This window comes from Scleropages formosus, chromosome 3 (assembly GCF_900964775.1).
Source record: "Scleropages formosus chromosome 3, fSclFor1.1, whole genome shotgun sequence".
NCBI classification, from domain to species: Eukaryota; Metazoa; Chordata; class Actinopteri; order Osteoglossiformes; family Osteoglossidae; genus Scleropages; species Scleropages formosus.
This window is the reverse complement of record NC_041808.1, coordinates 21666347-21731328: the sequence shown is the minus strand read 5'-3', so window position 1 is coordinate 21731328 and position 64982 is coordinate 21666347. Positions and strand designations below refer to the sequence as shown.

The following is a 64982-nucleotide window of genomic DNA, read 5'->3' as shown; positions in this document are numbered from 1 at the left end:
TGTCATGGCCTGGGAAAAAAAAAATGCTATTATCTTAGAAATAAAAATGGCACAAATTCTAATTTTCATGTTGCTAATCAGCATTAATGAAACATGGGGGATTTTTTTTTAGCGCTGTCTTTGGCGGGGGGATGGGACAACTTTACAGAACGCAGACAAGTATAAACATTTCTATGATTATGATAACTTAAGGGGATTATACAGAATAATCAAAAACCACCCCAATCAAAATGTGAACATGTATATATTGTGAAGTATAACTAATTTCATAGTGTTTGGTATATTTCATTTTACATAACCAACAGCTTCATGATGTTTACACCTAAAAGACAGCAAAGTGTAAAACAATGTTTCAGAAAAAAGCCAGAGCCTAGTTAGGAATTGGAAAAAAAAATCCCTTTTGAGCAAATATACTTTTGGGACTTTAATAAACTAAGAAATACGCAGGTCATTATAAAGTAATTTCAATAGGAAAACCGGAAGGTAAATGCTTAATATAAAAAATAAATGAAACAAATCTTACTTAATCCTCTTTCTACAGCAACTAGAAACATAAGTCAGCCATTATTCAAAACAACGACCGTCACAAACCCTCCAAAACTTCAATGAACTGTCTTTGTTGCCCTGCAATGACTCACCGCTTAATGACTCATTCTTTCCCGTCTGTGTTGTTCCTAGGGCTGAAGTTTTCTTTGAGATCAGTACATAAGTTGCTCTACGGATGGGGATGGCAACAGTCTGTTGTTCATTTGTCAGGACTGCAGTCATTTAGAGACTGGCAACAGGATCCTCTGCTGTAGAAGATTCTCTACCAGTATCAAAGCCAAGCACCTGAGCTGGGTTACGTTCAGTATCAGGATGTCTGTGTGACTCTAAGAGCTCCCTGAACATGTATTATACCTAGAGATAAAATATGGGGGCTTGAGAAACACACACACTGGCTGAAACCGCTTGTCCCAGGCAGGGGTCGCGACGAACCGGAGCCCAGCCCGGCAACACAGGGCGCGAGGCTGGAGGAGGAGGGGTCACACCCAGGATGGGACACCAGTCCATCGCAAGGCACCCCATGCAGGACTTGAACCCCAGACCCACCGCACCACCGCACCTCCTTGCAAAACACATCCACCATTAATTCTGTGTATGGGGAACATGGTTCTAGCTTGTTCTAGCTCACTAAGAATGTTCTCCATCAGTGCCCTCAAAGACACAGAAATAGACTCAAGCCCAGATATTCTTCAGTCCACCTCCACATATCCATATCCTGTCCCCCCCCACAAACACCTACCAGCCCACAAAAACTCCTCTCTTGTGGAGTTATGGGTGAACAGTGCTTTCTGAGAATAGCAAGCACATCATTCTTGACAGAACTGAGTCAGAAAAAGCACAAAGGAGAAAAAAAATCTTTTCTGGTTACATTGCATTCACACCAGTCCACACCAAACCCACATTTATCACCCACATATCAGCATGAAAGCACTAACAAGCTGTGAAGAGTTTCTCAGCTTTTTCCTATTTAAAAGTAATCGTGTGACTGTAGAAAAGCTAGCACAAACTCAAACTAGGTTTTAGGTTTTTGCTAGAAGACAAAAGAAATGAAAGCACTTAAATTTTCTTGTAGCCTTTGTGATGCTACTTGGGATACATATACAGTGCTGTAGTAATAGCATCTGAGCCCTTTCCAAGTGTTTCTTTTTTTTGCAATTAGACATTTTTTTGTCCTTTCTAGCAATGTATGAATGGAGCATGACACAGAAAAGGTGACACCACTCTTTTTTTTATGTCATTTCCTTGGTGTGGAAGAAAATTAAATGTACAGTCATATGTGTGAAAAAGTATTTCCCTCCTCACGGTAAATAAATAGTTGCACCACATTTAACTGAAATGCCTAAGTAAATGCTTCCTATAGTTGTCGACCAGGGTCTTACATCACTCTGGGGGAATTTTACCCCACTCCTCCATGCTGAACTGCGTTTGTTCAGCATCATTTACAGGTTTTTGAGCATGATCAGCTCTTTTTGGATCTTGCCACAACATCTCAGGTCAGGTCCGGGCTTTGACTAGGCCATTCTATAACTGGAATTTAGTGTTTTTGCAGCCACTGGGATGTTGACTTACTTGTATGTTTGGGGACACTGTTTTGATGCTTTTCAACTGTTTCTCAACAACTGATGGCCTGACATTCTCCTTCAGAATTTTCTGATACAAAGAGGAATTCATCAGTTACCAACACTGGCACACCAGACACAATCTTTCACCTTTGACAGCTGAATGAATGTGGTCTCTCACTCCTATTCCATCTGGTAACATTTCACTGAAATCTGTAGGCTGGGAAAGCAGACGCAGGTCACACAACACATTTCAGAAAGCAAAAGAAGGGAATGGCAGCATGCTGATGCAGCAGATGATGTGGGTGCTTCATAGTGCCTCAGCTGTGCGATTGGTCATAAATTCAGTACCCGTTCATTTAAAATTGTGGAATCTGTATGATCTACCCTTGTTTCTATGGGTTTAGTGTGGACTAACACTACGTTTCCTGTGTGTGAATGTATGAGTGAACCTGCTAACCTGCAATAGACATACTTCCCATCTGGCGTTTAGCCTAGCTCAGTGCTAAGTGCTTCTGGGATAGGCTCCAAATCACCGTGACCCTGAACTGGTTAAGGGGTTATAGACAGTGAGTGAGTGAGTGAGTACAGCGAAGAAAAAGCAATAAAAATAAACTGGAAACTGTATGAAATGCTTGACGTGTCCCTTGGAATGCAAAGAACTGAGGTATGTGCCTTTGTATTCGTGGAGCAACTGGTCCCTCACAACAACATATAGTAGGATTTTCATAAAGTATGTAACTAGTAACAAGCACTTAAGTAACATTCATCTTTATTCATTTAGCTGACACTTTCTCTAAAGGAACTTAAAATTATTTACCAATTTACACAGCGGGGTAATTATTTTTACTGGAACAATTTAGGGTAAGTACCTTGCTCAAAGGTACTACAGCTAGAGGTGGGAGTCGAACCTGTGACTTTTGGAGCTAAAGGCAGTAGCTCTAACTGCTATGCTACCGGTTGTCCTTACAGTAAGTATAATAAGTTGAGATTGGGTTGTCTGGAATCAAGTACAGTGTGTGCAGACAAGAAACAAGACAGGCTTATGGCCGGGATTAATTTTGTTGCTTTCTGGTCAGCAAGCATGCTCCTCTGGAAAGAGGGTCCAAGAGGTGATTAGAGATGCAGGTTGTTGCTTACAGGTGTGTTCCACCCATCTGATCCCTCCCCCCCTTTGGCGATTATTGGCTGTACATATCTTAGCTATCTCTCTACAGATCGTCAGAGTACTGTCAGTGGAAAAGTCTTTGAGGGCATCCAATGGTTCTGAAGCAGTGGTCAAGAACAGGTTTGTAGGACTTGGGTATAACATGTAACATCACATACAAGAGGTAGAACCAAGTAAAAACATCCTGCTGTAAAAACTGATGAAATGGATAAATCTGAATCCTTCATAACATGTTTAAAAGAGTGTCTGCTCTGTGCACTAATTGAATCATTCTCAGAATTCTACTCTCAGGCCCAGCAGGGACTTGATTTTGCTGGAGTCTGTGTGGGTAGCCAGTGGTTCTGTGGTGTGGGTGGAATAACACTTTCCCTAGCAGGAAACCACACTCGCACCACACAAAGCACCATGTGACGCATGTTCTGCCACACCTTTGACAGCACTCACCTGTCCAATAGCCTGCTGAGGCAAACTGCAAAACCTGAGAAGTGTACGTTACAACAAATGAAAGTGGCACAATTCCCAAGTACATTGTCATCTTCAGCTGCCAAAATATACAGATAACTTCCAAACCTTGAAACCACTATAACAGCTGAATTTTTCTTGCATAAACTCAGTCTTTATCAGTATGAAGTAGCTCACCTTAAGTCTTGGTAATTTTGCTATTTTTATCTCCTAACTTTAAAGCCTGCAGTTTAAGTAATGTTTGCCCATATAGCTATCCCTACCTTCCCGCTAGGCTGTAGGTATCAAATTTGCCCTGTTCAAACCTGTTCCTGCTGCAGCACTGTTGATCAAGACACTTATCCTAAATAGCTGCTGTGTAAATGGATAAATCATTTTAAAGTTCCTTATCAAAGTATAACAAATTTACTGGTTCATTGGACAAAAGGAAACTGGCTCAGGATTTCTTGATTCAGTAGTCTCTATTCTGAAACAGCTGGGCTGGGCAGGCTGTCACAGAGAAAGAGATCAGAAGTACCCCTCCTCTGTCTCTCATTCCAGGGCAGAAGGTTAAATAGGGGAATCATGACAGCTGGATCTTTGTTGGTGGTAACTAGGTGTATGTGTTAGGGTCACATGCCAGCATGGTAATCAGGTGTAGGCATTGATCTGTGTGTGCATGATATTCCCTATATAGTAAAAGTAATTTGATCCATTCTCTATGTGCGTGCATGTTGTGTTTTGTATTCTTGCATGCTGCACTAACATTGTCACCTTTTTGCTTATCTAACAACTTTTCTTGGACAGTATAATTTACATTAATCATTTTCCATGTTTAATTTATGAGATTTTATGCTATGTAAAAGGGAGAATTCACATCAGGTGTTTCACTTATTATTCACATTTATTCATTTAGCTGATGCTCTTCTCCAAAGCGACTTACAGTATTAAGATTACAATTATTTACCCATTTATAATAGCTGAGTAATTTTACTGGAGTAATTTAGGGTAAGTATGTTGCTAAAGGGTACTACAGCCGAAGGAGGGGATCGGACGTATGATCTTCGGGGCCAAAGGCAGTTGCTATAACCACTACACTTTCAGTTCTACCATATATATCTATTTATGATATAACTGTAGAGGGAAAAAATGCATGGTAGTGGTCCAAGTCAGCAGTATTGAATTACTAAGGCAGCTTTGCCAAAATTAACCTTGGTAAGGTGCATCCAATTTGAATATTACAAATTTGGTACTTTCAACAGTGAAGATTATTCTAATTTCCTTTAAATGGATAAAATTATAAACAAAGATTATGTGAATTGCAAACAAGAATGTAATTTTTAATTTTTATTAAGTGCTGAAACAGAAACCGAATCTTCAGAGGATGTTGGAAAAGTCCAAGACTCAAAAGTCCAAATTAGCTTTTAGAACAATGGTTTTATGAGCGTACCAAGGAAAGCAGTATTTTTTATTGCATTGTGCCATCTAGTGTCGTTTGTTAAAATGTTCTCACTAATGCATTTGTGTTCATTATATTCCATATAATACTACAAAATGAATGACAAACTTTGGACTGATGATGAAAGGTGGTGGTGTTATTTGTATGGATACTGGATAGTTGCACATCACTCATGCAATCTACAGATAATCTACTAATGAGAGGAATTCATATCTACATAATTTGTGCTTGTGGTAAAATTTACAGCCTGTTTTTGTTTTATTACATTGCCGGGTAGGCTCCGGTTCCCCGCGACCCCGTATGGGACAAGCGGTTCAGAAAATGTGTGTGTGTGTGTGTACATTATTGATTTGGACTTTGCCCCATGCAAAGGTTGCCAAATTTAGGCTGATTTGTGTGTAGCTTTGGTAAACCAACTGATTTTGTTCTTTCAGACTCGAACTCAGCTGAAGTTCTGAGTAATTAAGGAAGAACAATGCATCTTCTTTTCTGGACCTAGAAAATTGATCTAACCCTCACAAGGATCCTACATCAGTAATGTAACCTTGTGTCTTGGATTATTGTCTGATTATGTCTTGGGGGCAATTTTATTTGTTTAGATATTAATCTGGATAAATGAACTTTGTCCTCTACGTCAAAGTCCTCCACTACTCTTAAAAATATGAGTGCCACTCTAGGTCTGGTTGATGTCTGAAGAAAAGTGCACTCTGAAGGTTTAGCACACCACTATAGTTAAGCAAAGGAGCACCATCAGCAATAGGCTGGTGCAGTTGCCCTGCTCCAAGGAAGGCTAGAAGAGGTCATTCCTACCAGCAGTCATTAGGGTCTGTAATGAATCCTCATTCTATCAAGAGCAGTAACCCCCTAATGGCTCAGTTTATTCTGAACTGCTGTACTTCATCTCCCATCTTTCTTGTGTCTAATGTGTGTCTGTTTATTTGTTTATTTGCTTATTTATTTAAAAATAATTTATTTAATCATGTCACCATATGTATGCTTATGTGGTATTTTAGGGTCATTGTAATAAAACCAGAAGAACTATGGGTAGGAATCAAAAAGATCAGTAATGATGAAAGTTAAAAGATTACTGAACTGGATAGAAATCATGCAGAAAAAAGGGATTAAAAAATCCAGAAGAATAAGGACCTTCTGAAAAGAAATGAATAATTTTAGAAGAGCTAGCAAAAAAAGACAATGAGGAATTCTGTGACATCTGCAAAGTAAATCCTACATTTTCCCCCCTTTGGTGATTTTATCACCACCACACCTTATTGCCACTAGAAGGAACGAAAACAAGCCCAATGCTGGGAAAACTTTTCCTTCAGTCCTAGACAAACTAGCAACTGTCATGATGACGCACCGGAAGGAAGCCGTCGGACCCAAGTGCAGAGCGTCGGAGTTTAACAGGGGAATCCAAAACACCGTAGTCAAAAAACAAGCCAAGGGTTGCCGATGTACTAACAAAACCAAAGGGAAAGTCCAAAAGCCGTAATCCGAAAAACAAGCAAGAGATCGTGGAATCTGTGAAATCGAAAGAAAGGCAGGAGAGGAGATGAGATGAGATGAGATGAGATGAGAGAACAGGGTAGGGAACGGGAGGAACGAGAAAGGTAGGTAAGGCAATGAACAAGGCTGAAGCAAGATTCCGCGTCTGCGTGCGTTCTGAGCCTCCCTATTATGTGCCCGTCCCTTGATCCGCCACAGGTGATCCTCGTTGCGCCAGGGGGGCGTGACAGCAACCCAGCATAAGCGTGCAGCAGAAACACAGCGAGCAGTGACTACACCCCAGAGTTGGTGAGGTCTGAGTGGATCAACTAGTAGGGATCAAGTCTGGTGTCTGGAGACATCTAAGGCAGGATCATTGCGAACATAACAGTGATGAAATTGACATGGTACAAGAAATGCACATTATTAGGCAAATAAACACGACAGAATATCAACAAGACAACAAAAACGACTCTCAGTCCCTGTGTATCCCACTGTCCTCAGGAGCAGAATGGGTCAGTGGTTCAGTCAAACAGGCCCTTGAACTTGTTCTTGTCATATTTACAGAAGTGCATCCCAGTCTCTCGGATGTGATCAGCTACGGAACTGATGTGTTGAGAATAATCAGAGATGAACGTGCAACACTCGGAGCCCATCACAGCACACATGCCACCCTGGTCGGCCAGTAGGTAGTCCAGGGCAAGCTGGTTCTGCATGGCTACAGCGTGCAGCTTGATAATCTCGGTGTTCACATCTTTCAAGCTGACTGCATTGTCATTGGCAAGTTACTCCAGGGCATAGGCTAGGTAACAGATCTCTTGGCCTGCTTTCCCAGCACTGTACTTTAGGAATGCAACCATCCAGAAGAGCTGAGTGTCATTAATGCCAATGTTGTGTGTATGGCCAGGTTCTGGGATGTTCTATTTTTAACAATGAACCCCTATCCATTGTACAAATTCTTCAGAATGATGAAATGTACATCCATTGTCATGAGCAAATTCCATATTTAACATGGGTCAGACAGTTAAAGGCTTTGCGGTTGTCAGTTAGTCAGACCATAGTTTAACTGAAGATCTCACAGTGTTGGAACTGTGTGGACTTAAGCTTGTACTTGCAATGCTTTGTGACCTGCACAGGGGTCACAGATATGCTTGAACATAGAAGAAACTCAGCAGGTAGAGCCACTAGAAACCACTCTTAAAAATATAATGCATGTAAAATACAAAATTACAAAACAGATCAAACTTCCACTACAAACCAGTAACAAGATGGATAGACTCAATCACAGCAACAATAGCAGAACCTCATTCAATGTAAGGACACAAGTGCAACACATTCACACCTCATTCCGGAGGTACTCCATTTATTTTGTTCCTAAAAGTCCACATCAACTCAGTAGCACTTAACAACAAGAACAACAAGGTATTTAATTTAGAGTTGCCATGGTAGTGATGTAACAAACATGGAAATTACCATAGTGACACTTCAAATGTCTACACACCTAGGTTGTATTTGTATAGTATGAAAATTTGGGGATAGATAAACAAGACTAAATTCTCAGGTCTTGTAGTAAAGTAACAATCTTTCAGTAATCTTGAAAAAATAAATTTAAGGTTTTCTTATTTTCAGCAGTTCAAATATCTCTTAGAAGAACGTTTTTGTCACTATTCTTTTCTTTTTGAAAATAATGGATAGCCAGAAGCTAAATATTCAAAAGGTATGTGTTTCCTTGTTTCTTCAGTACAAATGATCAAACTAAATACAATAAAGTTTTGAAATGAATGCGGAATGTTAATATCAATTAAATTCTACCAATTAACGTTTAGACAAATGTTATTTGACAGTTTTGGCTGTTCAAGTAACTATACGTTAGAACAGAACACATAATAATACCATTTGAATGTTGTACTTCACATGTGTTGTAATGAATGCAATGTATTGAACTGAGTTAGTATTAAAATTTTGTGCTTATATTTCATTTTATAAACAGGTTTTGGAAATTCCCTTCCAACTGCCATCTTTATTCTTTCAGCCTGTAGGCTCCAAGCACATAACAAACAACAACTTGCATGCTGGAAAGCAGCAATGGGTCCAAGTTCAGCAGATGTTTGAAGATAACACCAATGAGTGTATGCTGCTAAGGGCAGAGCTGAAACAGAAGAGTGCTCTCCCTCAGCTGAGCTGGTCTGCCTCCTCTATATCACCTGACTGCAAACTGAAGCCAGCCCATATGACCCCTGTTCAGGCTATGAAACATTACAAGCCTAAGATGACACAATTTGAACATCGTGAAATTTTCAGTTACAGCAAGATCTTCTTTGTAGGTCAAAATGCCAAGAAACGACCAGGTGTTTTTGGAGCTTCAAACAACTGTGGCTATGATGATGACCAGGGCTCCTATATCTTTGTGCCACATGATCATCTTGCTTATCGCTATGAGGTACTCAAAGTCATTGGCACAGGCACCTTTGGCCAAGTTGTACGGGTATATGACCACAAAACACACCAGCAGGTGGCAATCAAAATGGTGCGGAACAAGAAACGATTTCATCGACTGGTAGCTGAAGAAATACGGATCCTGCAGCACCTTCGCAAGCAGGACAAGGATAACAAAATGAATGTCATACACATGTTGGAACATTTCACATTCCGCAACCATGTGTGTATAACTTTCGAGTTGCTAAGCATGAACCTCTATGAGTTCATCAAAAACAACAAATTCCAGGGGTCCAGCCTACTACAAGTGCGCAAGTTTGCACATTCAATTTTGCAGTGTCTCGTGTCATTACACAAGAACCAGATCATCCATTGTGACCTCAAACCTGAAAACATCATGATCAAGCAGCAAGGTCGTGCCGGAATTAAAGTGATAGATTTTGGTACTAGTTGCTATGAGCACCAGCAGATTTACACTTACATTCAGTCCCGCTTCTACCGTGCTCCAGAAGTCATCCTGGGATCACGCTATGGTATGCCCATCGATATGTGGAGTTTTGGGTGCATTTTAGTGGAATTACTCACTGGGTACCCTCTGTTCCCTGGAGAAGATGAAGAGGACCAACTCGCATGTATTATTGAGCTGCTGGGTATGCCACCTCAGAAGCTTCTGGATGTATCCAAAAGAGTCCAACATTTTATAAGCCCCACAGGTTATCCCTGGTATTGTAAAGCTACCAGTCTACCGGATGGCTCAGTAATTCTGAATGCAGGACGGTCAAGTGGAGGAAAAGTCCGCGGGCCCCCGGGAAGCAAGAAGTGGACAGCAGCTCTCAAAGGGTGTGATGATCCCCTGTTCTTAGAGTTTCTGAAGCAGTGTCTGGAGTGGGACCCGTCACTGCGCATGACTGCCCTGCAGGCCCTGCACCACCCCTGGCTGAACTGTTGTATCAAGACTTTCTAGAGACAATGACCCTATGGCTGACATTGTTGCTCATTGATTATGGCCTCTAAACTGAGGACTAATCTGGAAGAGGTACACACACCGTCTACAACCGTTTGTCCCAAGCAGGGTCACAGCAAACTGGAGCCTAACCCTGTGGCAACATACGGCGCAAGGCTGGAAGGGGAGGAGACACCCCCCACACAGGACACCAGTCTGCTGCAAGGCATCTCAAGTAGGACTTGAACCCCAGACCCGCCACACAGCAGGCCCTGGCCAAACCCACTGCGTCACCGTGCCCCCCCGGAAGAGGTAAGTGATCCTAATAAAAATCTACAGTAGAGAACAGTTTTGCCAGAAACGTCTCAGCTGAAATTGTACATGTTTAGTATGATTGACTATCCAATACAAAATAAGCTTATAGAAATGGTCTCCAATTGTAGGGTTAAAAACAAATTGTCGGTTCCAGTAATTTTTATGCTTATTTCCATTCTCTTGACTTTGTGAAATTCTGTAAACTGTCAGTATTTGTTTGATGAATATTTTATGAAAACCAGCTCACTTTAACTGGATTTTACTACTGAAAAATAATGTGAATGCTATTTCAGAGCCCTTCCATCCCTCACTTCTGTAGTGTGCATCACTGATTATACAAAAGGGAATAAAGAAGGAGGTTAAAGCAAATGCTGTAGAGCTGAATTTGTCTTATAGTGACTAGTTACATGGTTGTCATGGTAAGGGAGTATAGTGGATTCATGGTGGATGTTTACCATTGCCTTGTTCCGATACATGGGATTGTATGTTAAGTCATGTTTTCTGAAAGCCAGGGTAGACAAGGACATTTATTGCAGATGATTTTAATGATATGCAGGTCTCATTAACACTAAGTTTGCAGAAAGATGGGCAGCAGGTAGTTTAGTACTCAGAGCAGCTGCCTTTGAACTTACAGGTTGCAGATTTAAATCCCATGTTGTGCTCCACTAAAAATTACCAAGATATATTACATTTATTCATTTAGTCTCCAAAGTGACTTAGAGTGTTAAGCTACTTACAATTATTATTTACCCATGATACAGCCGGGTGATTTTACCAGAGCAATTTAGGGTAAGTACCTTGCTCAAAGGTACTACAGCTGGAGGTGGGATTCAAAGCTGCAATGAAGTCCAAAGCCAGCAGCTGTAACCACTACACTACAGGTGGCCCATATAGATGAAGTGTATATCTAAAGTGATGTCACTTTAAGAATGTGTTAACTAATTGTATGAATATAAAAATCTGCAACCACAATACATATTCTCAAGACTAATTCTTTATTTAAATGCGTATAATAAGGACATTTAATTAATTGGGTAGAAGGAAGCTGACTTTAAAGTTGGAAGTGAATTGTTCCAAAAAAAAAAAACCCTAAAACACAATTCCTTTGCACAGTACCTAGAATTCTCTAAAGCATCCTTCCTAATAACATTTCGGACAATCAAAAGTGTATTTGTGCAAGCTAAGGGTAAAGGTAATACATGCCAATGCAGTTTAAATTAAGGACTCATAATGTATTAATGAACCTGTGTCTCAGGTCTCCTTTGTAGTGTTTGCCTAGTATCTTGATTCACTAATTGCCAGTACAAGTGGTGTAGTTGTTTGTAAGAGGTTTGTGAGAGATCTGTGCCCGTGGTTTGTGTGGAATGAGAAGTGGCTCAGATAGTTCAGCAGCAGGTTCTCTGGGAAACCTGGATTGCGTAAATACTGAGAACCACAATACATATTCTTTTGTATCCTGTCTTAGGGTTGGCCACTGAATCCTCTTGTGTGCTCCAGAATTGGGCTGCTGTAGGCAGACAGAACAAAAGTAGCCTATATGCCTACAGGATGTTGCATGTCTGGGCCCAGGTCTCCCCTTCTACCTGCATGGGTTTAAGCCATTCTTTGAGGAAGTGACAAGGTGCCTAGATGACTATTTCTGATGAGTTGACTCTGTCCTACTCCACTGTTGAACTAATTTAACCAGAGTATTTCACTTGGCCAGATTGAAGAAGAGACAGTCAATAAATCCTTGGCAATAGCAGGAAAGAAGTGCCCAGAGTGAGATGGTCTGGCTTTCCAGCACAGGGCACACAACTGAATAGTGCTCTCTCTCAGCAGGACAGCTCCACCTGCTCAGTTTCTTCTATGTTCAAGCATGTCCATGACCCCTGTGCAGGCCATGAAGCATTTCAAGTACAAGCCCTAAGCTCACACAGTTCCAGCACTGTGTGATCTTCAGTTAAACTAAGGTCTGATTAATTGACAATCGCAAAGCCTTTAACTGTGTCACTCATGTTAAATATGAAATTTGATCAGAAAAATGGATGTACATCTCATCATTCTGAAGAATTTGTACAATGGACAAGGGATCACTGTTGAAAACAGAACATGATAAAAATAGAAGGGTTTCCAAACTGATAAAGGACTAAGACCTGCATTCACATTTTCTCCGTATTTGTTTACATTATGGATATATTTTACAGAAGCCAAAGTAGAAGAGGAGAAATATGGATTCAAAACTGGTGGAAGGGATGTCAATGAATTTTATCATGCCAACAGTACCACACTAACAGAAGGTAATGAAATAGAACTTTAAAGTATAATCCTATTTAAAAATGTCAAAGCAGTAGCTGAAAAAAATAAGACTACAGTTAAGCCTAAATAAAATCATTAAAAATTGAACAATATCAGACTTTACTGTTGAGGATGATACAGAAGTCTTTGGAAACATTTGCTTAACAAGGGATGTAAGAGTTAAGAGATCTGCTTAGTTCTAGGACTTGATGCAGCTGCAGTGAACAAGGTATGAAAGATCCTCATGTGTATTTTTTTAAGCAGTATTTTCTATAATGCTATGGATGTGAAAGCTGGATACTGAAATGACAGAACATGAAACACATAGACACTGCTGAACTATGGTGCTGGAAGAGACTTTTAAATATGTATTTTGGAAGGGCAGGAAAACAGATAGATCTTAGAGCAAATCAAGGCCGAAGTTTCAGAACTGGAAGGACAAAGCACAAGACTGGGGTTATCATTCTTTGATCACACTAAAAAAAGACTGTATTGTCTTGAAATGACAATAGTGTTTGGAAAAGTTGGAGGAAAAGCAGTAACAAGAAGGATGAAGTCAAGTCTAAACAAAACTGGATGGATCTGATCCTAAGGACACAAAGGGAACTCAAAAAGTTTTGGAAGAGCTTACATATATGTGGCTGCCCTGAGTGGACATCAACTCATTGGCGCTTAACAAGGTATTTAACATCCGGTGCAAGTAATAAAACTAACTCTATTTATTTGGTATCTTGTACTTGCGTGGTTTTTAAGACAGGTTCAGAATTGCGTAACTCCAAATTAATTGTTTAAACCTCACATGGTCTGAAAATTGAAAAACTTGTATATTCAGGAACAAAAAGTATTTGAAATAATCTAGATAGAGTTAAACATAAATTAAATGTTTGAACATTTGGTGGTATGTACATCTTGATACACCTGTTTTTAAACTTAGAATAAAAATCCCCAGGGTGTTGCCATGACAGTGGTGTAACGAATATGTGGGAATTACCATAGTGACACACAAACTGTTTCTTTCATAACATGCCCATATGTTTTATATGTGTAGTATGACATTTTTGTGTCAGATAAGCAAAAAAAAGATAATCTCAAATATAAAAGTACTACATCTTTAAAAAAATATTGTTTTCAGCAGTTTATATCTTTAAGAAAGTCAGTTATTCTGTTGCTATTCTTTCGGTTTTCAAAATAATGGACAGCCAGAAGTTAAAAATTCAAAAGGTAAGATTTTTCTTTTTCTACAAAAAATAATGAAACTGTACTAAACAAAGTTTTAAAAATAACAACAGTACACTAATAAATGATATTTAAATGTCTATCATCAACTTTAAAATTGTACAAATTAATGCTAATGCTGCTTTAAAATAATTTTAGCCATTTCAGTTAAATTTATTCTCAGTATATTCTCCCTGCAAACTTGTTTTGATTAATGCAATACATTTAATTCACAATGCGGAATGTTTATTTTATGTAAGTACAAGTTTGCATCCTGTTTAGGAGATGTGACATCGCCTTGAAGAGTTGGTTTTTTGATTTTCTTAAAATCTGAAACAAAATTATTCAAATTAATCGCATATTATCAATAACTGCTTGTTCTAATGCAGTGGTGCGGTGGTCTGGAGTCTATTCTGGAAACATAAAGATCAAGGCATGGTACACCCTGGAATACAATCGCATATAGTCACTCACATAATCACGCACTACAGCCAATTTATTCACCTGAAATGCATTTCTTAAAATCTGGGAGGAAACTGGAACACCGGAATGAAATTAATGCAAACAAGGAAAGAACATGGAAGCTTCACAGGAAATGAGATTAATTTAGAACCATACCCTAATGCACAGCTCAAGCATTGTGAAGCTCCAGTGCTACCTGCTGTGCCTCCATGCTGCTATAAATTATTCAGATGTTGTAGTTATGTTTCTTTGTAAAGAGGTATTGTGCATTTCCTTTTAAATGTCATTTTTTTTTCAGCCTGTAGCCTCTAAGCACGTAACAAACAGCCCCTTGCATGGTGAGAAACAACAGCGGGTCCAAGTTCAGCAGATGTTTGAAAACACCGGTGAGCATACAGTGCTGAGGGCACAGCAAAATGGACTGGCCCCAGTGAACCAGACCAGCCTTCCAACACAAGGCAAACACCAGAAGAGCGCTCTCCCTCAACTGGGCTGCTGTGCCTCTACTACTATATCATGTGACCGCAAGTTCAGGGCTGCATACATGACCCCTGCACAGGCTCTGAAACATTACAAGACTAAACTGACACAGTTTGAACACCGTGAGATCTTCAATTATTCAAAGATCTTCTTTGTTGGTCAAAATGCCAAGAAACGACCAGGTGTTTTGGGGGCTTCAAACAACTGTGGCTATGATGATGACCAGGGCTCCTATATCTTTGTGCCACATGATCATCTTGCTTATCGCTACGAGGTACTGAAGATCATTGGCACAGGCACCTTTGGCCAGGTGGTGCAGGTTTATGACCACAAAACACACCAACAAGTGGCAATCAAAATGGTGAGAAACAAGAAGCGCTTCCATCGGCAGGCGGCAGAGGAGATACGGATCCTGCAGCACCTTCGCAAGCAGGACAAGGATAACAAAATGAATGTCATTCACATGTTGGAACATTTCACATTCCGCAACCATGTGTGTATAACCTTCGAGTTGCTAAACATGAACCTCTATGAGCTTATCAAAAGCAACAAATTCCAGGGGTCCAGCCTACTACAAGTGCGCAAGTTTGCACATTCAATTTTGCAGTGTCTCGTGTCATTACACAAGAACCAGATCATCCATTGTGACCTCAAACCTGAAAACATCATGATCAAGCAGCAAGGTCGTGCCGGAATTAAAGTAATAGATTTTAGTACAAGCTGTTATGAGCACCAGCAGATTTACACTTACATTCAGACACGCTTCTACCGTGCTCCAGAAGTCATCCTGGGATCACGCTATGGTATGCCCATCGATATGTGGAGTTTTGGGTGCATTTTAGTGGAATTACTCACTGGGTACCCTCTGTTCCCTGGAGAAGATGAAGGGGACCAACTCGCATGTATTATTGAGCTGCTGGGTATGCCACCTCAGAAGGTTTTGAATGTATCCAAAAGAGCCAAAAATTTTATAAGTCCCAAAGGTTATCCCCGTTACTGTAAAGTTAGCACTCTACCAGATGGCTCAGTAGTGCTGAATGCAGGACGGTCATGTGGTGGAGAAGTTCGAGGGCCCCCAGGGACCAAGGAGTGGAAGACGGTTCTCAAAGGCTGTGATGACCTCATGTTCTTAGAGTTTTTGAAGCAGTGTCTGGAGTGGGACCCATCATTGCGCATGACCCCCCTCCAGGCCCTGCATCACCCTTGGCTCAAAAATGGCTTGATAAAGCCCCCCTGTGTGGATAGTGGTCTCATGAAGGAGATCCCAGAGAGCTCAGATTATATACCTTCAGTTGACAAATTAGCTCTACCCTTGAGCTTGGCTTCCAAACAGACCAATCTGGCAGAGGTGAGTGATGCTAATGGAAATGTTCACCTGAGGATCCAGTTGTCAGAATTAGTGAGTCAAACTTGCACATGCTTAACTTGCTCATGGTACAGCTGGTGCCATAGCCTTGCAATTGAAGGACCTCAGTTTGAATCCTGGTCCCTGTTGTAATACTTTTGAGTAAGGTGCTGACCCTAAGTTGCTAAACAACTAAGTAGCACAGTGTAAAAACTTAACATTGTATACCGCCTTGGACAAAATCAGTCATAAATCATCAAAATCAACAATTATGATACAAATAGTTTTCAAATAGGAAGTACTGTCTAAATTGTGCATTGTGCATGATGTAGAGAAGCAAAGTATGTGTGAAATTACATGTAACGAAACATGATGGGATAGACAGTAGCATAGTGTTTAGCCCTGCTGCCTTTAGACCTCAAGGCTGCAGGTTTGAATTCCAGCTGTATTATCCTCGAGAAAGGTTTTCATACTACAGTTCCTGTAAAATTACCCAGCTGTACAGCTGGGTAAATAATTGTAAGCACCTTAACACTGTAAGTTGTTTTGAAGAAAAGCATCATCTAAATATGAGTTTAGATATTTTCTAAATATTTTCTCAGGGCTGAAATGTTGTGAATTGTCAGTATTCACATTCTCTGCAATCTGTTATGGAAGATGCTTTAAGTGCATTACAGTGGTGAAAATAATGTAGCTAACTACACTACATATGTCGTGTACTGTTACACAGATTTGAGAGTATTTTGTTCTACATTTGTGTGGTGCAAACTATGTAAACATGAACACAGGAAATGGTTTCAGTGATATATGTGTCACACTAATTTTTAGCATTGCAATAAGATCTTGAGCTTCAGGATATTTCTTCTAACAAATGAATTTGATAAATGTTGATTTAAATACACACACACACACACATATTTTCTGAACCGCTTGTCCCAGACGGGGTCGCGGGGAACCAGCGCCTACCCGGTAACACAGGGCGTAAGGCCAGAGGGGGACACACTGGGACGCCAGTCCGCTGCAAGGTACCCCAAGCGGGACTCAAACCCCAGACCGACCAGAGAGCAGGACCTGGTTCAACCCACTGCGCCACTGCACCCCCCATTGATTTAAATAGAATAAGTGTATTTAATCAGGAAGAGGGGAAGCTGGCACTTGAGCAAGAGAATTATATAAAAGAATGACCTAGGTACATGTGATTTGGAATTGAGTTCTGTTGACTTGAGAAATATTAGCTGTGCAAACTATTGGAAAATCAGCAAACCTTTGTGAAGCAGTCCTAGGCTTCCTAGTATAATTTACATGGATGGGCAGTGGAAACCAAGATAAAAGTAGATTAACCTGCTTTGTGGAGTGGGCATAATCAGAGTTTTAGACTGGTCAACGGCAAATTAACATGAGCTCACCTCAAGAACAAGAAGAAACCACAAAGCGTAAAAGTGTAATTACACTTTCAGAAAGCAATTCTGCATCTTCAATTGTTTGTCTTACCTTGAATGGCTCACTGAAGTTGTTGATTTCCTCATTTAAATCTTTTCCAGTACTAATGTTACAAACTCTTCACAGGGATCTAGAAAATGAATCATTCCAGGATTATACTTCAGGAATCTTGCTCTTTACCGAGTTTTTCTGTTACCTACCTTACAATACATATGTCAACCTTTAAAATAACAGTTGCTTTACTTCTCCACTGTAAACTATATTTTTATTTGGAAGGATTTGGAATAAGGCTAGATTATACCATATGAGGGTGAATGTTAATGACTGGCATTTCATTATTCTTTCTGGCTGCACACTTCAGGCAAAACTGAAGCAGGCTCCTACTTACAGCCGTCAGGAAGATGGCCAACCCTCCGGTGAGGGTGAGACACTCCGGGATTTGCTGGAGGACACCAGGAGACGGCTAAAGCTGAGCGGGGAGGAACTGGCTAAAGTTGTTTCGGAGTACACTGAACAATTAAATGCTCTCACATCCAAGTTGGAGCAAGAGAGAAAAGCTCGGGAGATGCTGGAGGTAGAGTTAGAGGCAGCACGAGCACAGCTGGCAGCTGCTCTGCAGAAACAGGAGCGCAGCAATGAGGCCATGGGCATTGCTGAGCGTATACTGCAGCAGGAGCGTGAATACTGGCAGCAGGAGAAACCCACTGTTGAGGAGGCAGGCCTGTCTGTCCACACTCTCTGCCAGCAGCTGGGTGTATCAGAGGCTTGGACCACCATCCTGAAGAATGAGCTGCATTGCATTGCACTGTCCATCAATGAGAAGAGCTTGCTGGTGGAAATGGTGCACAGGGAGCGTGACCAGGCCCAGGCCCGGCTTGCAGAGATGGAGACCATCCTGAAGGCTATCAACAGACAAGACAGCACCCTCTTTCTCGATTTCATGAAACAGTGTCTCGATTTGGATCCATCACGACGCATGACCCTCAGCCAGGCTCTGCACCATCCCTGGATCAAGAAATGCTTGCTAAAGCCACCTACTGAGGATAATGACCCCATAAAGGATGTCCCAGAGAGCTCCGATGAGGTGACATCACTCAGCAAGTTACTTCCACAGTCAAGCTCGAGCACCAAACCGAAGACAAATCTGCCAGAGGTCAGTTATGCTTAGAGAAGTATCCAACAGAAAATAGTGTTACTACAATCGAAGAGTTACCTAGACAAAATTCTTACTACATGAAGTGTAAGGACTTGGGAAGGGATTTTCAGATTGGGATTGGAAATGCCCTTTTAACTGCAGTCTGTTCCTTTTTAGTCCATAGACTCAAAGCACAAATTGACAAGCTGACAGATTACTTCGACTCAGCCTCCCAACTGAGGACTAATCTGCAGACGTGAGTTATACTAAAAACTCTGAGCAATATTCTTTCAAGTGACCCAGCATTTTAAGCTATGCCTTGATAATATTAATATCCAACATAGGATAGTACTGCCATAATTACAAACTTACAGCTGCATGCCTACCACGGGGCAGTAATAGGTTTGTGCCAGCACCTTGAAATGAAAGGGCCCAGATTTGAATCCTCATTCTGGCTGTAAGACTTTTGATTAATTTACTAACCCTAAATTGATCCAGGAAAAATTAAACCTCTGTCAAAATGGGCAAATAATTGTAAGTATTATACTCTATAAACTTAATCTTTAAGTATATAAACTTAAATTTGCTTGGAAAGAGGCATCAGGTGAATAACAATTATAATACTAATTGTTTTCAGATTCCAAGTAATTTTGTTTCAATTGTGTTTGATGGCAGCAATGAAAGCCAGTTCTGAGATGCCAGTTCAGATTTTTTTCAGAGACTTATGAATATTTACTTTCCAAGGACTGTACAAAATGTTGCAGTCAACACACATGCACTCTGATTTATTATTTAAGCCCAAGTTGCTTTAACTGCGGAGGGTGTGGTGGCACAGTGGGCTTGGCAGGGTCCTGCACTCAGGGGGATCTGGGGTTCGAGTCCTACTTTGGGTGCCTTGTGACGGACTGGCATCCCGTCTGGGGTGTGTTCCCTCCCCCTTCAGCCTTGCTCCCTGTGTTGCCGGGTTAGGTTCCGGTTCGCCGCAACTCTGCCTGGGACAAGCGGTTTCAGCCTGTGTGCTTTAACTGCATGGTACTGCTGGCCTCAGTGAGTTAGCCAGTAAGAGCTGTTACACAGTCTGAAATGTGTTATTCCAAAATAAATGTAGGTTAACTTGTATAATTTTTTTGCTTTTTTACCTGCCGGTGTTACATCTGAGGAACATTTCTTGTGTCTTCTATTTCCCAGATATGTCATCTTCAGAAACAGTTATTTATCTTCTCCACTGCAAACTGCATTTTCTCAGTAAGCGCTGAAAATTACAAAGGATCATATGATGAAATGTTGACTGTAATGACTAGCTTTGAGTCCTTGTTTCTGACTATGTAGTGCAAGGTCCAGCTAATAGAGATCAAGAACCACAAGGAGTTCTTCCAGGAGAACCACAAGGAGAAGTTGATCTTGCTGAAGACAGATGCAGGGCTCAAGGAGACCCTCCAGAAGAAAGTGGAGCACATTGGGCTCCCATGAGGATTGAGAATATCCAGGGATACTACCAACTTGAAGCATGAGAGACAAACCTGGAAGATGCTGGATGTGGAGATAAACTTGTACCGTGATGGGGTCAACTCTGGATAGTCTCTGGACAGCTACATCCCCAACTTTATGAGGGCGAACTAAGTGAACGAATGACAGTGCGGATGCATATTTAATGCTTTCTCAGTGTGATATCTTATATTAAACAACTTCAGTAGAAAATTAATTGTCTTAATATTTTTATTTTTGCTTGACCAAAACTTTAAACAGTCTTTTGTAAAATGGCGGTGCACATGGACGCAGCGGCTTGATACTTTTCTAAAAGTTCTCTGTCTTTGTTTGTGTTCTTTCTTTTGTTGTTTATTTTGGATGGTAAAGTTGCAGCACGCTTAATGTGTAGCGGTTTTGATCTCCCGATATTGGTACTACATGCAGTCATCTCGAGTTTTGACTGTAAACAAATACCAGTGGAGATCATGACACCACCCGGATTAGCTTGGGCTACTATTCCAGTAGAAACTTAGTGGAGTTAACAGGCCCCATGTTGTTCCGCGGGACTGCTGCTGACGGCGAGAGAACAGGAGTGGCGGACTTTGTACATACGCGACCAACGCTTGGTGCACGAATGCAATCACCACGGACAGACTCTGCACTCCTGATTTGGAATATATTACAGTGAAGTGCAGGCCTTTCCATCTCCCTGGAAAGAGTCTTTATTGTAGCAGGGTATTTCAATCAGTCAAACCTCAGGTCAGTTTTTCCAGAATTCCACCAAAATGTTAAATGCTCAAAAAGGGGTAAGAACAGACTGTACCATGGCATGTTTACACAAATTTTGATAATGGATACAAGGCCGTGCCCTGTCCGCATCTAGGACGGTCTAACCATCTTTCCTTGTTAATGTTGCCACCTTACAAGCTACTCATTAACAGGATCAACACAATGTTACAGCTACAGGACTGTTTTGAGCGCACAGAGTGGAGTGTATTTGCTGAAAACAACTCTCTAGAACAGGGGTCGGCAACCCGCGGCTCCGGAGCCGCATGCGGCTCTTTCATCCCTCTGCCGTGGCTCCCCGCGGCTTTGAAAAAATAATGTGAATAAATGGCTATTTTATTTAAATTATTTTGTTATTTAGTTAGTTTTATCAATGTAGTAGTTATTATTTTGGAGATTAAGGTGATCTTGTAGCATTAAAATAAAACATTGTAATATTTTGTCGATCAAAATTTGCGTCCCAGCTCTGTATTGGTTGATACCATTGTATGCGTCACCTGTCGCCGCCTGGCAAGTGACTTGTCTTAGAACTTTTGACCCCCTCACGGATGACAGCTTGCAATCGTGCGTGAAGTCAAAGTGACGTCTTACAGCCCTGATATTAATCAGCTGTGCAGTGAGGTTCAGGAGCAGAAGTCACACTAACCAAGTGAACGAAATCATTTAATGAGTTATTATTTTGCAAATATATATTTTTATATTGAGGGGGTGCGGTGGCGCAGTGGGTTGGACCACAGTCCTGCTCTCCGGTGGGTCTGGGGTTCGAGTCCCGCTTGGGGTGCCTTGCGGCGGACTGGCGTCCCGTCCTGGGTGTGTCCCCTCCCCCTCCAGCCTTACGCCCTGAGTTGCCGGGTTAGGCTCCGGTTCCCCGTGACCCCGTATGGGACAAGCGGTTCTGAAAATGTGTGTGTGTGTGTGTGTGTATTTTTATATTGGACCCTGAACTGATGTAGTTATGTTTTATATTCAGGTTGGCGGATGACTGCTGTAGCTACGCGACTGAGGAAATCAACCGATGACGGCAACCTTTAGAATAAACTGGTATTTTTTTGTTTGCTCTTTTGATTTCTTTGAAAAAAATCCACAAATAAGGGATAAATAAACTTATACGTGCCAGTGTCTTTTTTTTTTTCAAAAAAGTTAAAAAAAAATTTGTTGATTTGGTTGTTACAAATAATTTAGAAATAAAATGTCAGTCGTTTTCTCTTTGTAGTTCCTTTATTTCATAAATGTAACAAATCATAGTCTTTATATACATAGCATAAGTAATGAAACTATATATGCTGTGTTTTCTTCATTTTAGGGATCAAACTGGGTTTGCAGCTTCAGATGGGTTTTATTTGGTGGGAAACAGGCTCAAATGGCTCTTAACCTTCCCGACCCCTGCTCTAGAGCAATAAAAAGACCAGGAGTTTGCTCAAGCAAAGAAATGTTGCTTACAGGGCAGGTGACACAGCAGGCTATAGATTAGCCCTGACTGTTGACAAAGTGTACAATAGTATGGAAACAGTTAATCCTGCACTGCCAGCTGATCAACACCAACAGCTGACACTGGATGCTAATGAAGTTAGAAGGGTTCTGAGCAGTACCAATTTGAGGAAAGTGGCTAGTCCTGATGGTGTCCCAGATCATATACTTTGCGCAACTGCTGACAGAAGTTTTCACCAGCATCTTTAACCTCTCCTTGACCAACACTGTTGTCCCTGCCTGCCTCAAAACTATAATTGTGCCCATTGTAGTAGTAGACTTCAGGAAGAAAAGGAAAACTGACCTCAGTCCTGTGCTCATAAATGGACAAGTTGTGGAGAGTCCACAGTTTCAAATTCTTGGGTGAACATAACAGAGGACTTCCCTTGGGCCACACACACGTCCACTGTCATTGGAAAGGCACAACGCCTCTATTTCCTGAGAAGACTGAGGAGAGGGAGACTGTCCCAGGATCTTCTTGCGAATTTCTATCGATGTACAGTGTAGATGGAGAGAGTATTGACGTACTGCATTACAGCATGGTACACCAGCTGCACAAGAGAAGACCAGAAGGTTCTGCAACGGGTCATCCCAATGGCTCCAAACATCATTGGCACACTGCTACCGGGAGTTGAAGACATCTGTCTGTCTGAAAATGATCAGGGGCTCCACTCACCATACACACCACCTCTTGAAACTGCTCCCCTCTGGCAGGGGGTACAGGACAATTCACTCACACACCACAAGGATGAAAAATAGCTTCTTCCCTAGTGCTGTGAAACAGCTGAGCACTGCCTGATTTTTACCCCCCAAGTGCAGACATAAGACATTTAATTACACACACACTATTGTCTTGTCTTTTATTTATTTGTAAGTCTTTTATTGTCTGTCCTTCTGCCTTACTGGGCTACTGTATTATTTTGTTTAAATTATTCAATTTTCTATTTTTATACTTGTGTTTTATATTGTTTTCTCCTACTGCCTTACTGGTCTACCGTGTTATCTGTTTAAATTGTTTAATTTTCTATTTTTATACTTTAATGTTTGTGTTTTATATTGTTTTATATGGCTGTGTAAAGAACTCAGGGAATACCACTGCTCTTTTGTTGTATTGCACAACAGTCTCAATGAAGTCTTCAATATTTTCATGTGAATTTAATTTTTAACTTCTTCCTTAAGCTGCAATGTCTTTAAATAAATGTGCTTATACTAAGATTATGTAGATGTTTTTCTTTGTAAGATAAAGTACACTTTGTAATCTAAATCTCGATAAACTCTAGCCATTATGAGAATAAGGGCAACATGAGATAGTGGTTAACGGGAGCTGCTGCCTTTCACTCCAAGGACCCAGGATTGAATGCCTCCTCCTACTTAATATTATGTTACTTTGGACAAAAAATGTGTTATTGCAGTTTAATAGTATTATTCTTTAGATACTTTGAATATCATTGCCTAGTAATGGTATTTGTGTTAATTGGTACAAGTCTTAAAATGGTACTACAAGGTACAGTGGCGCACTGATTATTGCTGGTGCTTCACAGTGTGGTTGTGGACTGTGGTTTTAGATCTTATCTCCGTGGATGTTCTAGTGTTCGCAGTGCGGGTTTCCACACACATAAAGATATGTACAGCAGAAGCCAATAGTGAACCACTTCTCTACCCTCCCTTATCTTGGAGAAACCACATGAGTCAAACTGAGGGCATTTATGGGATCCTCTCTTTATTTTGGGTGACCCTTAATTTGTGTATGTGTGAGTGAGTGTGTGTGTGAGAGATTGCCCTGCAGACTGGTATCTTGTCTAAAGAGTTCCTTATCTCAAGCCCTGTGCTTTAGAGATAGATCTCTAGACCACCATGAACCAGCATTGGACAGATACATGTTAATGATGGGTGGATTATTATTCTCATTGCTGTAATTTCCTAAATACAATTTATTGTAAATTTCTTTTACATTTATTCATTTAGCAGATGCTTCTTCCCAAAGCGACGTACATCTTATAGAATATACAATGTGTGTATTACATTAGCAGAAAGAGAGACTTAGATGCAGATGCGTGATTCTTAACTACAGTTTTACTTTCTACCATATGAACCAGTGTACATCATGGTAGCGGCGTAAAAGCTTATCCGAATCTTGACAATTCCAAACATTTTTTTAAAAAAAACATATTACATTACACGAGTAGCTGCGTGAAGATTTATCCTTTGTTCAACAGTTATGTTCTCAAAGTTACAGAGCATGAACTTGATGAGCATGAGCTCCAGAGTTGTAACCCCCACCTTTCTTTTTTTGTGAAATGCTTGAAGAAGCTGTTTTAAATGAGCTATATAAAATTAAAAATATTCATTAATTTCTTCATTATAAGTAACCAGTTGTCCAGTGCAGGATCACAGAGGCCCAGTGGCTTTCCTGACATACAGTGTATGAGGCAGGATACACCTTGGACAAGGAAGCCAATTCATTGCAAGGGAATCACATACTCATTCACTCAGACAGACACAAATAGATGTCCTGCAATTCAGTCATCCCTGTCAACCTTTAATGCATTCCCCTTGACTGGGATGAAACCGGAGTAATTGGACGAAACCCACATTAACATGGGGAGAACAGGGGAATTCTGAACAGAACAAGCAGGATTGAAGCAAGTTCAAATGCAAAATTAATGTTCTGTGAGGCACCAGTGTGTTAAACATTTGTACCTATTCATATTGTAGTGTAATTTGCAGTAATTAATAGTAACTCTAATCGCAAAGCAATTTCCAGTGATATTCCCCAGAAAATGCTGTGCTTTATCACTTCAACTTTTTTGTGCTGTCGACAAGAACACCGCATAGATGATCATGTGACAGTGATTAGGGGAAGGAGAGTGAGACTTTAGTTCGGCCGTTTTATTGTGTCCTGGTAGCTGTCTTACTGGCAACCTTTTGTTTCTGCCAAATTCTAGTGTTGTTATACTAGAGTTATATTTTGGTTTAACAACACAAAAGAGAAATACAAACACCGCAAATCCTTCGCCACACACACTGAATGTTTGGGCAACAGCGAAGAACGAAATACTCGATCCAATGTCACGTGACGAACGACCAGGACCAATCAGAGTACAACACTTCCCGCGGCGACCTCGGAACATAATGCAATGACCCGAAAGAGCACAGGGGGCCACTCTAGACAATCCCAAACTTGGATTGGAGTTTCTTAAAGTTACGGACAAGAAGAAGGACTACTGTCTTCTTTGCAACTAGCGACAATAACAACTCAGACCAGTCTCGCAGACCACGCGCGCCCATCGAACTCACTCACTGGGCTCCTCTCAACCAAGCCCGACAAGGACGCAATAAAACACAACAAACAAGACATAATACCGCGCGGCATTACGCTGTGCAGTCACGCCCACGTTTGACGTAACACGAAATGGCTTCTCACTATTTAAAAGCTTCGGAATGGAGTAGGCGTCTGCTCTTTAGCTCGTTCTTTCACGCAACAGCTGCGATGAAGCGGCAGCAGGTTCACGTGCAGATCCTCCCTAGTCGTCGGTGTCTCTTCGACGAGCCGGTGCACATTAAAGTGGAGGGGCTCGCCCCGCGGCAGCGCGTGGAGCTGGGCGCGCGGCTGGTGGACGACAGGGGCGTGCTCTTCACGTCGGCCGCGACCTACGAGGCGGATCGCAGCGGTGCTGTGGACTTGGGCACCTCGCGCTCCCTGGGCGGAAGCTACACTGGGGTTGAACCGATGGGCCTCTTCTGGTCCATGCAGCCTAACAGTCCTCACACGAAGCTGTCGAAGAAGGACGTCCAAAAGCCGTGTGCGGTGGATGTGGAGGTGTTCTCCACCTCGGATCGGCATCACGTGTTGGCGAGAGAGACGAATGAGAGGGGATTCATGGTGCCGGGAGTTCGCAGGTTGCCTGTGAAAGTAGGAAGAATACGAGGAACTTTATTCGTGCCGCCCGGTTCGTCTTAAGGCTTAAGCGCTCCGAAAAAGAACGGCGGAAGTTCGCACGTTAAGTTAACTTCTGCGGTTAACTGAAATATCCTCGCCGGCATCCATACGACACAATTTGCATAACTGAAAAGTAGTGTTAGCGCTTGTTCAGTTAAAAATTCATGTCTGTTTTTTGGTTCCAGCCGAAGATCCGTTGCCCGGCGTTCTTGAGCTGTGCTCATTAGGTGGCGGTTTGCAGGAGGTTCGAGGAAGTCTGCTGGCCAACAAGGGTTTCGTGGTTTTCTGTCTGGCTTATTACAAATACGATGACTTGCCCGCATCCGTCACACACTTCGATCTGGAGTACTTCGAAGAAGCCCTAGAGTTTCTGCGGAGCCGACCGGAGGTTTGTGACACACACAGAGAATTAAAAACCACCTTTTGTTTACGTTTACATCCATAGAAAATTACAATTTTTGTGCATCAGCTACAAACGTGTGATTAAGTAAGTCTTAAGAGAATATGGACGAAGTGAGTCTGGAAGAGGTGAGTTTTAAGACCCTAAATGTGGACAAAGATTCAGCAGTTCTGAGTGAGAGGGGGAGGTCGTTCCACCACAGCGGAGCCAGAACCGAGAACCTTCCGCGCTTTACTTTCGTTGGCTGGACCGCCAAGCGAGCGGATGTGGAAGAGCGTAGCGGTCTGGCTGGTGTAGCGAATGATCAAGTCTTGTAAATAGCTGGGAGCACTTCTGTTGATGCATTTGTAGGCAATAACCAGGGTCTTAAATTTGATCCGGACAGCTACTGTAAGCCAGTGTAGAGAAACGAGTAGAGGAAATGCATGCGAATGCTTCGGCAAAGTTATATTTTTTTTTTATGTTGACATAATTAATCATGTCTCGGCGACACGCAAAAAAGACTGCATAGAATAATTAAAAAAGATACTGGATATAGTCAGACTGAGTACTGCTGAAACACAGCTCACTGGACTTAGCCCTACTAGTTTACACCAAATAACCATAGACGTGACTTCACCAGCCCGGATTAACTATAACTAACAGTATATCTCTAGTAAGAGTAAAAATCCCTAGTCGCTACCAGTAGGGGCGCTACTGAGCGCTCGTTCCGAGCTCGCGCACCACTCTGTATTTACATTTATTTATATACATTTAATTTGCAGACATGTCTCAGAAAATACGAGAGCACTACATACATATTACAAATTGTATTACAGTTGCCTATAGAATGGGGGAATAAAATAAAGATTCTCAGGCTTTACTATATGCTTTCCTTTTACGTGTGTGTGTGTGTGTGTGTGTGTGTGTGTGTGTGTGTGTGTATATATATAAATTAAATAAATATATATTAAATAAATAAATATAAGGGGGCGCAGTGGGTTGGACCAGGTCCTGCTCTCCAGTGGGTCTGGGGTTCGAGTCCCGCTTGGGGTGCCTTGCGACAGACTGGCATCCCGTCCTGGGTGCGTCCCCTTCCCCTCCGGCCTTACGCCCTGTGTTGCCGGGTAGGCTCCGGTTCCCCCCGACCCCGTCTGGGACAAGCGGTTCAGAAAGTGTGCGTGTATAAATTCCCCCACCTTACGAAGGTAATGGGCTCCTGAGAAAGCTATTGTATGTTATGAGCCCCAAAACTAACATCCATTTTTACTAAAATGTCGCCAAACCTGAGTAAAACGGGTACAATTACTTCAATTTATTACTCTGTGATACTGCTTTTCTGTCCACCCGCACTCATTCAGCTGTTTTGTTGCTATTACATAACGATTGCAAACGGCAATACTCGTTGTTTCTGTACAAAGGTGTCAGATATCTGAAGTATATCTATTTCAAATGTTACATTAGCAGTTTTTTGGACCTACCCTCATAATTACTTTCAATGCAAAAAAACTGCAGAAATCAGCAAAAACAGTGCAAATGAGTAATTTTTACATTGCTTTGTAGAAAGGTGTCTGTTAAATTAATAATTGAATGTCCTGTGCTGCTCAGCTGTTGGGAAGTGTGCAAAATCCAGTTTTTTCTTGTAAAATATATGTGCAGTTTGCATGTTATCCCTGTCTGTTTTCTCCCACAGTTCAGTGATATGCCAGGTTATGTGGATGGTGGTTGTAAGTGGGTGAGAGAGTGTGATTATGCTGCAATGGACTGGCATTCCATCCAGGGTGTACCTTCCCTCAGCCTTGCACCAATGCTTCTGGGATAGGATCTGGTTCACTGCAGCCGTGCTCAGGACAAGCAGTTATTGAAATTGGGTGGATAGTACATGGAGAGGGTTTAGTGTCTGTGGGACATTTTTACATTAGTTTATTTAGCAGATGCTTTTCTCCAAAGTGACTTCCAGTGAACACTATGTAAGCCCACACCTTATTCACCAAGGTGACTTACACTACTAGATGCACTGCTTACACTGGGTCACTTCACTTTATATGAGTGGAACACACTCTCTGTGTCACTGTCATTCTATGGCTGACTAGTCACAAATCCACATAAACAGCATGTCTTGGGACTGCGGTTTGAAACTCATGCAGACATGAGGAGAACATGCAAACTTCAGACAGAGCAGGGATTGAACCCACGTCGTCTTGCACCACCCATGTCTGGCAAACATGTTAACACCTGTTTTTACTTTGATACTTTGAAATAATAAATGTCCATGTCATATTTGGGATGTTATGAAATGTAACTAATAGAAACATTGTTACTTTTTATTTTTTGGTTGCAAGTTAACTTTTTTTTTTCTTTTACCTCTAGGTCAAAGGCCCTGGAGTAGGTGTCCTGTCACTTTCAAAGAGTGGGGATCTGGCCTTGTCTATTGCATCATTCCTCCCTGGTGTCTCTGCCACCGTGTGTGTTAATGGCTGTAATGGAAATACTGTATATCCGTTGCATTTCAGAGACACTGTCATCCCTGCTATTATGGTGAACACCAGCAAAATAACCATCACAAAATCTGGACTCTTGGAGGGAAGGGAGGCCGTTGACCCCACAGCAGAGGGAAATGAAGCAGCTATCATTCCTATTGAGAAAGCCACCTGCAGTTTCCTCCTTGTAGCCTCTGAGGATGACAGGAACTGGAATAGCTGTTTTTTTGCTAAACAGGCTTTTAAACGATTGAAGGATCATGGAAAGAAAAACTGTGAAGTGGTGACATATCCAAAGGCAGGGCACTTTCTGGAAGTTCCCTATATGCCTCTTTGTTCTTCTGCCATGCACGATGCAGTTGGAAAAATTGTGGGATTTGGAGGTGATCCAAAATACCACGCAGAAGCACAGGTGGACCTTTGGAGGAGGATTGAGGTGTTTTTCAAGAAAGACCTTAACAGTTTTCGTACAGCAATGCTCTAACTTGTCTACATTCTTCGTGACATCTTTTCAAACTCACGAGATATGTTCTCAGTTATAATAGTTATCGTTGTTCAACTCGGGGTTATTCATGTAGCGAAACTGGCTAACTAGAGCAGCAGCAGTTGTATAAGAAGCTAACCAATTTACACTGTACCCCTTCTGAGAAAACCCTGAGATCTTTGAGGACACATTAAGTATATAAGTAAGTAGAATAGTGTGACAGATTGACTGTACTCGGAAATCATGTCTGCATCCAAATCTCATGTTGGTATAATGCACTTTGTGTGTTGTTCTCAGATATGCATCATTTTGGAGAAAGACATCTGCAAAAGGAATAAATGTACATCAATATAAGTATATTGTATGTCTTTTGTATATTTACCTGTACTGTACAGTAGTTCAGTGAAAAATTTCTGCACTAATTTTGTGTACTTTCCTTCTTGGTTATTTTTCCTATTTTATCATCCTAGTGTTTTGATTACTATTTGACTGTTAATACTGTTTTAAGTGTTTGGAGGGAGTTTGTGGGAGGATGTGGCCATGTTTGTAAAGCCCAGGCACACATATATATTTTCCCATTTAAAATGAGAAAGGTTTACTCCCGGTTTACAGACACCTGGTCGGGTATACGGCCAGTTGACTGGGGATACCTTTATTATATTGTGCTGTAGTATTTTACTTTTCATTTTTGAATCTGTTTCCTTTTCACCTCCAGTAGAACACTGACTTCTTTCACTTGTTGGTCATTTTAAAGAAAAAGTACTTAAATGGAGTGGAGTAGGCTAAGGAAAACGGTAACGGTCGAGAGTGTTTTTTTAAAACTGGCCAACTCACCTCCCTTCTATTTCCTGTGAGTTTCCCCGCCGGTGGTTGAATACAATTCCATTTTACCCACAATTCAACTGTTTACAATAAAACCATTTTCCCGCTCAACTCCCGATAACGCGGATCGTTACAATATTTTAGCATAGATGAGTGCCAGTTTTGGGGCCCAGCAACGCATAAAAGGTTTTACCAATGAAACGAATGGTAACTACGTGTTTGATTCACGAGAACTCCCCTTAAGGCTTAAGAAGGAACTAACGACCTTCGTAACGGTGGGGGGAGAAGACTACTGTGTCCACAGCTCGTCCGTTCATCCCTCACGCGATAAAGCAAAACCAATAAGTTTACGAGGACTGTGTCTCCACCTTGTGTTCGGAAACCAGAGGGGAATGCCGAGGGGGAGGGAGGCCGGCCGGCCGGCTGGCACTGAGGGGAGTATAGGGGAGTCGCGCCGCGGGGAGCCGCCCACTGAGCCCAGAAGGAGTCTTAGGACCGGTGGGACGGAGCGTCCGAGCGCCGTTGCATCGCAGAAGTGCAAACGCAGAACTCAAGGTGAGTACCTTTTTGCCCACCAACACCCCTCCCCCGGGAACCATTATATTTCATCTAGAAAAATATTTATGCATGTACTTAATGATTGAATTCAGTTTTTTTTTTTCTTTTTTTTTGACAGATACAACTTCTTGCAAAGCAGTTGTTTTTTTTTTTCTTCAAAAAGCACGTATCACAGGGCTAAGTCGTTTGCAAAAATTACAGCATCATGTTTTATGACAGACAATTACTTATGCAAATCAGAAATAATTAAGGAGTACTTAGGGTTCCTTGTAGTTATGCGTTTTTAATTTGCTCACTTACTTCTGGACTTCAGTCTTGAAAAACTTTTGTCGTACCGTGAATGGAATTAAACACCATAACTGGCGGCTCAAAGTGTAAAAGGCACTAGATCTTAGCGACTAACCCTAACTAACCCGAGAGCTCTCCGCTACTTGTAGTCAAAAGCGGGGCAGTGAAACGCAAACTACTACGCGTTCATGTGGGAGCACCGCGTTATCGGTTATGGTTCAGCCCAGTTCAGCATTTTGACTACAGTATAGGCTGAACCCTGTGGGAGATGATATTTCCTTAACCAGTGCACTAGATCAAGAAAAAAATTAATCAAAATGTTATTATGTGAGATATGTGCCATCCAGCTATGAATGATAAATTAAAAAGGCTTAGTAGTGCAATAACCTAGCAAATGATGGTAAAACGCAATGATAACCAAGTAAAATGAGCTGAAAGATCCAGCAGATGATGAGGTGTCTGAAATGAAAATGTACTGTTTGCACTCGGTGTTCTGTCCCTTTTAGCTCAGTGTGTTTGGAGTGTACTGCTGTGTGTGTGTGTGTGTGTGTGTGTGTGTGTGTGTGTGTGTGTGTGAGGGAAGCCCATAGTCTCAGCCACACTGTTCTTCTTGCTCCAGCACTGGGGAGTTTTCTGCTGAAGCAGGGCTTCCTATCTTTATCTTATGACAGATTTATTTATTTTTTAAAATAAATTTCCCTAATTTTTCATATTGTTCTAAACTTTATTATATACTGTTAGAACAGAGTTAATATTTCTTGTAACATTCCTCAGCATTTACTTAACTGCCTAGGGAAACAGTGTCTTATCTTCGAAGGCAGAACAGGCTAATCTTCTGCAGAAGAATGATTAACGTAACAAGAATGAGAACTCATTGCAATATCCCTTTTTCTATATGAGGACACTTTGAAGGGACCGTGTTCTAACTTGTGTTGAGTTTTCCTTTGAAAACGTGTTCTGCCGTATGAACGTAATGTGCTGTTGTGTGCCCGTTATTACTTTCATTACAGATGACTGTTCTCTTGGTTTTTGTGGCTGCTTGCTGGATGACCGTTGCTGGTTATAGTAGTGGAAAAGTGACCGTGTCCTGCGAAAGCATGTTACCAAAACATGGAGGTCATGTACCTAGTCCCACACCCAGCCCTTATGAAATAATAGTGGATAAAATTAATTTCAACCCTGGTGATCAAATTAAAGGTACGGTCAGTGAAAAAACTTTGATTTTTAAAATATTAAGTACAGTGTCATTAATCGCTTATTCAAGTAATAGTTTATGGCACGGAATACCTGTTTTGAAATGCTTTTATTGTGTGTCCGTGTTTGTTAACGATAACTATTCTACGTGGTTATGATTTCAGTAACCCTTTCTGCACCTGCCCCTCTGGCCACGCCCTTCAAGGGTTTCCTAATCGAAGCTCGAGACGCAGCGAACCTGAATAGTGATGCAGTGGGAACTTTCACACTTGTGAATCCATCTGTTTCGCAGCTTTTGAACTGTGGGCCCACACAGGTAGACACACTTGCACGTGTAGGCTTACTTTAATTAGCAGGTTTCTGACACGAATGAGTTTACAAAACAACCCTCACCCAATGGCTGTGCACTGTGTTCTGATTCAGTGCCCCAGTGGTGTTTGCAGTGTACACTTTAAATTCTGAAAAGAGCCCATTTACTTATTTATTTATTTATTTATTTATTTATTTATTTATTTATTTATAGGGATCTGCCGTCAGCCACACCAGTGCAGATACACAGGTGGAAATACAGGCCATCTGGATTGCTCCACAAGATGCCCCACATTCTGTCCAGTTCCTGTGAGTAACCAACTGGAAGGATGGGGAGACGAGGGCATGGGGGAAGGGAAACAGCAGGCCATGAAAGAAAATGATTTTCAATAAATAATTTTCTTCTGACCTTTAAGAATGGTGTTTTCACAATTACTTTTTAGAGCAACTGTACTTGAAGACTACTCTGTCTACTGGGCACAAATTCCAGGCCCAATTGTATCCCAGAGTGGGGTAGCCCCTCCCTCACAACTGCCTGCCACAACATCTGCTGGGACCACAACTCCATCAAAACTGCTTGAGCCTGTAAGTTAGAGGGAAGAAAAAAAAAAAACTTGATCACGATGGACATGAAATGAGTTCTTGTTTCCTAATGACAAAGGTTTCCCTTTCCCTTTGTCCCTCTCTCTACTTCAGTTCAGCTCAGAGGGCTGTGGCCGCAACATGTCCTGCCTCCGGGACCCAGTGGGCTGTGATCCCGGGTCTGACCCTCGGTGCTTTTTCTTGTCTTTCACCCACATGGGTCAGACAGTACAGTTCCAACTCAGTGGTCCTGCTGAGGGATATGTGTCGTTTGCCTTGTCCTTTGACAAATGGATGGTAGGTGCTCCCTGAATATGTCCTTTCCTCATGCAAGCTTTTTGTTTCATTCTCAGGAGTGCACAGATGGAGGTAGTTTTAGTTTTTCAAAAAATAACCATGTTTTTAAAACTGAGGTATAGTCTGTGTTTTGCGTTAACATGGTCACTGAAACAACAGAGAATGAAATAATGTAACTGTTAGTTACCAAGGTGGTAAAGAGAATAACGTAGCCCTTGGCACACAGTAAAGACAGTCTAAACCAGAGTATAGTATAGTCCCACCTTCTGAGGGTAATTTGTTACCAAAGACTTTGCAACTTTGCAAGGTGAATTACTATAACTTGAAGATCTGATTACTTTCGATGGTAGAAATTTTTACATTTTTCTGAGCTCCAGAATCGAACTACCTAGTTTTGCAAAAATATCATCAAACTCAATGAAAATGGAGCGTCACTTCAACAGTTAACATTAGCCATCATAACACAACGTACTGCAGTTTCCCTTCATTAAATGCTTTGAAATACTGTATGGCTATCAGTCTGCATTTGTTCATAAGTGCAAATGTGTATATAGGATACTTAACGTTTGCTTATGAATCCAACCTCTTAAAGGGGGGAAAAAAAGAAAAAAACAGAACACTAAAGACAAATCTGTGAAAACAATGTAACGTAATTCACACTGACAAAACAAGTTGGCATGTGTCTCAGTGCCTGGACTGTCATCGGGCATGGCTTCGATTCCTACTCAGTCTGTGTGCAGTTTGCACGTACTCCGTGTTTTTGGATGGGTTTCCTCCCATAATTCATAGATGATGTTTCAGGCAAACCGGTGGCTGTAAATTGCCGTTAGTGTGTGTCTGTGTGTGAATGTGTTGCCCTGGTCTATAAATGGGTGAATGAGTGTAGGCACCTTGCTGTAGTGTATCTAGCACTGTAAGACACTTTAGATAAAGATTTCGGCTAACTACTGCCTAATCATTTGGTGTTCCTTTTCGGAAAAGTGTCTGTCTGCTAAACAATTTAATTTTAATGTCTCCTGCTGTTCAGTGATTGGTAGGCATACGAAAACGAAGTTTGGTTCTCACAAATGCGAACAAATACCTCGTATTTCATAACTTGAATCAATGGCGTGGGATATTTTGTGGGATGACTGTGTTGCAAATGTAATTTGATGTTTCTTTGTGGCCAGGCTAATCTATGTGTGAATTGTATTGTTTTCGACAGGGGAATGATGACGTATACCTTTGTGTGCGGAATGGTGATCTTGTTGAAATCAGTCCTGCGTATGCTGAAGGTCGAACACATCCAGAGCTGGAACCTGAGGTTTGTTCCTATTTCCACATGGAAACTGCTAAAAGGGACTCTACAATTTATGCATTAATATTAAGAATACACACACGCACACATATTTGCTGAAGCTGCTTGTCCTGAGCGGGGTCGCAGTGAACCGGAGCCTAACCCGGCAACACAGAGCACAAGGCTGGAGGGGGAGGGGACACACCCAGGACGGGACGCCAGGCTGTCACAAGGCACCCCAAGCGGGACTCGAACCCCATGACCCACCAGAGAGCAGGACCTGGCCAAGCCCGCTGCGCCACCACGCCCATGCAATTAACATATCTTTCCACCCTCTAACCAAAGTTAGACATCATCAGAAATTTTCTTGCTTTGTGCATCTCATTCAAATTTAATGGTTTCCAGGTAGACACACTTGTCACTGAAGAACTCTAAAAATCGTTTAACTTAGAGTACTAGTATTAATTTTTCTGCTGATTCCTTTGATCAAGAAGTACTTAAATGGTCTCAAGATGATCGCATGACAATCTAGGACACAACTTTATTTTTTGAAGCTAATGCAAAATCAGACTAGGACAGGTCAAGACACAATTATTGCGGGGGGCTCAAAATTTGTCAGCAAAGTAAAACTAACAGCTTGCAGTAAAGCAATGCGAGCAAGATACTATGGGAAGGATCATGAGTAGCATATAACAGTTCCGAAAGAGAAGAGATGAGTGTTCAAAAGCCAGGAGAAAGTCAGAAAACTTTGAGCATACTAGATGTTCAGTTGATCCTCATTCCACATTTTAGGAGCTAGAAGAGAGAATTTGTGGCCCTTTCATGTTTCTCTGGGGAGATGAGCTAAATAGAGTGGAGGTTATGTGGGGGGCAGTAGGGAAAGACCAAAAACTGGATTTTGTGAGGAACCGTGCCATTTGGAGATAATGTGTTTCTTTGCTTGTTTCTTATTTTCTGAATGCTGTTCTAAAAAATGTGCTAATTCTTTCAGTTTAAACCTGCATAAAATATCAGAGTCTGTGCAAAAACATTCATCAACCTGCTTATCTCTCAACGTAGGGTGTGCTGACTGACGTGGCGTGGAGGTTATCTGATGGGATCATTCAGTGCAGCTTCCGCAGAAATATTCACATCCCAAACAACCAGAACAGGTTCAATCTAGATGAGAGGTTCTACATATTTTTGGCACATGGTACGGCTGACTTTGGTAAGTGTTTTTTTTTCCTTTTCTTTTTCCAACTTTTCTTCAGGTATATCTTATGTATTCTCAGAAAACTGTGTGCAGCAATAGGTTTTATATAGTTAATATTTTGTTAAGGGGGGTGCGGTGGCGCAGTGGGTTGGACCGCAGTCCTACTCTCCGGTGGGTCTGGGGTTCGAGTCCCGCTTGGGGTGCCTTGTGATGGACTGGCGTCCCGTCCTGGGTGTGTCCCCTTCCCCCTCCGGCCTTGCGCCCTGTGTTGCCGGGTAGGCTCCGGTTCCCCGTGACCCCGTAAGGGACAAGCGGTTCTGAAGATGTGTGTGTGTGTGTATTTTGTTAAGTGTGTTGCAATGATTTTCATAAAGATGGCTTGCGATTTAGGTCTCATTGTAATGAGTAAGAGAAGTGCAGTTCTCTGGCAACAGTAACTACTATTATGGTTATTATGACTGATGCTTCAGGTTTAAAGGTTATGTCATTAAAATAACTATCATTATGCTTCCTGCAGATTAGTACACCTGCAATTAGGAAAATACGTTGACAAAATCAGCAGAAATCCTTGTAGGGGTTTCTTTTTTTTGTGGGCTGGAAGAAAGTGTGGATTGTTTTTCTTTCCATCTGTACTTTGGAATATGGTATTGTGTGTATGTGGCTGTTCAGGAAACTTGCACTGCAGTTTACTTTTATTACATCCGCTCTAATTATACAGTAATAGCTCCCATAGTCCCTTTTCCACCTTGTAATATAATTTATCACATGTTTTAATTGCCTGAACCTGCTAAGCATTCTTCACAGTATCACTTTATAATGGGAAAAAATGTCAAGTCAGATCTCTTAGGATAGCTTTGGGGTCAGCTCATTTAAGTTATGAAACAACTAGCTTATATTGCATTAAAAGTACCACAGAAACAGTGCTATCTCAGTGTTTCTGCCCAATGACTTAATATGTCTTGTTCTTTTAGAGCTCTTTCAAAGGCTGCTGCAAGTTCTTCATTTGTTTTGTGAAACGATTGAACTGCCATTGTTTGGTTTGTGTAGTATGTTGTAAAAGTAGAAGGCAATTTCCAGTTATATTACCACCAATTAGCAGCAGAGGAGATAAATACATACTGGGGCACATTTTGATACAGGCCACATGCTGTTTGTATGTGTGAAATTAACCTGAATCTCATTCGCTGTCCAAAGGTGTGATCCACAGGCATAATCGACAGCCTCTTATTTCTACTAAAGAAAAAGTAATTTCTGGAATGCCTGAGAATTTAAGTGGTTCACGCTCTCCTTTGATAATTAAGTTTCATGGTAAGTTTACACAAGTAAGCTGAAAAATCATTTGCTGCAACAAATACTATACATACACAAAGTGCCTTCAGAAAACATTCACCTCTTGAATTATTAAACGTTTTTAGCCGTTACACATTAAAATTTGAATCGGCGACAGTAATGATTTTCCCCTCTTTGCTAGTGTAATATATTTAACACATTTTAAACTGTAAGTAGAAAATGCAATCAGTTTATGTACATTTTAATTTGAATGTGCAGCGGTGAATATTTTGTGAAGACATTTTTTACACATGCACAGACCAAATATTTGTAAATCTATTTGTATATGCAATTTTTATTAACCTTTGTAATCTGTAGGTTCTGTTCTTCTGGTCATATTCTAAAAAGCTTAGATTTATTGAGAGGAATTGTCTTATTTGCTAGGCGCCCTTATGTTCATTGCCTGGGTGACATTGGTGAGCACTGGTATTATTGTTGCACGATTCTTTAAACTGGAGTGGCCCAATACAACACTGTTTGGACAGAAGGTTTGGTTTCAAGTAAGTCTTGCTGAAACAATGTCTGCATCACTTAGGGGTTTCTTCTTTCTAGTGGGTTCATCCTTTTTTTCAGCCTTGAATGAAAACGAACCCATTAATCTATACTTTCCAGTGACTTGATAATTATCTTTCACATTTTTACTCAAAGCTGCAGTAAAATAGAATCTAGCAGTAAAAATAATAATAAACAGCCCAACATTAATTGGGTACTATGGTTGTTATGCTAAGTTCAAATAATTGTTAATTGGTGATTGCATTTGAATAAGGTGATAGGTGTACATCAATATTTTCAGTCAATTAAAGCAACCTTTTGCATTGATGGGCATTTTTTAGTGTAGTTTGGCTGATGAGATCAACTTAGAGGTTGAAGTTCTGCATTGATTTATGTACTTATAAGAGAGGAACACTCTTATATGTTAATAAATGATCAGCTCACACCTTGAGACCTTTGTTCATATGTCCCCAGGTGCATCGTGGGCTGATGAGTCTAACAGTGCTGCTCACCTGTATCAGTTTCACTCTTCCCTTCATTTATCGTTGGGGCTGGAGCAAAGTATGTTGATCTTGTGTGCCATGTGCACATTTCAGCCTTTGTATGTTGTGGTGTGTATGGATAGAGAGAATCCCTGTTCATTGTACCAGTGTTATGTACAAACCTACTTTTTGATGGTAATTGAGACATTTCACAGGCGATTTCCATTGAAGCATGTCCGCTGTCTTCTACCTGGCTCATGTAATTGGTTTATTGTTCCCCCCAGAAAAATTTCAGTTTCCTGCCAGAGGTGCTTTAGTTATCATGTAATTTCCATAGTCCAGGTCCTTTGTATCACTTACTGCAGTCTCCACAACTATTTTGTGGCTGCAGGTCAAATAATGATATGGTCAGAATGACTGATTCAGCAGTGGCTCACTGTACATTAGGTTTTTTGCAGGTACTTGTCTAAAAATGAATGCAGCTTGTTTCAAATTCAGGGGCAGTACAGCCTGGCATTGTGGTTCTTTTTTTTTTTTTTTGTGATTTCTGCTTTCATCTTTAGCGTGCTGGAGCTCATGCATGCCTGGGCTGTGTTGTCATGGTCTTCACCATCCTCCAACCCCTTGGAGCTGTCTTCAGACCCCACCAGGGGTCCCCGCGGTAAGATTCCAAATCCAGGACCACAGTCTGCTTAAAAATAGCAAGTGTGAAGAGGAATGAAAAACTTTCATCGCCTTTTAAATTCCATATGTGACAAAGGAATGATTTGACTTCACTTAAGTAGTATAAGCAAAGAATTAACAACACGTTAATTACCCTAGTGGGTAGAAAACTTCCACTAAGTAGGTCTGAATGGTTATGGTAGTTGTCATCCTCATGTTAAAGATTATCTATTTGTTTCTCTGTTTTAATATTGCATTTAAAAACAAATGCTTTTTTTCTTTCTAGAAGACACATATTCAACTGGCTTCATTTTGGGGGAGGTACTATTATACAGATAATGGCAGGTAAGATTGCCCATGCATAAATATCTGCATTGGTCCTGTTTCTTTTTTTTTCCTCTTCTGCTTTACTTTGAATACTTTATTATTGTTACCTCTTATAAATGTGTAATTTTACCTGATCATGCTAGACCAGTTACCTTGTGGTGATATGTTGTGCTGTAGCCCACACATGTTGAGTGGGTTCACTGTGGTACCTAAGCAGCGCTTGTGTTGCCACAGTTGCAGCAGTGTTCCTTGGCATGCAGCAGCAAGCCTTGCTTCTGGAAACACCCTTGTGTATGGGTATCACCGTTGGCATCCTCTGTTGGGGTGCCATGGCAGCTCTGTTGCTGGAACTTCATGAGAGACGCCTCCTTAAATGGGGTTTGCAAACTTACTTTCATTTCTTTCTTAAAACCTTTTAAATGTAGCTCTGGTTCATTTGTAAGCAGTTTAAACTAAACCCATGTAATTCTTGTTTTTGGATTACATACATACATACATTTTCATATACATATATTTCATATAAGGGGAGGTGGGATTGTGGCATAGGTCCTATTTTATAAAGGTCTGCTATGTCCATGTTTTTTCCCCTCCTCACTTTTTGATTCTTTAGTGTGATAGTGTTGGCGTAGTGAGCTCTAAACAAGAGAAAATGGTAGCTCAAATATTTAATCACATCAGGGATAGTAATGGCAGTGTACCTTTGAGTATGAGCTATTTTATAAACTGTCTCTGTGTGTATACGTGTTTGTGTGTATGTATATATGAACACAGGTTACAATGAAGAATGATAATGTACATGGAATTAGGATTTAATTTAACTTTGGGTATAATTATTTTCGTTCAGATGAAATTACAGTTGCTTTTGTGCAATACATTGATGTCTCATGCACTCTTACAGTGGATAAATTAAGAGAAGATGAAGGTGGAGTCCCCTTTGCATCTGCAAGTGTACAGCTGCAGGTACAGTTAAAAAATGTGAATTCAAGCAAAGTCCCTTACTTCAACTAGAGTATGTTTGTAAATTTCTCAGTTAATCTGTCTACCCGCAGGATGTCCTGTTTAAAAAGGTGGTCCTGGCAGTCTACATCAGTGGAAACCTGGCATTCTTGATCACACTTTTGTATTTAATAAGCAGTGTGTAAGAAATCTTGGGAGTGGGATTCTCGAAGTGATGTATGAGCAGTGGGACACTGAATCTCTATTCTCGTAAGGCAAATCTGCACATGACCAAATATGTGTGTGAATTTGGGTTTGCTTGAAATTGTTGAACAATGAGAAGTGCTGATATATGGATTTAGATCTTTTGTTTAGGTCCATAATTCTGGGTCAGTTTTAAAAACCAAACAATAATTTTTTAGAAAATATTAATTGTGCAAGTCTCCGATTAATGGAAACCTTGCTGCAAATCAGAAGATCAAATTTCGAAAATGAGTTGTCTTAGTTTAAAAGTTTTATTGAAATTTCATCACCGACAAAATTAAAGTTAAATGCAAGGATGTCCATATACATTTTAATGTGCTATCATTTTGAAGCAAAACAATACATAAATGTTCTGAATTGTTTTGTTCTCTGAGATCTGTGAGATGCTCAAACATGCTTTCACCAGATCTTTGAGAAGTGGAAAAATATTGCTGTTCTTGATCTATCAATCAGGAATGTATCTAATAAATGGTTTTCCTTTTTGGAAAAATAATTTTATTTGGGTATTGAAAGACTTCTCTCATCTTCTAAATTCTACAATTCTGATGTACGATTCAAAATTCATTCACACTCAAAGGAAATTCGCAGGTCTGATGTAAATGTGTTGGCAAAAAAATGGCAAAAAACAAACCATTAATGTGTTTTTGATACTGGGGGTTTTTCAGAAAATGTACTTTTAACAGTCCAAAAACATTTCTTCAGTTACTGTTTAGTTATCTATCTGCAACATTTGCTGTTCTGTATGTGTGTTTAATTGTCACCAATTGTCCTTATGTCGCCTTAGCTTTCCTTGAAAATGCGATTTACTGGAATTACCTGGAAAAACAAAGCAATTGCAGTGAATCACATTACATGTCATTTTGACCAAAACTGAGAACATTCTACAGTAAGTACAGGTGTTCAGCTTAGACTGCCTTAACTGCCTTTGCACCTTTTGACCTCAATTCATAGCGTATGCTTTTGCGACGTAATGACTTGGCAACACCAGTGTGACCATTGTTATATTAATGAATACAACTTTATTTTGCTGGCATTTTTGGTAGCACAATGCTATGTGAAATCCCAGAAAAAAGAAAACACAAGGGCACAACTGTAACCAAAGCAAAAAAAATACTGTAATGAGGGTAATGGAATTGGCTGTGTGTTCTATTTTTCCAGTCACATAAACCTTTGGAATCTGAGAAGGACACAAGCAATACTCATAAGTGGAAACATCCTTTGAGAAAACACAGAACTAGAATACAATACAGAAAACAGTATGTGGCAAAATCTCTACTTAGTGTTAGTAATCCTTTTAAGTCAACACTGAAGTTTCTTAAATGTATTACACTGAAAACCAAAACCCTCATGAAACGCAAATCAAACTGAAATGTACACAAACATACAAATATTACATCAACGTAATGTAAATCAAAGTATTTGAGCTACCGTGGCACCAGCAATAAAAATTAACATCTTAAAGAAATTAAATGTTCGTACAGAACTCTTTCTGGTGCTGTTTTTCGTCAGAATGATGGGCAAGCTTGTCACTTATTTTGAGTGTGACTCAGGACATCCACTTTAAAGTTGTAAAAGTACTGCATCACATTCACATCCACAGAGTTCAAATTGAGCTTCAGTAAAATTCAGCCTTTATAACCTTATAAATGTAGCATATTTCAACACCGATAACAAGAGCTCTAGAGCCCAAACAATCCTCTTCGTCTTCCATTCTTAAGTATGTCAGCAGCAGCAAACAAAGAGGCTAATAAAAGGCATGCAGCATTAATACCAGTGCTTATTTAAACTACTGGACAATACTATATTAGACAGATCAGCCAAGGCAGATTAACGATTTCCGGACACAATAGCAGATGGGTTTTTTTTTGTTCTGAAAGGCATTCTGTCCCACCCTAAATGCTTATTGATGTTTCGTATTAGTTCTGAAAGGCAGACTGCTGCAAAGTGTCATACAGCAAAAGTCAGAACAAAGTTGTCAGGATGTGGAAGCCATAATTCCTCTGAATTTTAGAAGGATACTGAGTTTTCCAAATGCAGTACCGATATTATGATGTAATAATTCATATTAAAATTAATCTTCATATGTACATTTAAATATTAATCAATTTCGCATTTGGATTGAAGAAAAATAATTACACACACATTGGCTGAAGCCACTTGTCCTGAGCGGGGTTGTGGCGAACCGGAGCCTAACCCGGAAACACAGGGCACAAGGCCGGAGGGGGAGGGATCACACCCAGGACAAGACGCCAGTCCATCACAAGGCACCCCAAGGAGGACTCGAACCCCAGACCCACCAGAGAGCAGGACCTGGCCAAGCCCACTGCGCTGCTGCGCCCCCTGAAATAATTACATCTTAATGATTTCATAAAAAGAAAACAGGGCTGCACTATTTGAATTGAACTTTCATTTGTCATTGCACGTGGTTTAACAAACTATAATAAACTATAATAAACAAACTATTATACTTTACATAATGTTTCCCCATTTAAAATGAATTCTATTTTCAATTTCAACATTAAGACAATATTTTATCTTTAAATTTCTGTATTTCTTGTGTATCCCCTTGTTATTGTTAGCAATACAGAATTTATGAAAATTACATATCCTGAAATGCTGTGAAAACTTATAAAGTCTTTTAAAAGTAATTTTAGATCTCCAAAATGTTTTTTGAATCTCTTCAGCAAAATACTTAATAGAAGTAGAATAATGCATATGTCTTGCTGTCAAGCCATTCTTTCTGAATTGCAATATTCTGTAGTTTGGTTTTTATATCGGGTCAGCTGTGAGCTGTTGTGAGCAGTTCATTGCAGTCTGTAAATTTTAAATATTGAACCTGTTGATGTTACAAACAAAATTAACATTGTGTGCCATATAAAATGGATTAAAACTTATATTGTATTTATGGATAACAAATATATAATTGTTAGGTAGACTTTTCAAAAATTTGTCTCTGGTAGAGCATGTTTAATATTCCTTTTATTTCATTACACTTGACAGGCCTATATTTCTGGAAAAATATTCAAGTAGAAAATACAGTAAACTCCTTTTTCCTTACCTGAACAATTAAATATATCACAACTGAAGTCTCTTAACTGTTTTACTAGGTAGTCTGTGACACACGCAGTGCATTTTGCAAGGTTTTTGTATGAATTTATGCAGCATGACACCCAGTTTAGAAAACAGATACAAAGCATTTTTTCTTATCATCTCAAATGTGATTGGCGTTTTGAATTCATTGTTATGGATGATTTGCAAACTCCCCCGCCTCCCAGCGCATTGCCATGGTGCTCTTGCGGCGCACTCCAGAAAAGTTCTCTGTAAACTGGGAAGACGGATTCTGATAAAATCAAGGTCTGCTGATTTCATTCCCATGCAACATGCCCAGTAATTGATTTACAAATTTGACTTTTTTCTAATCATCAAATTTGATTGTTGAAATAAATTGTAAAAATTGTAATCCTGTTCAATCAAGGTAATTAGATTACTAGTGGTTTACCTCACACTTACCTTCCAGTAGTTTTTCTTTTGCAATATTGTGTACATTATACAACTCAGTCAAGGAAGTAGCCCTGAATACTTTACCTTGCAGTCACAAGACAGTGTGGAGCGGTCCATCTTACGAGCAGTCTTCAGTGGTGATGATGGGGAGGATTTGCACCTAACTGGCAAATCTGGTGAAGAAAACACAGTAGCGTAAGATGCTTCACATACAAACTACATCCAGTAATTATCATATTATGTGCAGCTCTTACAAAATTTGAATTGGCAGGGTTTACAAGGAGCCACAAAACAGATAAAATAACAGCTGAAATTGTCTGACATACCTGTTTTATCGAAGCTTAGGCTGTCCTTTAAGTTTGGGGACACCAGGACAGTGTCATATTTTTGTTTTGCATAAAGTTGTGCCCTTTGCTGCTTGAGCTCTTCTTCTCTTTGCTTGACTAACTTGATCTCCTGGTCTACCAGGGAGTGGGTGCTCCTGGAGCGCAGCTTGAAGAAGGGATTGTTCAGGAATGTGCTCTCCTGTGCATCTTGGTAAACGGTGTTGAGACAGAATTCGGATGCACTACGTATGACCAGGTTGGATGTCTCCAGTATGATTATGTTGGTAGTTTCAGAGGGCCATTCTCCAAACTTCCTCAACTCTGGAGAAGTCAGGGGAGTCTGAGCACAGTGTCTGTGGCCACCGCTGTGTGAATCTGGCTCAAGGATTATAACATTGTTGGCTGCCATCTCATGATATGAAGGACTCTTTGAGGATGGCGAGGAGGCAAGAGGGAAGGATGGCGTCTTTGTGCTGGGAGACCTGTACGATCTGCAACTGTCCTCCTGGGCTTCAGTCATCTTTTGCCTCTCCTCAGTTTTGTCAGACCTACATGGGAGGAGTGTTGCTGGTCTGGTTCTGCCTGATAAACCTTCTGTGGTGCTGGGGAGCCCTCTTTCACGTCGGAGGCTTTCTTCTCGCTCCATGGCTAAACGGATTTCCCTCTCAATGGGGGTCTCCACATCATCATAAGGTGACCGGTAGCTGGAGTCTCCCAGTCCTGAGTCCTCTGAGCATGGACTGTACTGAGTGTATGATGGTTCCCTTAGTCCCAAGCTGTCAAGCTCTGTGTCTTTCTTAGGCTTCTCTATGTTCCGCACTGGAGTGTACATGAGGCTGTGGCCCCCCTGACAGGTGCCCTGCTTAACTGTTGGTTGGAGCACCTGCTGTTTTGTCTCTTCCTCCATCTTTAGCCACTGTTTGCGAGCCACTGTAAAGTCTACATGCTCAGTACTGACATTTTCACTCTTCGTTTCTTGGATTACACAGTAGTCACTGGGTATCTTCTTTTCTGTGTTGGCCCTTGCAGAGTTTATTGTGTATGATTTATGTTTAGCCAGACTTGAACTAGTTTCCTCTTCATCCTCAGATATTTTAGACAAGTTAGGTAACTGAGTAGAAAATTCATTTTCTGGAAGTGGCTCATTCTGCATCAGATCATCTGTGCTGTCTTCTATCTCAGCTTCAGGTCTCTTTTCATGTTCCACAGAGCCTTCCTCTGAGTCGTAAACCATTGGAACAGGTTGTTCTTGCGAACTGGTCTCTTGGATGTTGTCTGAAAACATACCATCTGCTTCGTCTTTATTTACTGAGGAAGTAAATATGGCCCTCCACTTGTCATCTGACTCACTGTCTGATGAAACTATGGCTATTTCAACCTGAACACAATCACTCAAGTCATCTTGCTCGAGATTGTGACAAGACTCGTTGGAGATATCAGACGAGGTTTCCTCTCTGATACACTTTTCTAAGACTGACTCCTCTGTTTCCTGTTGTGTAAAATTTTCTTGTGTATTTATTTCTATGGTGCCCTCAAGGTCTTGGATTTTTGAGATCAGGGTGTCTTCAGCTTCTTCTGTGAGTGCTGGTTGTTTCCTTTCCTCGTAATCCATCATATCCTGTGATTTTTGAGCTAACATATTCTCACATACACTTCCTGTGCTTGAGGGGGAGTCTGAAATAGTTGAGGTCATGGACTCTGTCCGATATAGTTGCTCTTGTCCTTTTTCAAAAACTGAATCTTTACTAGACCTACCTTGGAAGTTTTCATCTCCATTTCCTAAATCTTTAAGCTCAGTGATTCCGTCTTCATCTGGAGACAGATCTTCTGATAATTCTACGCTGTCTTCTGTTTTTATGGAGTCTTCGATATCTGTTTGGATACAAGCTTTTTCTTCCTCCCCTTGTGAGCCTTCATTTTCTGTCATCTCTGTTTCCATAGATTCCATCTTGTTGTCATTTACAGTGGCCATTTCTGAAAGGCTGCTGGTCTCTATGGTAACAGCTCCTGGGAAGTATTCTTGTTCTTTTTGTCTCTGGTTTTGAGTGTGGCTGCAGCCTTCACTCAGTTCATTTCCATTCCCTCTTTTTATACCCGTTGTGGCTCTCTAAAAAACAAGAATCAAATGTGGGTAGTCATGAAAGACCCGTTTTGAAAGATATTTCACAGGACTATGTAAAGAAATTCTAAATCACTCATGACCCAGCTGTTCCATCCACATAACTGGAACCCATTGGCAATGAGCAAACCTACCATTTCTCTGAATACATTTCTTTTCTAACAAAGAAGCTGTAAAATGGAACAATAAACACAGATTTACACCGAGATGGCTATATTATGAAGGAATTGTTTAGTGCTCAATCTGTTATCTGTGAAAAATATGTTCCACATACCTTTCTGTAAAGCATTTACCAGTTTTTTCCGTCTGTGACATATATGATATGGGAATTAAGTTTTTTAAAATATAGTTAATTGTAACCCAATTTAAAAAAAACTGGAGTATGTAATTCTTATGTGATTTAGAGGCGGATTATGGCCTGCTGTTTAAAGCATTCTTATGAACATTTCAGCATTTTACGATAGCTGCTGAAACGTGTACGAGTTTTACTTACCGCATTTGTGTATGTAATGCTGTTGTAAGTGGCCAGACTCTCTCTCGCTCTCTGTATGTACCTATTACATACTGTATATCTATTATTTGTAAACAAATATTTAAACGGCAAAAAATTATTCGATGTTTGATTTTCTGTTTTTGCAAATTGGTTCACAGTTTCATAAAAATGTGTGAATGTGTGTAAATTAACCTTCAGTTACACATTTTCAAACTAGAGATATTAAAACAGATTCCATTTCAGTTTATGTTATCAGGATTATGTTGCAATTTTCTGGGAAACTTACTCATCAGGTGCAAATATTTGCAGAAGTTAATCTATATGCAAACTTTATGCTTTCTAGATGTGCTTTAATACACTGTTATTTTGTTGCCTGCTAGGTAGAGCAGAAATCCTACAGAATGGGCTGAAACTGTTATGTAAGGCTGCTGGATTAAATGTTTTCGCCCACGCCTCCACTGCTCTGTTCTGGCAGTGCGTGACTGTCAGGACCTAATTCTGCAGGAGAGAGAGCAGGACTGTCATGTGGGTGAGAGGAGGGGGCAGGGGCCCTGAGGAGTTTGGGATGTTCAGCCTTCCAGGATGTATTCCCAGAGATGAGACATGTTGGAAATTGGATTCACACATTTCGCATAAAGAACCAAGCAATTATACCACCTCTGATTTTGCCATTAGAAAAATTTCAGAGAAGAGCTACAATAGCTTCATGCTCCTCTGTTTGTGAGTCAAAAAATTTCAGAGACAAAAAAATAGGAAATGCTTTTGACATTAAGATGAAATCATTGTACAATGAGTCACGTTCTGTATTCATCACACCCACGCAAGACAACTCTTTTCAAAAAAATAATTTCAGGTTGTTAGTAAAGTTCTGATGTGTGATGTACTGTAAGTACCACTACTCAAGTGTTAACCATATGCTCTTTCTTTTGCACATGCTTTTCCCCTTGAGCCGGTTTCTTTTACTTCCAGTGTTTACTGTGTCTGTTATTTGCTAGTGTTTCCCTTGGCTTATGCACAAAGTGTTGTCTTGGTCCTGTAGAGAGCAGTCTGGCCAGTAAAGAGGTATTTGGAATCCAATCAAGATCCAGGAAATGGTCAGATATGGACAAACATAACCTAATAGGTGAAGGTGAAAAGCACATGGTACCGTAAACATGTGTGACCATATTTCTGGCATAGCTTTCAGTGATTATAAGAATTATGAAGACAAGTGAAGCGCTCCCTTTCTTGACTGATGCTTTCTTCTTGATCTGAGATATCTGTTAATGTAATTACATCATATTTCCCAAGAGTTCTCCATGGAAAGATTGCGCTCATGAAAGAAAGAAAAAAGTGACACCGACTAATCACTAATGTGCTATATCAGAAGATACTAAAGTGCCATGGAAGTTTTACAGCACCCGATTTTATCAAAAACACTTCTAGCAAAAATGATATTTCCAGCCAATTATTATGAATATTGATATTCAGCACAAAAACATTTTCTGTTACCAGACATTTTATCAAAAAACTTATTTTTCTACTAAAATACATACAGTATATGTTACACATATGCATACGCGTTACAGAAAGATCAGGCTTTCGAAAAACAGCGAGACACTATGCACTTCGACATGTTATAAAATGCAGAAACGCTGCTAATCGGAGGTGGTGCTTTATTCCGTGGTTGTCTGTTCTGTTTTTCTGGTACAAATGTGGTGATACGTGTTGGATAGCTCAGTGAAATTACCTGTGCCACTTAGAACACTGTGCATTTTTATCACAATGTCTGTCAAGGTAAGGAAACAAGCTCATTAACAGTCCAGAAGCATCTCACTGCAAATTCTCTCAGTCGGTTTAAAAATGCCAAATCAGTAGAACGGAGCAGAACAACGGTAAAAGGCATGCACAGAGACAGCCCTCACAGAGAAAATATTTCATACGAGATGCAGAAATCCAGCAGCAATCATTCCACAAACAGAAGGGAGAGACAAGAGTAGAATGTGTTTGCTGTTACCTACCAGCAGTTTCAAACAGAGAAGCCAAAAGGAAATCATCTCCAGCTCAGCAAAAGACCCACATTTTTTAACCAAGCTTACATTTAGTCTGTACAACCAGGCGGCAACGCGTCGCGAGTAATGCATAGAGTTCTGTTGATTTATTTTCCCCTTCAGTTTGCTGCACCGACAGTATCGATTCACAGAGGAGCTCCAGCCGGTGTGAAGTCAAACAGACACGATAGGTATTGGCACAAACGCCACTGAGATGTGTTTAATCGGGAAGCAAGCTGCGTTAGCCTCGAGCGCTCTCTGCATTCAGCACGCCTGTGGACTGCGCAGGAGCTGCAACTTCAGCCTCTGGGGTTCCCACACTATTAGAGCTGCTATTGAGCGTTCAGTCATGCCCACTCGCTTTTTGTTCACAGTCAATACCGTACCCAAGGTCACTGCTCCTTGTGTAGATTATGAAGAATATTCTGTTTCAATGGCATCTGACTGATTGCAATGCATGGGACATAGGGACACATCCAAACAGATTCAAATGCTGAATTGTACAAGTCCTTCCCTTCGTTTGGGCCTCGAAACCTCTGCACATCCCCGTCAGCTCTGTCACCAGTCTCTGCTTGTGAAGTATGACAGATCATATGTCACGTATGCGGCATCATATGGTCCGAATTAGAATGCTAGTCCAACGATAAATCAATCGGCTCCTCTCTGTGCGGTTAAGCAGGTGAATCATAGGTGCATAGGTTAATCTTAAATGGGAACGTACAAGTGGATAGAGCCCATTCTGTATAAAATTACTATGCCATGTTGCAATGCATGGGTATGGGTATGGGTTAATGTATGGGTTAATAACCCAATGTATGGGTTAATCGGATGCAGAAATTTGTCATTTCAAACAAAACTCCCATCACAGAGGTTAAGAACTCCTTCTTCATGGAGTACTTTGTTGATGGAGTACTCTTTGAGAGTGGAAGATATGAAAAGCAGTGCTGAAATGTGGCACGCAAGCACAACTGCTGGCACGGTACATGGTCATCAAACATTACAGATCCAATTTACTATGAAGTGTCCGAAACAAATTGTCAGAAACCCATTTCTGAATCCTGGACATATCCTAAGTTTGAGAAAATCGGTCACCACCAACAGATTATGTGATTATGAGACGTCCTTGCACTCATTTCAATTTGTCACAAAAATACCAAGATCTGTATTTATGCAAGGGTAAGTTCCCTAGAACTTCATCATGTATTCATGACATGAGCACTCATCCCACTAATAGAAGTTATCCGTGTTTCTCCAGTATCCTTAGAAGCTGCTAAGTAGAAGACTGCACCACCCATACATCTGTTTGCGAATAAAACACATGCATTTGAGTATTCCCGTGGTCAGGACTACTTGTGCTGTTTCTGATTCAGATGGCTCCTCACTTGGAAATGTTCCCATCAGCCCACACACTTGAGCAAAGAGCAGTAAGAATACGTTTCACATTCGACAACCTCCCTCTGAAACTCCAAGTCCTCTTTGTTGCAGTCACTCCCTGCTGTCCTGTGTGTTTCACAGGTAGTTCACAGGTTTTTACAGCCCTCTGTCACAGACCTTCTAAACATCATAGTGGGTTTTGGTATTCCAGGACCCTCTCCACTGGCAGGTCTCCCATAACACCATTGTTTTCCTCCATCTGGTGAGCACCAGTAATAGTCATCAACAGCCTTTTTTTAGGAGGAAGAAAAAAAAAAAACTTTTGCTGGTCCTACCTTGAGTCGGTGCTCTAGCGTGGCTGGCTGCTGGCAGTGTGCACTCGCCTCTGTGTGACAGTAGCCCCAGTGGGCGGGGCTCAAGCTAAATGTGCAAAGGGACGATCCAATGGCAGAGCTGGATGTCTCGTGACAGACAGGTGCACAATGTTTCCAGTGGATGCCCTGATTGTGGTCGACACATGGAAAAAATCTTCACATAGTACCTAGCATGTTATTCTATTTTATATAATTAATTTAGTTACACACTGCAATCATTAACAATTGAACAACGGATGGAAAAAAGTACTGTTCATTTCAGAATGTTTAAACTGTCATTGTAATGCAGAAAAAGAGAACTTTATAAGAAAATGTGGATTTTTAAAAATAACTATCAGGAATAAATTTTTGAGATGGAAAATTAAAAATTATGATGCAAGAAAGCAAACTTGTCATGTCCACAAATGTATAATTCACTTTGTTGCTTGAATTCATATACAGACCCTTCTGAAAGTTTTTATATGTCTGGAGTATTGGAATGACTGAAGAACAACAAAGTGAATGTCCTGCAATGGCTCAGTCAAAGTCTTGATTGCAATCCCATTGGAATCTGTGGCTCTACCTGAAAACCACAGCCCACAAACATCACGCAACAAACCTGAACAACCTGCAACATATCTTCGTAAAATAATGAGCCAAAATGACTCCCATGCAGTGTGCAAAGCTAGTACATACTTATCAAAAACAGCGGTTACTGCAGCAAAGTATGGCTCTACCAAGTATTAATGTGTGGAGTTCAAACGCCTATGCAAACAACATGCTTTTTTTCCCTAAATATATTTCCTAACATAAAAAAATAGTAAAATAAGGGAACTGGAAAGAATACCCTATGAAGCCACTCTATTAGTGTGTAATATGTTTAGGTTTAATTTCTGTTTTCTATATCTGAAACAGAAGCCTGAAGTTTCATTTCATGTATCTTGTTTTCTCGAAGCAGCAGAGATGAACTTATTAGAGACAGCACAGCTTCTGAATTCAAGGCCAAGCTGTTAACTGCTAAGTTTACTTTTGAGACAGAGTGAAAAATTTAGTGTGATTTTAACTAATCATTAAATCCTATTAGATTGTGTGATATGTCCTTAAAACTGTACAGTTTCTGATTCATTATACTCATTTGAGCACATCTGGACAATGCATAACAGGACCTTACAATTTCACTGGTGCCTTTATTCAAATTAACTTGCATTTATTTTCTCAACTATGCAGCAGGGTATTCTTACTGAAGTAATTCAGGGTCAGTACCTTGCTCAGTGGTATGGCACCAGGAATGGAATTTAAACTGGGAAACTTGCAGATTACAAGGCAATGGTTCTAACTGCTGCATTAGTCACACACACACACACACACACACACACACACACACACACATTTTCAGAACCGCTTGTCCCATACGGGGTCACGGGGAACCGGAGCCTACCCGGCAACACAGGGCGTAAGGCCGGAGGGGGAGGGGACACACCCAGGACGGGACGCCAGTCCGTCGCAAGGCACCCCAAGCAGGACTCGAACCCCAGACCCACCGGAGAGCAGGACTGCGGTCCAACCCACTGCGCCACTGCGCCACCGCTGCATTAGTCACATCATCATTTAATAATGCACAAAAAACTCCATGTGAAATTGCCAAGAACAGTCTAATGCATGATTTAATGTGATAATAAAAGTGCACCACCTGTGCAGACCATATGGCTGGATTTGCATTTGTCACCTTCTCAGTTGGGAGCAGCTTGGTTCTAGAAAATTTTGTAAGTAGAATTTTTAGAAGTTTAGCATTCGGTAGACCATCTACCCTAACAATACTAATATATGTATGGTTACATTTTTTCATTTAGCAGACTTGTTTTTTCAGAGTGACTTAAATAATACATAAATTACTATTTTCGTTGTATCAGCAATGATGGACAGTAAAATGTAATCGACAGCTAGTTGATGCTTGTGTAGGCCTATTGTTGCAGGGCCTGCAATTCTGGCACAATCCAAAACCACAATGAAGATCATGAGGTTATGTACACACATTGTCTAGAACTTAAGTGTGGGCAAAATTTCAGGGAAGGATTCTTACGAACATCTCTTCAAGACATATGCAGAGGTTGCAGGGATTTGCAAGGTAGTCTGCATCTGACATACGAGGGATAGGAGTCTATACATATTTAACATTTCTTTGTTTCATTACATGGGGGGAGGGGGTCAGGTAAAAATTCTGCTCTTAAACATGTAATTTATAGATGTATGTATAGGAAAGATGAGTATGAGTAGAACAGATGGCTAATTCACAGACACATCTCGCTGCCAAATGAGTTGTTTTTGTCATTTTGATTTTAATAATGCAGCTGAAAACAGATACCATAGAGGGTTTTGCCATTAGTTTATTTGCTTTATTTCAGTGAAGCCATAACATTCATTTCATATGCACTCACACAAATTTTTCTCTATGGATTTCAACATCCACTTCGGTGGCATTTATAACAAGCATTAAAGTACAGTGCCAAATGTCTGTAAATAGTGCTAAAACTGCAACAGTGTCAGAGAGAGCATTCAAATGTATGTGCAGGTCATCACTGGTAGCAGAAACATTCACAAACACAACTTTAATTTACCTTTTTTACCTTTTTACCGTATTATAACCTCTTTTTTTATATTTCAGTAAACAGTAGTATCTTGACACCATGGATTGGCTTGTTTTGCATTTCTTTCCAGAATCTACAAACAGTGAAGGTTACTGTGGGACAAATCATGTCTGGTCTCCCAGTGTGTGTCCCTCTTTCTAGCGGGAGAAGCACACAGTATGTCAGTGTGACACCAGGTTTTTGCTGAGAAGAGTCCCAGTAGGAGTTCCATCAAACTTGGAAAGGCAGGTGAGGTTACACGCTTTTTATTTTACAGCTTCATTTAGCAAATACACCTGCTCAAGGTTCAAGAATCCAGAAAAACTGGTGATAATGTGCAAGCATAACTTGTGGTGATCATTGTGTTGTTGGAATATTATATGTCCTATATTCTGTAAAATACTATGCAACTTTACAAAAATGGAGCATTCCCAACAGAAGAAGCTATTTTCTCCTTCCTTTGGCCATGCCTTGTCTGAATAACGGAAGCTGAAAAACATAATGCAAGTGCAAGGCAAAAGTAAATTATCTTTATAAATATATTTACATTTTATATAACCAGTGAGGTTGCTTATGTAACTATCTCTCAAGTGCACATTAAGAAATGGCATTTGAAGACCGGAAAGCTCCTTAACCCAGCAGACACCCGTTACAAATTGCCTGCCCAAGGACCTGTCTCTGACGGTCCAAATTTTGTGACGTTACAAGATGACAGCTTATTATCGTGTCACATGTAACAAGAAGATGGTACATTGTATTTGTGGGCGGCTGGGAGTGGTTGTGGTGACATTCATAAAGAGTGACTTTCATTTGCAATCCACTTTCTCAAGCAAAGTAATTTGAGGAAGTAGGCTGAAATAAGCTTAGCAGCAATGACCATATGTCACCCTTAGATCTCGTAGGATGAAAATGTTACTCTGTTTAACCTAAAGTTGTTTTTGTGGGAAGTATTTTAATTACTTAAAGCTTGAGTAATACTTGTGTTATCCAAGATTTTTGTGAATACTTGCTAAAAAAGGTACTTTAGTAAAATCAAAACAAAAAAATATGGAAGAATTAGAATAACATCCATGGACAGGAGTGCCAAAGCAAAGCCAATCATTTATATGCTGCATCCTCAGTTTATGAACTCAGCTGGGACTAGAAGTTGTTCGAAACTTGATTTGTCCGCAATGCAACAACTACATCATAATCAATAAAAGCTTAATAACAACATACCTCAACCTATTCATAGATTAGGTTCTGTAGAAACATCACCTAAAGGTATAATGAGTTAACAATTCACTGTCAGACTTTAATTTATTCTACTTCCCTCAGTCACTCATCCTCTGCAGGGTCACTGGGTTGAGGAGCCTATCCTAGAAACGCAGGACATTAGACTTGTTATACAATGAATGGGGCAGTCCATTGTTGGGTTTTTACTTTGTTTTATTAACCTGAAACAAAATTATAATGAAGTCAGTTTTAAAAATGAGGCCATAAAAATGTCAGTTCCACAACTTTCTTTTCAATGCTTATAATTGACCAATTTATCATGTAAACATGCAGCATCCATCAGCTTCTGCCCACTTTACTTTATTATCTCTACAAAGCAAAACAATAAAAGGAGACTAATGTCCTGTCCAGGGTGTACGCAGTGATTTTGGGCTAGGCTCTGGACCCCTGATGAGCACAAACAGTTTAATGAAAAAAGATAGAGATGTAGCTTAATTTATTTGCTGAATAAGCTGTTTAAAAATCTTTGATATAGCTATAATAAATTTTAAAAAATTGTTTTAAAACCTTTAAAATTTTAACTTCAAGCTACATTAAAACTAGTGTAAAATGACTGAAAATAAAAATTCGTAATCTCCACAGACTTACTGAATACTGATTGCTGACTGATTTTTTTCCATAAATTTATGCAGCTTTTGTAATCTTGTGTTTGATTTCTACTGCCCAGAAACATCAGATGCGAGATGTAAATACCGTGGAAGTGAGCTGAATTAATCCTGTCCCACTTTTCAACTCTGTCTGGGTGTGGTTTACTGCCAGGTAACAGCCGAGTGCAGAAATGCAAGTTGCTTTCAGACTGCTCTGCAGCAAATTTTTGAAAATAAACAAGTAAAAACTACAATTATAAAATAAAGAAATAAATGAATAAACCTACAAATCTACAAATGAATTTGTAACTATAATATTCATGTATTTGCTATTAACAGAAAAATTAAAGAAGAACATTTGTACATGTTTTAAGAAGGGTCAAGCTTTATATTTGTTGAATGTCATAGAAGTCTGCAATCCTTATTCTACTTTTCACACATGTATTAAATATAAAGAAGTTACAGGAACAGAAAAGCAGGTTACAAATTCCTGAGGATGGAAAAACACATTAAAACCTGAAAATACCGCCACTGTTGTAAAGTAAAAAACAAAGAAAGTACTAAACCAGGCGAAGAAGTGTGAATGAGCATTAGCGAAACAAATGTCTTAAAGGACCAACATTTAAGCAGTTCAACCTGTAGATTAGTTTTTTAGCGGGCTTTTCTCTAAAGCAACCCACAACATTAAGCGGCTTACAGTTATTTACCCATTTATACAGCTGTGTTCAGGGTAATCCTTTGCTCAAGGATGCTACTGAATGACTTGGGATTAAAACCCAGTTCCTTCAAATATAAGACGGTAGCTTAAAACACTACACCGCTTTTTGCCAATAGGCTAGGTGAAGGTAAAGTCTGACAAATTCTCTTTAAAACCATTTTCATTTTAAATAGATTCTGTCAGGGCAGATGGTGACGGACACAATGTGTACAAACCCCCAGCCCCTCTTATTCTTGTAAACATTGCACACCCATTAGGCTTGACAGGGTCTGAAGAACTTGCTAGGAGGTGAGCATTTTTGTCATACACTTTGTCTGAAACTAGTTTGTATGAGCAGCCTTTCAGGTGCACTGCATCAGAGCAGAGGGACTCAACCTGGGGAGTCACATCAGGGAGCAACAGTGCTTTTCTCTCTTTTTGTCCTTTTGGCTACCTTTGGTAGAGGTGTGCTCCATGACACGTTTGTCTGTATTGCCATCTGACTGAGAGACGTGGGGGTAGCGCATCAGCTTGGACTCCTGAAAGCAGACCGAAGGCATGGAGGAGGGTGTGTTTTTCCTGCTGGAGTTGACTTTGCCTGCGGGAAGGTGTTGGGTTTCCATAGGACTTCTGAGTAGAGGGAAAACTGGGATCTCATGGTGGTTACTGCCATCAGTATCATCGTCACTTGTGATGACCACCAGCTCAGCCTGGATGGCCCCATTGTAACCTAGGGCCAGTGCAGTGTCATCGTTGTCTTCAGCATGTTGGTAGCCCATGAAGATCATTGTAACTGGTTTGGAAGGGTCCATATAGGCAGGTGTGCCACTCACCTGCCCAGCTTTGGAATTCCCTATATTGTCTGCAGGTGGATTCCTGTATCTGGATCCAGAATTCATGTGGAAATCAGTTCTGGACTCATGGAACTTTGGGTTTTGTACATTTCTCACCTGCTCTTCTGTATGTTTTGAGTAGTACTGTGAACTTTTTCTGATGTTTGGAGGTGGTTGTCCAGCCTGTGTACCAGTGCGGTGGGGAAGGATGTGTGATAATTGATGATGTTTTCTGTCCCTCTGACACTGTCCACCATCCCTGTGAATTTGCTGTGAGTGTGAAGGACTTGCTCTTACACTTGGCTTTTGGAGCTCACTGGACTCTGGTCTTTGACAATCTTTCTCTGACCACTTGAGACTAGGTGGCATGTAGTCAGAGAATTCTGGGAGGACCCTTGAAGTCCGTGGTGCGGCTGACTTCAGGAGCTGCTCCACTTCGCTGGGGCTGAGCTGCTCCACCACATTGTGTAAGTTGCTGTCATCTGAGCACGAGGCATATGCTGACTTCCTCCAGTCATTGTAGACTCTGGTGTCCCTCTGTTGAGCTCTCTGAGGTGTGATGGTGGCAGGTGGCAACACCTGACTCTCTCCGATATCTGTTTTCTGTTCCATCTCAATCACAACTGAGGAATCAAAAACAGTTTTCCAACTATTAGCATAAAAATTACTTGTTTTAAACATATCCTTGGAATAGGCTCTCTGGGTTTCCTGTTTTTCATACAAAGTTATTTCTGCGGGAATATATGGCATTTTAGGTATATTAGCTGTTCCACATCATGCTGTAAATAAAGACAATGCTTTTTCATGTTTTTTGATTCGGTGAACCTTGGGTAACTTGAGGTAAGATAAATATATTGAGTTGTTGCTCTGTAACAAAAACTTCCATTGGTGACCATGAGTTTTTGGTTTTATTTTTTGAATAGTGAACAATGTCCCTTGAACCACACAATCCAATCCAGCAAAAAACTTTTACCTTTTTGAGCTCCAGTCTTTGCTGCCTGGGAAAAAGTACAAATACAAAAATTTAAATATTAAATATATTCATTTCAAGATACTGAGAAATGCTGTAAAAAAAATCTGTTTAATACTTATAGTCTAAAGTGACACAAAAGATCCTAACAGAATGCAGAAATGGCTGCCACTCAGTCTTTACAAGCTGAAACTAACAGTTCTTTTGCACGTATTCTGTACTTTAGTATATCAAAATCCTTGAAGAATCTTTCCAACATCAGACAATATTTCAGACTAATCACAGAATTTCCATTGAAAACCTATGAAAGCATCACTTTGCAGTTTCTTTCAAAGACATGCAGGAAAAATACATATACTGAACATTAACCAATCAATACCTTTGCGATGTCTTCCACAGATTTCTCCAGTGCCTTTAACCTTTTCAGGATTAAGCCTTCATTTGTTGAAATGATCACTTCCTGTCTTTCTAGAGCTTCCACCTCTTTTTTCATCCTACAAGGTAAAAATGGTGCCTCCTAACATTTTTCAGAAATACAATAATACAAGTGAGGACTAGGACTAAATTCTGAAAGCAAAATACACAATAATGTAAAGGAAAATGCAAAAATATTCAGATTATTCCTAGAACATAAACAAATTCTTGCTAGAGGCAAGATTAGGAATCAATGATGAATATTGTAATAATACTTCAACAGGTCCACTGAAGACAGCCCCCCTCCAGATTTGAGCAACCTGGGCCTGCTTTCTACAGTCAGGGCTGGAATGGCTGCTGCAAGAAAGATTCTTTTCTTTATAGAAATTAGCTAAAGATCCCAGAATACTGAGAGTAGGTTGTGATGTAGTTCAGAAATTTAGCTTGTGGGGAAATGGCTGTGGCTTTAAGTCAATTTGGTACAAGTACAGAACATAAAATTCTTTGGTTAATACCTGATAAAAATAAGGAGGGTATATCCATCCATCCATCCATCCATCCATCCATCCATCCATCCATCCATCCATCCATTTTCTTGCCTAATTGTTCTTCTAGGATTGCAGTAGCAATAGGGAGAGCAGAGAGGTCCAGCCGCCCCTGTCCCCCGCAAATTCCTCCAGCTCAGCCTGGGGGAATCGCAGCTGTTTCCAGGCCAACTGTGAGATATAATCCCTCTAGTGGGTCCTGGGCTGACCTCGGGGCCTCGTCCTAGTTGGCCATGCCTGGTATACCTCCAAAGGGAAGCGCCCATGGGGCATCCTTATCAGGTGCCTAAACCACCTCAACTGGCTTCTCTCAAAGTGGAGGAGTAGCAGCTCTACTCTGAGTTCCTCCCGGATGTCCGAACTCCTCACCCTGTCACGGAGAGTGAGTTTCAACACCCTGTGGAAAAAACTCATTTCAGCCACTTGTATCTGCGGTCTTATCCTTTCGGTCATTACACAGAGTTCATGACTATGGGTGAGAGAAGGGATGTAGACCGGCTGGTAAAAAGAGAGCTTTGCCTTATGGCTCAGCTCCCCCTTCACAACTACAGTCTGGTACAGCGACCGCATTACTGCTGCCGCTGCTCCCAGTCTGCAGCCAATCTCACGTTCCCTTCTCCCCTCACTTGTGAACAAGACCCTAAGATACTTAAACTCCTACACCTGGGGCAAATTCTCTCCCTTTACTGGGAGGGGGCATGCCATCCATTTCTGTGAGAGAACCATGGACTCGCACTTGGAGGTGCTGATCCTCATCCCAACCGCTTCACACTCGGCACACACCCTGAATGAGACGGCAGTCCATCCCAGGGCCAAAACTAGGTACCCAGGCACACAACCGGGTGAAGGTACTAGAGCAATTGCAGGGCAAGCAGCTTGCTCAAGGGCACTACAGCCAGAGGCAGTGTCAAACCGGCAACCCTCGCAGTGAAAGGCAGCTGCTCCTAACCACGAGGCCACCAGCCGCCCCTGCTGGAGATCAGAGTTTCAGAAAAAAACAATCTGGACACTTTTCATTGTGCCAGTTTGGTAATTTATCTATGAATGTGGATGTACCAAGCTTCCCTCTGTAGCAAACATGTGTCTCTGTCGCACACTTTTAGTGTAAAGTAAATGGCCTATTGCTTCACACTTTTTTCTAATAGCTGGCATACAGATGGGATTTCAGCACAGAAGCTCATTTTTTGTTTTTGTCATCGGGTAGGGTGTCTTTTCAGTATTCTTGCTTTGGTTAATCCCCACCTATGTTGATGACTAAATGTGTAAGAATCTAAATCTGTATATGTCTCTTTGGGTGAAAACACCTGAAAAATAACATGGATTATGAAAAATCCAAATTTGGAAGAGCTTCTGCTGTCAATGCCATCATATTGCCAGTTAGGAGCAATTCTACAGGTTTCAGACCAAGCATGAGGTTTACTTACACATCATTATGTGTTTCATTTTGAGTGCTGTGTTAAAAGGTGCAGCACTTCATTCAAATCCATTTGAAACCTTTTTGGTGGGCTGGACAAGTGTGCCATGTTGGGTTATAAATAGCACAGAAAACCTGGCTAATTTTAAATTCTTCTTCTGCCACCAGTTGCTCAGCAGCCAATAACTCTCAGAGAATAGAGTCATTTTCCTTCCAATACACTTTATTCTTTAACCTCATCTACCAGATATTTAAACTACTTGTCTCCATGGAGACCACAAGGACTTGCTACCATTAGGATCACAGCATAGTTACGACAACTGTCTTTTGTTAATCTCATATTTACCAATGCTGGAGGAAAAACTCCCTGGAGATCAGCAGCATAACACATTATTTGTATGCACAGCATCATCACCAATTCCTGACCATCAGATAGAAACACAAACACACTGTTAAAAGCATTTGTCCCAAGCGAGGTCATGGTGAATCGGAGCCTAACCCGGCAGCATAGAGCACAGAGCACAGGGCTGGGGTGAGAGGGGACACACCCGGATGGGACGCAGGTCCGCTGCAGAGCACCCCAAGCACGACTCGAACCCCAGACAGACCAGACAGCAGGCCCCGGCCAAACCTGCTGGGCCACCACGCCCTCCTCAGCTGCAAGCAAGGTATTATAAATTATTACAATACCTTTGTATAAGCTACTATGTTATAAAGTATTATACTAGCAAGCAATTGCCAATGCTCTGGGTGAGGACGCTATAAGTACTACTGCTCTGTAACACGGGAATCCTTTGCTCTTGTCACTCCTTGTCTGAATCTGTTGTCATGCCTTTCATCTTAGTGTTACCTGAGGATGTTGTTCTGCAGGATCCTGGATTGCTCCTGGTCAACTTGTGTTTGGAGTTTGGCAGGCACTCGGTCCTGAGCCCTGGGGCCACCATGCTCACCTACAAGCCACTGGTCTCGCAGAACTTTCTTCTGTTTGTTAGACAGAGGAAGGCCAGGTTAACACTATTTCTGGCCTGCTCACTGGCATGTGGGACTAAGAATCAGTATTTAGAACCAGTTTAATGATGGGTAAAATTTTGTAAGCAAATCATTTTTGAAATGCATATTTATTTATACATGACAGAAATATCATAATTAACGTATCACTCACAAAGGAGGTCTTTAAAATGCTGCTGCGTTTCCTACTTTTAGAAGGATACTTTGCTTATTTCCCATTTATAAATTGTGCTAATATTCTGAGCATGACCAAAGACATAATGTATTAGATACTGCATTTTATAAGTCCAGACAGTGGATGTTTCATATACATTTACAATAAACTTTGTATCAACTGTGTCCCTCCAAGCAACTGATTAATCTCTTCAGAATTAGAAGAGCCAGCATGACACAGATTCTGAATTAACTCTGAGACGAAATAAACTTTTAAAAAAGTTTATTATTACTATTATTATTATTATTATTATTATTATTTAATTCCTTTGTCCAAGGTAACTTAAAGTGTAGGTCATACCTTCAGATATTGAAGTTTTAATTTTTCTTTATCTATTTCTGTCCTTTTATTGGCAATATCTTCCTGGATTTTTCTCTTATCCTGTGAAAAAGAAAAACAAATACAAAATTACAGAAAATCTGCACACTATTAAAATTTATTCCAGACCTCCATTCATCTCTTATGACTTCTCTTACTTAAGAAACTCAGAAAGTCAGAAACAATAAATATTACATTTCCATTCAGTGCAGGACATAAGCAGCAGATGATATTGCAGCTGCGAGGCACTCAAGTCCAAATTAACAGTTTTTCAAGACTTAGTTATTTATAGTTCTGCCTTTCTCCAGACTGTGGAAATAACAGCCTGATCCCTCAACTCATACCACAATACTTCCAAGAGTATGAGATCTGTCCTGATTGTGAGGAGACTGGTGGTAAGGTGCACTCAGGTGCAAAGTTTATTTATGTTAAGTGAAAGTACTTAAGGGACAGTAATTCCTTGGAAGCGTGGGGCTGTGGTGTTGCACATCTGTGCAGAAGGGGAGGCATGGGTACAAGGAAGCGTGGAGACTAAGCATTTGGAGATGTGGGAAACAGGAGCCAGTGGAAGCTTAGAAACATAGGGATCATAGCACTATGTTGGATTCTGCACTCAAAAAGCTGTCTCTTGCTCCTATAGAGTGGACAAATAAGTTGATGGAACTCAGGTAGGCTGTATTCTACTGGGTCATTCTGTGAGAGGATCTTTCTGTCAGCTAGGGAATTGCTCCAAGTATTTTTGACAAGATAGTTTAACCCCCTAGTGCCCCCTACTCAGGCTGTTAACCGTAATGGCTTGCAGTCGCTCCTTCAGCAAGCTTTCTTCTTCCATGATGCTGCCTGGAACAGTGATGAGAGACAGCAGTATCAAATGCTGTTGATATTTCAGATGATTCTTCAAGGATGACAGTGACAGACAAGGGGAGCTCTGAACTAATCTAGTATTACAACTATTGATTGTCAGTTCAATGACATTTTCAGTTCAAACAACACTGAACCATGGGTGGAAGCAGATGACTGAACAGTCTTTTTTGCAATTGTGCGGCACCAAATTTCTCTTGCAGTAAGAAATTTCTTGGAGGTGTCCCGAGATTGCTGGACAGCAGTCTAGAAAGGGTACACCCTGGATGGGATGCTATGCTCACACTACATCAAATTTAGGGCGGATAATTTTCCTGAAACGCATGTTTGTAGATTGTGGGAGGAAACAGAAGCACCCAAAAGAAACCCATGCAGACACATAGAGAATATGCAAACTCCACACAGGGTGAGCTGGATGTGAAGCTATACCTGGATAACCCAGATGCTTTGAGATGGCAGCTCTACCAGGTATTCCATTATAATGCCAGAAACAAATGTAGTATTTCATATATTTAAAAGGAATACATTATTACTTATTGTCCTGCAATGGACTGGTGCCCTGTCTAGGATGTATCCTGCTTCATGCCATATGCTTTTGGAATAAGCGCTGGACTATCATGACAATCTTTTGGGGAAGCAGTTATCGATAATGAAGAATGAAAGAATGAAAATTAGTGTTGAATTAATTCTTGGTTAATCAGTCACATAACTTGATTGTAGGCTAGACTGACAGAAATTCAGGGTACAAGAAATTTAAATATTATGGCACCCTGTTTTTCATTAACATTCTTTTTGTCTTGCACTGCATTCACTAAACAATTAAAGTCCTCAGCTACAACAAAACACAGCATATAAAGGAGGTTTCTAGACCAAGGTTGATCTCTTTTAGGCCAGAAAATGCATCGTTGTAGAAATCCTCAACCTTCAAAAAATTAAGTGAGTTTCACAGTATATGCACATTTCAGAGGAGAGCATAGCAGATATTTTTCCTGTTTTTATATTGAATTAGAGCTGTCCTTCATTTTATAAATTTATTAAAAAAAGATCACACTGAGCAGAGCCGGTAATCTCAAAATGGAAAATATTGACACATTATACTGTATATTGGCTGACACTTAGATGTGATGATACATTTGATAACACATTCAGCTGTTTTGAATGCATCTTCCAATGGTACATGTTTATCACAGCAACTGCAGAGCGAACACTAAACCTTTTTTAAAGGGCAGTAGTGAAACAGCAGGTGTTATGTTATTTTGCTGCATGAATTAATACTCTTCGGAGGAAACGCTGTGGATGAGAAGGTGCTTCCTTGACGAATGTAGGAAATGTCGAAAACCGTATAAGTATACTTGAGGATGATTGTAACCTGCGCATAGCTGATACAACCGGAATATGATTAGTAATTTTGTCCTCTTTCCTTTTTATAAGCGTTCATTTCCATGCTATATTAGCTGCTCAACAGCATGCATCAGTGACGCAAAGAAGCATCTATGAATGTCATCTCACCTTATTCATCCAGTACTCTTATTTCTGGTGTTTATAAGTCAGCCTGATATCAGGAGACCAGACCACCACAAGTCACTCTTCAGGATACACACACGAAGGAAAGTGAGTTTACCTAACACATGTTCAGACTGTGGGTGGAAACCTGCACAAACAGGGAAGATATACACACTCTACGCTGAGCCAGGATTTGATTTTAACATGATTTTAACCCAGCAGCAGTGAGGTACCAAAGCTATGTGTTATACATCTTGCAACATTATGCCACCATGCCACATGCTAGACAAAATGATAGCCTTTCCTTTTTTAAAAATCTTGCAAGAGATAATCTTCGGAAATTCTAATTTTATGGTTTAAATAATGAAGTGACACATAAATTAGGATACTGATCTAGAACTGATTACTATGGAGAATCAGAGTAGGGCCTGTGAAGGTCAGTCATGACCTACAAATTTGTGTAAACCTCAGAGCGTAACCCACTTCACAGTCTGCTGTTTTTTCTTTGGAAGGAGGTTCTCCATAATCGCCTCTGATCTGATCAGTGACAGCTTAGGCGTTAAGTCTCTTGTGGCATCTGCTTCACTACGATAGCTGAACCAACATTTTTTTCGGTTGTAGTTTCTTTACAAACGCATGTTCAGTTCCACTACAGACACACATTTTTGATGTAAAAGGGTGACAAAATAAAAATGGATGAAAAATCCTTATTTCGTGTGGTTCCTTTCTAATAGAAAATAAGGAAAATTAGAAAGGACAAGATGGGAGGATTCAATCACTTCTCAGATACAGGTACATCACTA

At 40.6% G+C, this 64982-nt stretch overlaps 6 protein-coding genes across 8 annotated transcripts; 5 read left to right on the top strand and 1 right to left on the bottom strand.

The window, feature by feature from the left end:
• Positions 1-8220: 8220 nt before the first annotated feature.
• Positions 8221-10205, top strand: LOC108935089 (dual specificity tyrosine-phosphorylation-regulated kinase 2-like). Its single transcript, XM_018753370.2, has 2 exons — positions 8221-8375; positions 8649-10205. The coding sequence occupies exons 1-2, from the start codon at positions 8346-8348 to the stop codon at positions 10056-10058; spliced, it is 1440 nt and encodes a 479-aa protein (XP_018608886.2). The 5' UTR covers positions 8221-8345; the 3' UTR covers positions 10059-10205.
• Positions 10206-13509: 3304 nt separating this feature from the next.
• On the top strand, positions 13510-16357 carry LOC108935094 (dual specificity tyrosine-phosphorylation-regulated kinase 2-like). Of its 2 annotated transcripts, XM_018753377.1 has the most exons (2): positions 13510-13524; positions 14620-16357. In XM_018753377.1, exons 1-2 carry the CDS (start codon positions 13510-13512, stop codon positions 16282-16284), a joined length of 1680 nt encoding a protein of 559 aa, XP_018608893.1. In that variant the 3' UTR covers positions 16285-16357. The 2 variants fall into 2 exon arrangements, with proteins under 2 accessions (XP_018608893.1, XP_018608891.1); XM_018753375.1 differs by lacking the exon at positions 13510-13524 and having other exon boundaries at positions 14551-16357.
• A 1381-nt stretch (positions 16358-17738) lies between these two features.
• On the top strand, positions 17739-19128 carry LOC108935100 (envoplakin-like). Its single transcript, XM_018753391.2, has 2 exons — positions 17739-18724; positions 18884-19128. Exons 1-2 carry the CDS (start codon positions 17876-17878, stop codon positions 18914-18916), a joined length of 882 nt encoding a protein of 293 aa, XP_018608907.1. The 5' UTR covers positions 17739-17875; the 3' UTR covers positions 18917-19128.
• A 6432-nt stretch (positions 19129-25560) lies between these two features.
• LOC108934943 (acyl-coenzyme A thioesterase 1-like) lies at positions 25561-30063 on the top strand. The gene is made up of 3 exons (XM_018753177.2): positions 25561-26376; positions 26552-26754; positions 29116-30063. Exons 1-3 carry the CDS (start codon positions 25839-25841, stop codon positions 29707-29709), a joined length of 1335 nt encoding a protein of 444 aa, XP_018608693.2. The 5' UTR covers positions 25561-25838; the 3' UTR covers positions 29710-30063.
• An 874-nt stretch (positions 30064-30937) lies between these two features.
• On the top strand, positions 30938-40952 carry LOC108935096 (putative ferric-chelate reductase 1). Of its 2 annotated transcripts, none has more exons than XM_018753384.2 (16): positions 30938-31086; positions 32388-32574; positions 32736-32887; positions 33095-33189; positions 33324-33465; positions 33577-33759; positions 34964-35062; positions 36095-36242; positions 37422-37535; positions 37941-38056; positions 38523-38609; positions 39094-39191; positions 39480-39538; positions 39755-39898; positions 40419-40480; positions 40570-40952. In XM_018753384.2, exons 2-16 carry the CDS (start codon positions 32388-32390, stop codon positions 40660-40662), a joined length of 1779 nt encoding a protein of 592 aa, XP_018608900.2. In that variant the 5' UTR covers positions 30938-31086; the 3' UTR covers positions 40663-40952. The 2 variants fall into 2 exon arrangements, with proteins under 2 accessions (XP_018608900.2, XP_018608901.2); XM_018753385.2 differs by lacking the exon at positions 30938-31086 and adding an exon at positions 31375-31425.
• A 2455-nt stretch (positions 40953-43407) lies between these two features.
• LOC108935090 (uncharacterized) lies at positions 43408-49492 on the bottom strand. The gene is made up of 4 exons (XM_018753372.2): positions 49160-49492; positions 44548-46654; positions 44306-44394; positions 43408-44045 (listed from the first exon to the last, which is right to left on the bottom strand). Exons 1-4 carry the CDS (start codon positions 49280-49282, stop codon positions 43962-43964), a joined length of 2403 nt encoding a protein of 800 aa, XP_018608888.1. The 5' UTR covers positions 49283-49492; the 3' UTR covers positions 43408-43961.
• Between the last annotated feature and the right edge of the window lie 15490 nt (positions 49493-64982).

Bases quoted from the DNA above. Each gene is read 5' to 3' on its own strand.
- LOC108935089 (XM_018753370.2), top strand. From the start codon at position 8,346: ATGGATAGCCAGAAGCTAAATATTCAAAAG. The intron at 8,376-8,648 runs GTATGTGTTTCC...TTTTATAAACAG, and splicing joins AGAAGCTAAATATTCAAAAG to GTTTTGGAAATTCCCTTCCA.
- LOC108935094 (XM_018753375.1), top strand. From the start codon at position 14,587: ATGTCATTTTTTTTTCAGCCTGTAGCCTCTAAGCACGTAACAAACAGC.
- LOC108935100 (XM_018753391.2), top strand. From the start codon at position 17,876: ATGAGGGTGAATGTTAATGACTGGCATTTCATTATTCTTTCTGGCTGC. The intron at 18,725-18,883 runs GTCAGTTATGCT...GTTCCTTTTTAG, and splicing joins CGAAGACAAATCTGCCAGAG to TCCATAGACTCAAAGCACAA.
- LOC108934943 (XM_018753177.2), top strand. From the start codon at position 25,839: ATGGCTTCTCACTATTTAAAAGCTTCGGAATGGAGTAGGCGTCTGCTC. The intron at 26,377-26,551 runs GTTCGTCTTAAG...TTTTGGTTCCAG, and splicing joins AACTTTATTCGTGCCGCCCG to CCGAAGATCCGTTGCCCGGC. The intron at 26,755-29,115 runs GTTTGTGACACA...TTTTACCTCTAG, and splicing joins TTCTGCGGAGCCGACCGGAG to GTCAAAGGCCCTGGAGTAGG.
- LOC108935096 (XM_018753384.2), top strand. From the start codon at position 32,388: ATGACTGTTCTCTTGGTTTTTGTGGCTGCTTGCTGGATGACCGTTGCT. The intron at 33,466-33,576 runs GTAAGTTAGAGG...TCTCTACTTCAG, and splicing joins CATCAAAACTGCTTGAGCCT to TTCAGCTCAGAGGGCTGTGG. The intron at 35,063-36,094 runs GTTTGTTCCTAT...CTCTCAACGTAG, and splicing joins ATCCAGAGCTGGAACCTGAG to GGTGTGCTGACTGACGTGGC.
- LOC108935090 (XM_018753372.2), bottom strand. From the start codon at position 49,282: ATGCATTACTCGCGACGCGTTGCCGCCTGGTTGTACAGACTAAATGTA. The intron at 46,655-49,159 runs GTAGGTAACAGC...CTTGTTTTTTAG, and splicing joins TTCTCTGTTTGAAACTGCTG to AGAGCCACAACGGGTATAAA. The intron at 44,395-44,547 runs GTATGTCAGACA...TTTCTTCACCAG, and splicing joins CCTAAGCTTCGATAAAACAG to ATTTGCCAGTTAGGTGCAAA.